Here is a 56,837-nt window from a genome sequence, read left to right on the forward strand (position 1 = left end):
ACAGAGTTTGAAGTGGAATCGAAAATAGCCTCCGCAATATCTTAGCGATAAACTAGTGAACAGCGTTGCCCCTTCAATGATATATAGCCTCTATGTCATGTTTAACATTATCAGTTGCACGATAAGAATAATAAACCACTTTTTTCTCCTTGTTATGTAAAAAAATGTGAACCGTGAAGGAAAAAAAATTTTTGAGGAAAAGTGCCTGAGAAAATCCATGAAATATGAGGCATTTATAAATTTTTCATCTCACTGTATTTATTTTACACTCACGAAGTGTATCTAGTCATTAAGAATCACGTACATAGATCACATTTTCTCTTAGTTCTCAGAGCACAGAAAAATATCATCTTTTAGTAGAAAAAAGATCATCAAACAGCAAAAGTAAATGGTTGTAGGGGAAACGGGGGTAGATATATGCGGGTAAGAGATACAGTTGTTAATTTATGGAAAATACGATGATCATAATTTTCATTTCTGTTATAGTCTAAATTATTGTCTTTGAATAAAGAAGAAATTATTTACTTTTAACAAAGTGAAGTTATATTCTATATTCCACTGTCTTGTCATTGTAAGCGTAATCTTAGAACGGATTGTAACGTATAGGTTGAGTGAAAAATCATTGGATCAACATTATTATTCAATTCTACAGCACTTTAATTATTAATTATTTTCCTATCGCGTTTAAAAAGAGAATTGTCTAAACTTTAAATTCGTTTGTCCGGATTTCCGTGTTGTCCAAAAATTCTTATTCTACCCTATTTTTCCTTAAGATTTTGTTCTTTATAGTTACAGAATCATCTGATCATTATTATGAGATTATTAAGAATTAATTTGATCAAGTTCATTGAAGTAAAGGAAAATTACTTAGTCATAAAATATTAATTTTAAAATAACGCATTGTTATTTTAAAATCCGATCCCATGAATCTGCAACCTGTATATAAAAATTCTAAAATTGTATAGGGTGCGAGAATCGTGTGTTCGACAGGGAACCCCTATATTGACACTTTTGTCAAAATGTTGAAAATTATTTAATGTATCTAGTAAAATATAAGTAATATAACGTTTTTTCTGTAATATACCTTTTACTATAAACAGAGATGTTCAAATTTCATATCCAAAATGGTACGGAGTAGGGTGTCAATTGGTGCTGACACGAGTTCTTAAAGTGTCAATAAACGTTTCTTCCACCCTACAACCGCTGTTTGGTATTTTTTCTAATCGATTTTAAAATCTAATGTTATTAAATTTTGAAATTTTTGTTTTGTTGTATTTTTGGCAAAATTTTATGTATTTTTCATAATGCAACGATATTGTTAAAAGATTTTTGTAAATGCTTTTGATTCTGCATTTGTTTTTAATCATTTATAATTGAGTTCAGAGGGATCTCATGGGGGAATTGATCAGAACATTCTACTAGGACGATGAGAACTGTGGCGCAATTGTGGAAGTTATGAGTTCAAGTTCTTTTCGATGCAAAAACCTGAAGCACCTGAAGGAATATTTATACGTATATGTTGTAAACTAAACATATAAAATTGAAAAGTGAAATATATACAAAATGAGCAAAATAGCTTGGTACATAAAAAATAGTAATAATAATAATAATAATATTTGTGATTAGGGGGTTACCAGTAACATTCTGAAAAAGTTTTAGCCCAATCAAGGGTATGAAATTGTGTATTATAAAGATAAGATTATTTATAATCTCTCCTACTGCATATACTTACAGGGTTAACAAAGCCGATTTAATATCATGATTTTAAGTGTCAAGTTTTCACTCTAATTAATAAAATCGGTTTTATTGCCAAAGAAACCTTTAAAATAAGATAGCTATTTTTGTATAAATAATTAAATCGTGTCCCGGTCAAAATCCTGTAAGCAAAAATTTCGAAAGTCAAAATCCGAACGCCAAAATCCCGAAAGCCAAAATCCCGAATGAGTGAAAATTGTGAATAGCGAAAATCTCGAATGGGCCAAAAACTCGAATGAGTCAAAATTCCGAAAAGATAAAGTCCTGAAAAGCCTGAAATCCCTTAATGGACCAATATTCTGAATGGCTCAAAATCTCGAAAAACTAAAATTTCGAAAGGGCCAAAATCTTGATAGCTAAAATCCTGAATGGGCTATGCTGAATGACTTGAAATCCCAAATGGGACAATATCCTGAATGAGTCAAAATTCCGAAACGGCTAAAGTCCTGAAAAGCCAAAATCCTGAAAAGACAAAATCCAAGAAGCTCACATTCCGGAAAGGCCAGAATTCTGAAAGACAAAATCCCGAATTCTTGAAAGTATTATAGGGGAAACTGGGGCGGTTTGGCCACGTATAGTATTAGATAGTCGTATCTAACACTAGTTTGCCTTCGAAGGGATATTGAGGAAATCACTCATTATGCTAAATACATATATACTTCCCTTACTATTCATTGAAATATTTATCAGCTTCATACAATTTTTTTTGTACAAATTATATGCAATGGAAAATTTCATTTGGTGGCTAATTCTACCCAGGTCTCCCCTAGCTACTTCCACAATTACACCCGCGCTTTCCGCAGCAAAGGAAAATTTTCTATGTTTTGGGAAATTATTCTACACATTATCCTCCGTATAATTTTCTCCATTTCAGTATTTTGGCTTTTCAGGATTTGGACGAGAACCGATTGAAATCGTAGCTTTTCTCGGATTTGAGGGCAAAAAATGTAAATCTACGTAACCAAATCCTTATCACCAAGAAGGGACTGTTTCTATCACAAATGGCACACCTAATTCCTTTTTATCCTTAAATGCTTAAATATAATAATACGAAATCACATTATAAACAGAAGGTGATACAGTAGGTATAGTAAACCCTGCCCCCATATCTTCTATATGGAAAAATTCAAAAGCCAATTATAATGGCCAGATGAATGTGTGTGCTTGTGAAAAAGTGTGAAAATTTCGTAAAAACAAATTTCCCCAAATCAAATATGTCTAAAAATTAAGTTGAGTTTCATCATGTTTTGAACTCACATTCACATTTTCAAATACGAATTGGAGAGATTATTTGCTTTTTAGCGTCTGAGTTGAAAACTGCAAAAATCTTTGTATATAGAGGGAAAAAAAATTGCGCGAGTTGATTTGCGTCACAACAACAAAATTATGATAATTGTACGAAGGAAGCAAAGGCAAAAAGTAATCACAAAGTGTCTCGTTTTTTTTTCTACTTGCCTCCATGAACTCAAATTGAAATTCTAGACCTCATTTTGTGTGTTTTATTTATTTTTTTGCCTTTTATTCCTACGCATTTCTTCCTAAATTTGTCTTCAATCGTGGTTTTTTCTATTACCTCATTTTCTTCTTCTTTTTCTCGCGGGGAAAAATCCAACAACTCTGGCGTTTCCCGAAGAAACAAGTCAGTCCAAGATGCTTAAAGAATATTCGTCTGTGTCAGAAGAGAAACCCCCAACTAATCAACGTCATTAGAGTTTGTGTAGACATTTTTTTACAGAATAACTAAAAAGCTTAGAACATGCTGTATTACTTGTAATACTGCAGATAATTCATTTTTGTTTAGTGAAGAGTGAAGTATATATGTTTGTTAGAGTCTGAAGAGTCATTTAAAGTGCAAAACGTGTCAGTACGATATTTTGTTTATGCGTGACTTAAAGTATAATACACAAGTGTCGAGATATTCTCCACTATCTCAGGAAAGAACTACTAATTATCCACGGACACTCAACAGATGTCTCCAACGAAACGTTTCAATTATAATAGTTACACAGTAAAAAATCGTGTAAAAAAAATAACATGTAATTTCCAAATTACCACTAAAAAAATTGTAAATTTTCATTTTTACCACTGTTAAAATGGTAAACTTTGTGTAAAAAATAATTTATGTAAAAATTTTCAGCGTGTAATTCAAACATGTAATTTTTACCACTATTCAAGTGGAACAGTGTCACTTAAAAAGTGGTAAATATTCAACAACGTGTAAAATTTGGTGCATGTACTCAAAAACGTGTAAAATCGCCATTACAGTTTGACAGCTGCTGGAAGCATCCACCTCGGTGAGTATTTTCTTTAGTTTTTTGAGTTTTATAGCTTCTAATTTTGCAAAAAAGACCAAATCCCTCAAGAAAAAAGTGGAGTACTCCTGCTAGTGTGAATTTTCAAAGTTTTATGTGAGTGATTGTGGAAAAAATCCAGTGTTGAAATTTACGTGGCGTCACTTTCAGTTGCATTCTATCTGTGCATATTTTGCCTCGGATTTCTGGTCCAAAGGGCAGTTTTCTGCCAGTGGTGGCCCCCACAATAACCACCCCTTGTGATCAGCAGTCCTTCAGTCCAATCTTTAAGAAATACAGTGTGAAAATCTGCATATATTTCAACGGGTATTGAACATGTTACAACTTGTCACAATTCCACATTCTATTCCCGGAATAGACGATTTCCCTCAGTGTTTCTACCCCGTGGGGCCCTCCTGTACTCTTAGTAAATCTCAAATCCATCACTCATTGATATTCCCAAGTTCCAGTGAAAGTTTGAAGCGTATTTTTTCCGCTATTCAACTTCTACGATTACAATTGTGTAGTTCCGGGAACGATATGCCTTAGTACCCTGTTTATAGGGCATTTACTTCTGTGGGTGACTTTCATTTAATTAGGATTATTTTATATGTACAGAGGGAACTGGATCACGGAGATGGACAACCAGGTGAAATGAAAGTATGCTGATAGAACGACTAGAAGCTGGAATGCAGCAATTAGGAAGATGTGCATGGAGGAATATCTTACGAAGGAAGCAAGCAGCCCCCTAAGGTTAGTTTTTTTCTTATCATCTTCTTAATATTTTCACAATTGCGTCTATGTCGCTCCAGGACCTGCGAATCTTAAATTTCTATTTTCCGTCTAAAAACTGAATGTTTTTTTTTCTAATTTACAGATAACTAAAATTGCATCCTCAAAAAAGAAATCCTTCCACATAAACGAGGCTTTTGATGCTGGACATGGATAACCAATAAACGAAGAGGGAAAAATTGTGAAAATATTTTTTTTAGGAAAAATAAAATTATACGCTAGAAATTAGGGGGAGGTGGGGCTACTTTGAGCTGTGGGGCTACATTGTTATACGATTTTTTCGCATATTTCTAAATTAAACTGAGTTTTAACATGATGTAATTTGGAAAGACAATATAATTGTGCATCTAAATAAAATAATTGTAAGAACCAGTTTCATTTAGAAATATGCGAAAAAGTCGTATAACAATCTAGCCCCACAGCTCAAAGTAGCCCCACCTCCCCCTACACGTTTTTTAATTTTACATGCTCCTTTTTACACATTTTTGAAAATTACATTCTGCAAATTACACGGAAAAACATTACACGCTGAAGATTACACGTTTTAAAAATTACACTTTTCCCAAAATTACCACTATAATAGAGATGTCAAAAATTACCTACTATTATAGTGGTACTTATTTTTTACTGTGTACCAATCAATATCAATCCGCACTAAAATATATGCGGAATTTTTAAAGAACTCACAGGAAAATATCTAGTCAAGATACTTCAAATATTTAAATAAAGGTAGGAAAATCTATTGTTTGATCTATCTAATAAAAAAATATATACATAGACAAATCCACGTAAATTCTTTAGATTTTTAACAAATGAGTATGAAACGTCTGGAGATATTGTTTTTTATTGGGGGTCATCGAAGATCGGAAGTCGATATCTCATACCGTTTAAGCTCCAGAACGGTGACAAGTTGAAAAAAGACGATTATATAACCGCTCTCTCTCTCTTTGAGTTCTAGCAGTAAAACAATTAAAAGAAAACATATCCGTTGCCATCTTAGTTTTATCTAAGTCCTAACATAGGTAATTAACTAATCTCCAGAGCAAAAGTTATATCATAAGTTGTATGACATAATCCTGTCGTTCAGTAATAACCTTCCCGATTTGAGAGCTCTCTCCGGTTAAAGTTTTTTCTCTACCGATTCGAAGATATGTCAGAGGGAACTTATCTAAAAACCCGTTGGAAGTTCGAACGTTTAAATCCACAAGTTACACGAAAGGACATTTATTTTTATGAAACTACAATTCAAACGTTCTGCCATCCTGAAATTTCACAAAACTACACAAAAATTCACTTTTTGCAGCAAACGTTTGCACATTATTGTTGACATTGTTAACGATTCAAGCATTGAATTGTCAAGAATACCGAAATTCGAAATGGCAGAACAATCAACGCTAATGCGGTGAGTACGTGAACTTGCGCTTTAGGCTTCCGGTAGATTTTCGAATAGGTTTGGCTTGACTTTGGAGAGACTTTTTTTGTCTCTTCGAAAGGTTTTACTGAACGGAGCCAATAACAATCATTGTGTATAGATTTTTCAATACATAGGGTAAGTGTGCCAAATTCCGGCCTGCTTGCAATTCCGACCACCTTTTGTGTTCCTCAAATTTTCACAAATTTTTAGTTTTTACATACTCTAGAAATTATACAACGCAAAAGAATAAGAAAAAATATCACTTCGACGAGCAAGATGATTTAAAAAAGGCATTGGAAGAGTTTCGGAAGAGCAAGGAACTATGAGAATGAAGGTGGCCGAAGTAGGCCACCAAAGCTATGTCTATATTTTTATTCATTTTAAAATGTATTAAGAATGATTTTAGAGCAAATAAAGACGGTAAACTGTCTACAAGATTCCAAGCAACACTCCTTTAGAAGAAGAAATAAAAAATCAATTTGTATTAAAAATATTACATTTCAAACTTGAGACTTTGGCGCTTGCATGCAACTTTGCCGAAATTTGGTACACTTACCCTATTCCTAAAATTTAAAAACAAAAATGAATTATTAAAATCTTAAAAACTGTTGAACTAGGTACAGCAAGACTACAAAATTCAATATGAAGTACCATGGTATAAAGACTTTCAATTGAAATATACTTATGTTTGTTGCGATGGCATAAATTAATACTAGCAATATTAACTGAAAACACTTGTGATTTGAAGTGAAATACTTTATTGTAATCTATAATATCAAAATAGAGAACGCAAATTTTCTCAATGAGACCCATTTGATATAATTTAGGTGTTTTGGGGTGAGAGAGTTTTTCCACATTGTATTTTTCAGGTTCATCTTATCGTGCTAGAGCTAGACACAATAAATCTCGTTATCTGTTGATTTGGTGAGAGATCGCGAAAAATGAGAAATGTTGAAATGAAATAAAAGTTGATGAAATTGCGAAATAGTAAGCACAAAATCCTATATGGCGATATCAGATGAGTATGATTCCGGAATGAGGTGTTGAGTGACGCTTTTGTATTCGGCCCTCCCCCTACATGTTACCCATCCCTGGCATTGGAAGCTCTTTTATCTCTATCTCACTCTCTCGACTATTTTTCAATTTTAAATTACTTCATTATAATATTATTTAAAGCAATTCTCTCACAGCAATTGTCCTTCAACCTTCCATCTCTCTCCTTTGTACAATCTACTAGAGAGAAGGTATTTCACAGTGGTAATCCAGAGGAGAGACACCGTATGAAAAATTATCTGTTTGCTTTTTCCGCTTCTTGGGATGGCGTTGAGGCTTATCGAAGACATTTCTGTGGAGATTTTCAAATATTGATAAGACTTTTTTTTTAGGCTTCTTTCTTGAAAATGGGCTTTTCCTTCATCAGCCATATTTTTTCGGACGCATGTTTTTCTTTTCTTCAACCAAAATTCACATGAAATGCATACAAAATTCTCTTCTTGCACCTCCTGCAGGGTTTTACAATTTTCAGACACATTTATGGTATTTTCTTTAGTATCTCACATTTTACACTAGGTACTATATTTATATGACCCTTGGTCATATTTCGAGGACTTTTCGGGCGCTTTCCATTAAAGCCATTAATTAGCATCCACTTTTTAGGCATATTAAGGGCCTTACTGTTAAGATTTGAACGATAGGTTCTAATTAAGGACGGGGATTTTGCATAGATATCAGTGGGAGACGAATAAAATTGCCAAATGTACCTCCTATTTTGAATTCCTAATATTGTACATATGATTGCAATTACAAGGAAAATCGGAAAATATTGTCTAAGCAAAGTTCTCAAAAAATACCAACGAAAAATATATTCGATCGCTCAGAATAAGAAACGAATACCTCGCAGTAGGCAAATTTTACAGGAGAGCGATTGTAAGCTGAGATTTTACATGCATAGTATAGAATTTTTGAGATTTAAAATCTCCATAGGAGAAACTTGGGCACCACCAAACACGGGGCAGCACCAAACACTGTGATTTTTTAATCAGATATTCGACTTCAGACGATAAGATTTATAGAAATTTATAGACATTATATGGATGCTTGTCTATTGAAGAAGTGGTTGAGATAGTCAAAGTAGTTTAGAAATAAAAATCAGTGTTTGATGCTACCCCGTGTTTGGTGGTGCCCCAGTTTCCCCTAACTTTGAAAATAATTATCTTTCAAGTATAATATTCAGAGGGAAGGTAGAGAGTATAAAGGAGTATCCAAAAAGCGAATAAAATGTATTTTGTAAAAAATCGAGTTGTTCGACTTATATTCGGAATCGTCGCGTCGGTATGAAAAACTCATATTAATTCTCGAACTCCACAGAGAGAACACAATTTTTTCACCGCCCCCCTCCCCAATTTCCACGCCACAGAGACCACTTTTCAAAACATATCTTCGCGTTTCAAATGATTTCTGAGAAATCATGCCGCAGTGTTTGTCCGTTTATTCGTATGTCCGGCCGGTTATAAGTGAATCGGTTATGAACCGGTTCATAATCGATACAGTAGCTTATCCATGGAACGGGATCGAAATGTCACACGGATTTTGAGAGTGATACACATCAAATTGTTTGAAATCTAACGATTTTTTTGTTTACATTGCAAATTTATGGAGTGAATTCTGATCTGACTGAATCGACATTCTCTCTAAACATGCGTACTGTCCAAAAAAGTTATAATGAGAAAGAATTAACAGTAGATAGAGCACATTTGCTTTAACAAAAAAACCCAAAACGGGGAAAATATGTCAACAAAATTTTTAAAATTCAACTGTCTCACGGATTTTTTTATGTCACCCGGAAAAAGAGTCCACGGATAAGCGAGAGTATACTGTAACTATTAGGTGAGATTCTTAACAATCTCACCTACTATAATCCTAACAAAATTTCATGTCGTCCGATCGACCTCAAATTTGGCCAAAATGTGTTTCAGCACTTCCTGATCACGAATATATATGTGGCTAATTTACGTTCCCGGCCGGCCGGCCGGCCGGCCGCTCTTTGGAGCTTAATAGCTCCTAAACTAAAAAAGATATCGACTTGCGGTTTTCGGCAAAGGTTATATATCGGGTGAAAATTGCAACTTGGTGCATTGACCCCCCACCCCCCACCCCTCCTTCCGCCATTTTGAAGACCCCCCTTTTTTTGTTTTCTCAATAGCTCCGCCCCTATGGCATCGAGCGGGCTCAAATTTTAGTATGTTATAGCTGGGCCTTAGAGCTTTCCATCAATACCAAACTTTAGGTCCCCTGACCCCCCAGACCCGAGCTATAAGGGTCCAAAAAAAATTTCTTAAAATGGCCATAACTCCGGTTCTAATTATCAGAATTTAAAAAGTGAGGGCTTTTTGGAAAGCTCTCGTGAAATGCCACTTCCCCTTCTAACATCGCAAGTTCATAAAACCACCGCTAGGGGCGCTATTATTAAAAAGAAAATTTTTAAATCTTATAAGTTAAATAACTCAAAAATTCCATTGTGCATCGGGCTGAAATTTTAGTATGTTGTAGCCGTTGATTATACCTATCAAACAAAAAAAACCTTAAGTCGATCCATAACCCCTGACCCGAGCTATAAGGGGTCAAAGTTCGAACATTGACCGGCCTCTATCTCCGGTTCTAATTAACATAGCGACATAAATTTTACCTTTTTGGTTTCGTCTCGATGAGCACTTTCAGATGGAAGTTCAAAAAGTCACCACAGGTGGCGCTGTGATAGCGTCAAAATTCATCGAAATTCAAAGTCACTTTTCTCAAAAACGGCATTGTGCAAGTTAATGAAATTTTAGTATGTTGTAGTCCAGTCTAGGACGTTTCCAAAATGGTGCGTATGCGCGCTGTGGTTTCAATAGAACCGGAGATATGAGGGGTCAAAGTTCACGAAATTCAAAAAATCATATCTCCGGTTCTATGTGACCGATTTTGATGAATGAGGGCTTAAACGAAAGATCTCACCAAATGCTACAACTTTCTAGAACATTTGAACTTCGTGGGACCAACACCAGGGGCGCCACAGTCGAAAAACCAATTTCAATATCACATAACCTCAATTATCTCGACTGTCGCTGAACCGATTTTGATGATTACTTCGACATAATTGTAGAGCACATTTGTCTCTACATTTCGTCTATACATCATTTTCCGCTCAGACTACGCTATCACTTCGATTTTGCCGTTTAAGTGTGAAAAAATTGATTTTTCCCATAATAACGCTTTGAAATCACTCAGATGCCAATTTGACTGCCTCTACTCCACCAAGACACTTAAAATAGGGTTTTAAATGAAAAGTCCCACAAAATACAACAATTCTTTGATATAGTTGAAGTTCAACAAATGACTACTTGGGGAACTCTGGATGAAAAAACAAGTTAAGAAACAAAAAACCTCGCTTATCTTGGCTTCTGAGTAATCGATGAGATCATGTTCTATAGGAAAATTATAGAGTACATTCTGGTCTACATTTCACCCATATATCACTTTTCTGTCACTCCATCCAAATCTTTGATATTTTGGTTTAAATACAAAATTTGTATAATTTCACGAATTTGATTCAAGATAACTGAATGGCGTCTCCCAACTTCAGCTCTAAATCGAATTTGCATGCACTCCGAGTTAGCTCACGTTAAGAATCTCACCTACATAAGCCGGTTAGGATTATCTGTCCCTTTTTTATCCGAAATTCAGTTGTATTACTCCTAAGGTAATTGGACAATGTTTTGAGTAATTTCTAAATCGGTTCATATCGGTTGTAAACCGGTAATGATGCGATTATGAACCTTTCAATAATTTTTGTCCGAAAATCAATTTTATTACTCTTTAAGCTATTTTGTTGGATCATTTAAGTGATTTATGAATCGATATAAATCGGTTCAATACGGGTAAACGGTAAATGATGCGAAAGCACATTTGAGGTTTGGTAATCTAAGTCACAAGTTCGAGCACTTCGCAAAGCATGGGCGCTTTGCCACCCCTTTTTGGTTTGAAATGTGTTTAGTATCACTGCACAATTCACTATACATCACACTGCATCGTATAATTTGCATTATCAATAAAATCACTTAAATTCCACTGAAATCACTAAAAATCTTTGCATACATTTAAAAGCAATAAAATATCTTGGGAAATATTTCATGTTGTCAGTGACAGCTGAGTAAAACGACCACCAACACAATTTTATTTTAAAATTGGAGATTCTTTAAAGTAAGGTACGAAACATAGGGGTAAATTCAAGCTTTGATTGCTTTGATTTGTGCTTATCAGTAGGGGAATTCTGTAACAGTATGACAATGTCATATGACAATTTTTATGGTAAATTCTAGAGTAGGACAACATTGAGCATCTAATGGCCATTGTAAACATCTCTGTGAACTTCTCAGTAACTGATATGAGTCCGATTTTTAAATAGTTCGTCCGAATTTACCACGTAAAAAATTTTAAATTTGTCATATATGACATTGTCAGACTGTTATAGAATTCCGTTACAGAACAGATACAGATACAGTACTCTCGCTAATTCGGGTCTTTTAAGATCGGGCTACTTTTTAACTCTTTAAGGACGATTGGAACACCGGTGTCCCATAAAGAAAATAATTTTTGTCGACTACCTAAAGTTATTTTTTTTCTTATGTTTGTACATAATTGCAAAGTAGAAGGTTGAAGGAATCCAGGATATTTTTTGCAAGTCTACAGCTATTTGCTATATTAGTACATTTTTAAGCTTAAAAATGGCAAATTCTTAAATTTTTCTGTTGAAAATTGATTTTAATTGTTTTTTACATTTCCGTTTTTTTAAGCAAAACCGTTTTGGGAAAGGAGACTACAATACTTAAATTTATTTTATTAAACTGAAAATTATCTGTCATTGGTATCGTCAGAAAAATTACTTAAATTTTTGGGCTATTTTTGTCCCTATCGTTCATAGAGACAAAAATATACTGAATCAGGCTGTGTTGGCCTGCCAAAGGTTAGATATAAGGGATATCACAAGTTTTGTTTATCGCTTTAATTTTTATTGCTGATTTTCGGTCAGCGAAAACTGTCTCGTCGGTAAAGGGTTAATTCGGTGCGGCAGTTAAATTCGAAAAAGTTTGTTGACATTATTCAAGTTCGATTATGATTATCAAATGAAGCAAATATGCTCAAATTTTTCATGATTTGTCTTAGTTTTGATGTGATTTTGCATTATTAAGAGGTTTTCTTGAAAGTAGCAATGATCATGTAAACTCAATATGAGTATGCAGATGAACAAAAAATCGTTGCATTTCAAACAATTTGACGCCCGAAATTCTCTCTAATTCGGTTGACATTTAGGTCCCAAATGCTCGAATTTGAGAGAGTCTACTGTAAATTTCAAAATTTTGTAATTCTGAAACTTTCGTAATAACGACATCACGGTATTTCTCAGTCAGTATCTTTGTCACCGGTTTAGAGGCCAAACGGTACGAAATATCGACTTACAGTCTTCGGGGACTACTCGAACAGGGCGGATATTCCTAAAAGTCGTGTTTTCTTATGGAAGTCGTCATTTTTTCTCTTCCATACCGGTCATTTTAAAACAAGTTTAAATAGTTTTGCATTAACAAAATACAAAAATAATATTTAGACTTAAAATTTGTTGTGCCTGAAGCATATTTCTCGCAAGTGTTTAGCTTTTTTTTATTTATTTATGACTGTAGATAGAGTTGTACATAATGTAAATATGAAATGTGTGTTTTTATGTAAAGTGTTATGTATGGGGAAGAGAGAAAGAGAAGGGAGACAAAAACTGGTGGATCAAGCAGCAAAAATCCAACGCTTTTAATTTACTTTTGCATTATTGAAATGGGCCAGAATGAGATGGAGATAGGGCGCTGTATGGATTGCAGATGGCGGTATTGGTGTGACTTGTTGCATGTTTATCGCTTTCGTTATGTATAGTTTTTCGTATATATATTCCTGAAATTGCTCGAGTGACGATCGAGTTTGTATGCGAATGCGATCGTGCTTGAGAGCGAGAGTAAGTGAGAAAGAGTGAATATGATATGATAATGGGTGGGAATGGGATGGCAGATATGTAAGATATGAAGCCGACTATAGTGTATTGTGTATGCGTGACCAACAGGCGGCGTGTGAGAAGAACAAAGTTTCATTTTCAAAATCAGTATAGAAACGAACGGCGCGCTGCTAACACGTTCAACGGGGTCGAGCTAGCTCATAAAGTTGGTGCCTCCTCAAAAAAAAAATAAATTTTTGTAAACTCGTTCTTGTTTCAACTTTTTTTCGTCGTATATTACTTTGCGAGCAATTTACACGACGAGTGAGAAGTAATAACAAGAAGAAGACGGAGAAAAGACACAAAACTCCAGCAAAAATCGAGTTTTCTTTTGACAAGTTTTCACGCAAGTTTTTCGGGTTTTTTTTTTTAAAGGAGAGGCAGTGTGGAGATTACAGAAAGAGAGCAAATTTTCTGCTCAAAGACTGAAAAGATTGAAACTTGGAAAATTTCAGTGTTTCGACATTTTGCCACAAGATCTCGATTGCAGAAAAACATAAGTCACGCTATTTTTTTTTAAATTGTAAAAAAATATATAAATAAAAAGAAAGAGAAGAAGAAGAAAAAAAGCAAAAATCTTTTTCTCAATGCAAAAAGAGTTTTTAATCAAAAATCAGCTTCAATGTAAATGCAGAAAAATCACAAGCTTTTTCCACGAATCTGGCGGAAAAGACAGAGAGAGAAAAAGCAAAGAAATCGAGCTGAAATAAATGATCAAAAGTGATAATCTAATACAAAAATTTGGAGAATTTTCTTTTGAGAGAACGACCACTGCGAAGGAGAAAAAAATTGTGCTTTCTATCTCTTGTAGTCTGAAGAGTGGTACAAAAATAACGAAAAAAAAACTAAATGCTAAAATCTTAAATTATTATTTAAAAATCGTGAAGAAAGTGAAAGATTTATGTAATATTTAATTAAATTAAAGTTTAAATTATTGCATCTGTAAAAAAAGGAAAATAACAAGATAACCTAACAGTGATTTTGCCGATCTCGTAACTGAAGCAACAAGAAAGCTTTTTTTTTAACAATCTACACCTAATTAAGCGAAGGAGAAGAAAAAATTAAGTGTTTTTTTTGCAATTCAAGAGAAGAAAAGTTCGTGAATGTGTTTGTGTATCTGAAGTCATTTGGAGTTTTTTTTTGTGTTGAGGACGAAGAACGAGAAAAATTCCAAGAAAAAAGATCTTTTCTGGTCGAAAAGAGGAGGTAGTCCCAGGTAGATCAGCATTTGACAGAAGGAATTGAAAATTGATAAAGATGTCTACAGCCATAATGCATCAAACGGCATACTATGACTTTGGTGATTTGCTTCTCAAGGTAAATATATTTTGTTACTGTAGGGAAAAAGTCTCCAAAATCTGTTATAACAGTTTTCCTATATATTTTTTATGAAATTAAAACTTTAAAATTGTTACAATCGAAAATAAATGTTATTATGAAAAACTCACACCTAAAACTTGAAGATACTCATGTAATTTACTTAGTAAATGAGTAATTTATTAGTACCGGAAAGTCTCCAAAAATCTTTTATAATCTTATTTGGACGAAACTACCAAGAAGTACTCTTTTAAAAATATTGTAGTGAATTCGTATATGAATATTAAGTCTAAGTGTTAAGAACGCATGTCCCAAAATATAAGTCTGGGACTTTTACATTAGGAAATTTTAGGACAAATTATTTTAAATAGGATCTGTCTTAAGTTCCGGCTGAATATAATATTCGGTGCAGATTACCCAAAGTGTTAAGTATATATTTCTAAAGGGAAGTAAACATTTAGGTAAAAACGTATGAAGAGAAAGAGAGATACAAGCAACTAATAATTAAAATGTAAGCAAACAACATTTGTGTGTGATTCACCAATTGCAATATCAAAGCTCAACTCACTGTAATTTCCGTTTAGTGTGACTTTTTAAATTCTCGTTTCATTTTTTAAATAGCCTCTTTTTCTCTCTTATTAACTATTCTCGTTCTGTTGTATCATACTATTTTCTATGTTGTGTTCAATTGAGAAAAAATTGTGAGAAGAAAAAAACAACAACATGCGAGGGGAAAAAAACCTTCAATTGTCGACGTGTTTGCCGATAAATAAGATAATTGTCCTCTAATTCTTGGTGTAATTGAAAGAAAATAACAATAAAAGATTTTTTTGTCTTTTATTTCCTTGCCGCTGTCACACAAATGTCAGACAACCATGTCAAAAATACCGACCCTATATGGGAGAGATTGGAAAAGAAAATATCTTTTGGGTTTTAAGTGATTGCGCGTTGCGGTATTTGCAAAAATACAAGAAAAAATATGGCAAAAAGACCATATTTCAATTTGTACCTCAAGTGAGAAATGCTGAAAAACTGCATTGTTGAAATAAAACACCAATAAATCTCTGTGGAATTTTACATGTTTAAATATAATAAAATGTAGTCAATCACGTTTATAAAGAGTGTAGAGGAATAATCGATAACAAACATTGGGTGTTAAACAGAATTCATTGTTCTTCTGAAACGTCTGTAACACTAGAAGAACGTTTGATTGTTTATTATTTGTATTTGCGACTTTTGTTAGTGCATTAACAAAGAAACCTTCAGAAGATTTTGCGTTATTCCAGCGTAACATGGGACACGCAATGGGTTTAAGTGGTAGAGCACTAGCTCAACAATGCTGTTGTCCCGAGTTCGAATCCCCTTCCACACAACTTTTGATTGAAAAGCCCGTCCTTGTAATGCGAAAATTATACCGTAACAAGAATGACCGGTAAATTACTGTTAAATTACTATGGTCAACCTAACGAATATGTTTATTAATATTTGCATAAAGTTATGTCCAAAGCACAATATTTTTTGTTTGTAAACATGTTTTCAAAATTTTCTATGAGAGTAAGAGAGATGACTAGATCTAGATCTCACTCGCTCTCATTAAAATGTCAAAAATATGTTTACAAACAAAAGTTATTGTGTGTTATGACCAGCACACAATAACTTTTGTTTGTAAACATGTTTTCAAAATTTCCTATTAGAATGAGCGAGATAACTAATCTAGATCTCACTCACTCTCATTGAAATGCCAAAAACATGTTTACAAAACAAAAGTTATTGTGCGCTGGGTATTAAGCATTATGCCCAACGCACAATTACTTTTGTTTGTAAACATGTTTTTAAAATTTTCTATGAGAATGAGCGAGATGACTAGATCTCTGTTTCATTCACTCTCATTGAAATTTCAAAAATATGTTTACAAACAAAAGTTATTGTGCGTTGAGCATTATGCTCAACTCACAATTAGTTTTGTTTTGTGAATATGTTTTTGACATTTCAATGAGAGTGAATGAAATGTAGATTTAGTCATCTCGCTCTCTCTCATAGAAAGTCTTGAAAACATGTTTATAAACAAAAGTTATTGTGCGTTGGTCATTATGCCCAACGCACAATAACTTGTTTAGTAAAGATGTTTTTGGCATTTCAATGAAAATGAGTGAGAGTCATCTCGCTCATTCTCATGGGAAATTTTGAAAACATGTTTATAAACAAAAGTTATTGTGCACTGGTCATTATAGGCAACATACAATAATATTGTTTTACAAATATATTTTTGACACATTAAAAGGAGTGAATGAGACTTATTTTTAATTGTATAATAAGCTTTTACATTTTCGAAAACACGTTTACAAAATGAAAGTAATTAGGAACAAATCATTATTCGTTCGCTCACTTATTCAAAGTTCCCAATGTTTTGTAATAAATAACCCAAAAACAAATCCATCCGGTCTACTCAAAAATTTGATAATTTGAAACTGCGATAAAAATTTATCACTTCGATCAGCAATTGTTGTACCTTACTAATCGCCTAAATTAGCAACTCGCATAAACTGCACGTTTCTGTATGTTTCTCCATTAAGTTATGAGAATTGTTTTAATGACCGAGTGGGTTACAACAATTACTGATCCAAGCGACGAATTATGGACAAAGATTTGTTTTTCAAAATTTACGATTTGAAAGTGTCGTGGATTAAAGAGAAAAGTGGTGTGTTGTACAAAGTAATCCGTATAATCCTTGGCTAAATTTTTGTTTACAACTAGACACTCACCGAGTTTAACCTTTTAAAACAATGTAGGGGAGAGTGGGGAAGATCACGCAGTTGAACTTTTTACAGGACTCATTTGCTAAATGAATATGCAAACTAACTTTTGAATATGTGAAAATATATGACAATTCTTAAGAAAAACATTTTTCATTTAAAAAATCTTTATTTTCGAAAGTAATGCATGCATAAAATTAACCTACACTCCCCTACTAAAAATTCTAGCGATAGAATGTTTTTACTTTTGAATCACCTTCTTTCAGATTAATAGATGATGATTGCGAAAAGAAAAAAAACCATATTAAAAGGGATGCAAAACGATACCAACAAGGTGTTGTAACGGTCATTTAAATTCTTTACATGAAATTCTTTCATATATCATTTATTTATATAGTGTTACTATCTAGGAATACGATTTTTCATCCAGAATTCAAATCAAGAAAGAGAATCAAGGAAAATATTACCAAAATCAGCGCCATGTAGAACTTTCTGTGCGTAACTTCGTGCATACACTTTTGGCTGTTTTACGATATTAAAAGGCTAAAAGTATTAAAATTCTTTCCCGATCTTATTTACACTTAACATATAAGACTAAAATTGACCGGTTCAAAATTAACACATTTTTAAACAGTACAATATCACTATCAAACTTTATGAATTTCTTAAAATATGCATGTAATATATTTTTAAGTGTTTAAATTTTAATTTTCTGCTCTTTTCTAAGTCAAATTTGTTGAGTATCCTACCCTATCGCGGTTTGTCATTTGACCGGAAAACGACCAAAAACGGTCGGTAGGTTTAGTGTTAAGACAGTCACTAGGTTTACTAGTTACACTCGTGAAATTGACTTTAGGGTAGTCAGACTTTTGTGATTGCAGTGTAACCCTGTTTCTTAACATTTTACAATGGTTATGACAAAACAGGCGTGACCCTAACCGGTTATTTTTGCCGCAAAACCGTGTTGAGTCCTGCAAGAATATCAACTTTTTGCACAGAAAGTGATTTTAATGGGATTTCTCTTGGAATGTTCTTGAGTTTCAGTTTACAAATAAACAGACCCACGCTTCAATCTCATCCAATTTAACACCGTGTTTGTGGGTCGTAAAAATTTTTTTAAGAGAATTCCTTGAAAGGCAATTGTCTTGAATATATCGCATAAGGGGTGAAATTGGTATAAAGAGCGCGTCAAAAAGAAATATCAGCAAAGATGGAAAAATGTTGATTTTCTCTATTTGTTCATCGTTTCACAGTTCGAAATCATGCGAAAAATTGCCAAAGTTCACTCATATATAGCAATGTATTAAAAGAAATTTTTCAAAAATCACTTCTCGGAAGACAATGGCAAAACAAATTCAAAAAAAACATTGAAATTGTTTGGTGAATTTTCTCTTTAAGAAAGCAATTAAAGAGTTTGACAAAAGAGTATTTCATTTTTTTTTTTCTTTTTAAAATTATTTTGTGTGTGTCTCCAACGAGGTGAAATGCAAAAAAAGAGAAGTGTAGTATGATCTTTCTTTGGGAGACATTTCATTGTTTCTTCAATTTGTACAATGATTTCAATTGCAGTGTCTCTTAAGTTGTCCCTCTTTATAACATTTTTTTTTTTATTTTGTTTCGTCTCCCACCCTCAGCAATTACAATAATTTACGCACTCAGTTTCACTTTCCATTTTACAGAAAATGAAATACATATAGCAAAAGGAGGAAAGAAAAACGTGTGTAGAGAGAGAGAAAGAGAGAAGAAAAGATCGACACACTGACAAAATTACAGAAAAATACAGTAAAAATTGCTGTTTTTTTTTGTTGTTATTAAAACAGCAGCAACAATTGCTGGTATTCATTTCTGTGTTCGCCCAAGAGAAATAATGCGATATTTTTCGGTTGCAACAGTGGGCACGAAAGAAAACACAATGGGTGGCAAGAGTAGGATGGAAACTCTATTTTAAATGCTAGAAAGAGATAGATGAGAAAAATGAAAATTTTTCAACTATATTTAAGTTCTGTGCAAAAATTGAATGAAACAGAGGAATTCTTTCCACACTCTTGTGACTCCCGGAATTGGAAACGAAGCGAAACGTGCGCGCACACTGAAAACATTCACTTGCTGCCTTTTCCATTAGGTATCAGAGCTTTCCACACTGTGCTGATCACTGATGTTTTTATGCCCAGGCGAAGGGGGGGAGAAGAGGTAGAGGGACCTCGTTGCGGCCCTCTATTTCGGCTTCCATTGGAGCCCTTGAAAATCATCAGAATGACACGCACTCGCGACTGCTCTATTGAGATTTGATTGGGAATCGGAAATTACGATTGGTTGATCTTAGGTTGGTTCAAGAATTCTAAGTTGCTATAAAGAATGCGTGAGGCAAAATAGAAAAAAAAGAGAGAATGATGAATATTATGTAGGTACACCACCAAAAATCGTTGTTGACCGTGACGATACGACGAGGGGAAGTTGTAGACAAAGAGGATGGGTAAATTAAAATATGTTAATCATATTTATTTATTTTATATTTGAATTTTCATCATGCTTTAAAGAAGTTTGACTCAAAGTACGTAATTCCTCTAAGACTTTTGCAATTCAAATGATATACCTCGAATTTAGTTGACTATTCTGGTAAGAACGAAACAAATACGAATACTTGGAAAAATTTGTTCGGTTAAATAATTTTGGTCATGGTGGAATTGATAAAAGCGTTCGGCTCTTGGACGCTGAGACCCCTAAAACGATTGTCACAGTTGTGAGTTCGGGCCCCACCCGATGTAAAAGATTACAGTGTGTGAAGGGAAAGAACGATAGGGTAAAATGGGACAGCATTAAACATAGGTAGATATAAACACTGCAATTCTTTTTTTAAATCAGGTATTAAACTTCAGAGAACGAGACCTATATGAATTCACAGATACTGTAGAGATCCCTGTCCACTAAAGAAATAATGGACTTAACTCCAAGAGGTGTTTAAAACTGCCCCAGTTTCTCTTTGTAACTGAATAAACATTTGTAAACCGAATAATGCACAAAAAGGACTAAATTGTCCCAGTACATCAAAATAAACACAAGGAAGTGATATTTTTGAACGGAAAGAATGATAGGGTAAAATGGGGCAGCATTAAACATGGATAGATTTAAACACTGCGATTTTTTTTAAAATTAGGTATTAAACTTCAGACAACGAGACCTATATGAATTCACAGATACTATAGAGATCCCTGTCCACTGAAGAAATGATCGGTTTAAATCCAAGAGGTGTTTAAAACTGCCCTAGTTTCTCTTTGTAACTGAATAAATATTTGCAAACCGAACAATGCACAAAAATGAGTAAAATGTCCCAGTGCATCGAAATAAACAAATAAAAATATTAAATTTTGAGTTTACAGGTCATATTTTAAAGTTATCAATAGTTTAGCACAGGGATTGTGGTGTAAGAACCCTCAGCCCTCAATCTCAAGATCCTGGATCACCAATGAGTCCAGTGAATTTACATTAGAAACAATTTTTACTGTTATACAAATTAAAGCAAAATTAACTTGAGGTAACAAAATGCATAGGGGCAGACTTTCAGTCTTCGTACCCTTCGAACATATTCTGGCTTCGAACACTTCATATTGTTCCTTCAGATTCATTGAAAGAAAATGGTAAAAATATTAAATGTTCGAAGCCAGTGTATGAGCGAAACCTGAAAGCTTTCCCCTACAATATCCTGAAAATTACCAATTTGGCGATTAAATAAAATTCCTATGGCACCGGTACACCTTTTAGATCAGAAAAATGTCACAAAATCGAAAATTACATCCCGCTTTTCTTAAAAATTTAACATATGTCTACCCTACTCTTTTGCACTCTTTCTTCTTTTGAACATCACATCAAATTAAATTTAGTTCAGTCCAATTTGGAGCCGAAGAAGTAGGATAGACTTATGCAAATCTTTTGAGAAATAAATGGACGGGAATTTTGATTTCATGAAATTTAACCGATCTAAAAGGTGTGCCCAATCAAAACTTCTATTTCTTTCTCAGATGTATTGCATATTGCCTATCTTGCTCTGTCGTACTCATATCTTAATTGAATTTAACTTGATTATTTGCCCATTTGAAACAAAATGGAGTGAGATAGATTATATCCAACACAACACGTTTAAAAATCAGATGAAATTTTGATTTCATGATTTTTTCTCAATCTAAAAGATGTTGTAGTGTTGATCAGTAAGATGTTCTGTCTTTATTAGTTCGAGAAGATTATTCACTACTTCTTAATTTTCTCTTACTAGATTTCTTTTTAATTTCCAATACTTATTATTCAAAAAAAATTTCTACTTTTTATGTACTAATCAAATTTAATTTTTAATGATTATTTTTATCAAAATTACCCGATATGTTACATTCGCAAAAGTACGGAAAATAAAAAAAATATATAAGATAAGAATTTTGATAGTAAATGAAAAAATAACAACAATAATGTAGCACACGTTTCTAACTTTGTGAGTAATTTCTAACACACAATGGTTATAAATTATGATTTTTTGTTCGACCGAAGTATATCATGAATGCGAAATTTATTTTCTGAAAAATCTCGCTCATTCAATTTACTCAACTTTGCTATATGGTTTGATTTCTTTCATTGATACAAAACCAAATAGATGCTAAAGAAAAAAATGATTAGTTATCAGTCTCGAATCGTAATCTCTTAATCCTAGGGTGACTAGTCTTACTACGCCACTTGTTGCTTGGATCAGTAATTGTCGTAACTTACTCGTCACCTAAATAAGCAGTTCGCCTAAATTGTACTTTTCTTTAAGTTGCGAGAATTGCAGAATTACGGGTTGATTAACTAATGGCAAATGCTGATTGAAGTGACGAACTTATGAAAAGATTTTTATATGATCAGAAAAAAACATAAAATTAATAAACTTTAAAAGAAAATTCTGTGTTCATAATTTACCATTTAATAATTCCATTAACATATTTTTAAATTTTGTTGTTATGGCTCCGGCACACCTTTTAGATCAGGAGAATTTCATGAAATCGAAATTCGAAACCTTTTATTTTTCACATGTTTTGCATATGACTATCTCATTCTTTCGCATACCAAATTCGATTGAGCTAAATTGAATTTGCAGTGATGTTTAAGAGAAGAAGAAGAGTGCGAGAGAATGAAATAGACATATTCAAAACATGTGAGAAAGAAAGGGATCCGAATTTCGACTTCATGAAATTTTCCTGATCTAAAAGGTGTGCCGTAAGCATTATAGTTATTTACTTCAAAATAAAATCCTTAACTCTTTCGCGTCTTTAGGGTCATATATGACCCGGGGAAAAAAGTTTCTTTTTGGCTATTTACATTAATTGAAATCTAACTGGAGTCTTGAGAAAATGAGCCAAGAATCTTACATCCTTCTATTATGATGTCGTGCACGAACAGATAGATTTCAATTAATGTAAATACCCAAAAAAAACTTTTCCCCGAGTCATGACATTACCCTAATGACGCGAAAGAGTTAAGCCAATATCTGAGTTGAAGTAGAGTTTTCATTCTGGTGGTTGGTCACCAACGAACGCTAAGACGACGGTGGCCGCTATTACTCTAATACGAAATTCTTTAAACTCTATACTTCTGAAATATGCTTTCAAGAGCACTAGTTCAAAAGCAGTTATTATATAATAATAAGAATTATTATAATAAAAAATGGAGACGTTAAACTCGCTTGATTTGCCGGTAATTTTAAAGCTGGTCACGAGGACCGATCAAACCTATACCTACTAAAAATTTTAAGATGAGAAAAAGTGTCATCCGTTTTTATTTCAGAATAAATTCTATTTTTTATTTTGACACTAAATATAGTTATGCATCCTTTATCTCGAAATTGATAGGATTATTAAAGGCTCCTTTATAATGTAGGAGAAAGCGCCCTACGTTCGGACAACAACCTTAGGACAACTCAATTTTTTTTCTACGTTCTTTATGGCTTTGGCTCATGGCTCTTTTCAAGAAGTTTAAAGCATTGGAATAGCTATTAAAACACAATATTATAAATAAATCAAATTCATTAAAAAATATATTGAAAAAAATAAGATGTTCTAAGCTTGAATCGACCGAAGGTAGAACGCTTTTCATTAAGCATTTGCATAGGTTAAAGAGAACCACTATTTCATCAGGTACTTTGAAACAATTTTATATACTTTGTACAGTAGACTCTCACTCAATCGGCTCTTTTTCAATCGGGCGAAAAATTTTCTTGACAATTTTCACGTTTAGAAGCCAATTCGCTCAAATTATCTGTAGTTCTTCCTATTTTATCGTGATTCTTTATAATTGAGCGCTTTTTGTGGAATTTACAAAGGCTTTGACGTCCAAATCTATCGATAAACCGGATGACATTTTGCCCCAAATGCCCAATTGAGAAAGAGTCTACTGTACACTTTTCACTAAATTTTTATGTACGTTTTTTGTTGTACGTTAAGGGTTCTAAAATTTGTTTTCTCCATTTTATTGCCCAGCGTACAATAAGTTTTGTTTGTAAACATGTTTTCGTAGCTTCCTGCGAGAGAGAGTGAGATCTAGATGTAGTCATCTCGCTCATTCTCATAGGAAATTTTGAAAACATGTTTACAAACAAAATTTATTGTGCGCTGGTCATATAGCGTACTGCATACGTAGTGCCTTTATTTAAAAAATGAGATCTTTCTTTAGTTTTTTTTTTTTAGGTACAATTAATAGAAGTAGGATAGATAAAACGTATAAAAAGACGTATGAGCGTAATGGAGCAAGTTAGGAAATTCAGAGTAAATCTTTCACATCCTAAGAAATGACCAAAAACATGGGCAAAATTTGCTGTAAGACTCTGGCAGATGTTGAAATGTCATGAAAACTCAAAAAAAGACCTCTTAGTGAGAAATATATACGGGCTTTAGTTTCTTGTGAGTTAAAGCAAACATTTTTATGGGTCTTTTTTCATCAGAAAACCATACGATGCTCTTTTGTAAGCTTTTGAAAAGAAAAAGTATGGAAAAATACGAAACATGTTGCTTTCCTTACAAAAAAAAAAATAGCGATAAAGTGTTTTTGTTACTAATCAACTCGCGCATCTTGAAGTGTCTTATTCTCTCTCTCTTTCGCTCTTTATAGTATATCGATCATGATTTTCTGCAAAATGCGATTGAGAGTGAAAGTCTTTTTTCATATCAAAGGGTGTGTGTATGGTATTAAGTAAAAAGTCTATGACATTTCATTGGATAAAAACAAGAAAAACCCAGGTTAAAAAAAAACCTTCTAGAAATGCAAATTGTCTATTCGCGCCTTTTGATCTCTCTATTCCATTTCCCTCTAATCATATCATAATTATTGGCCTCTCGAATGAGTAATTTTGTGTGGTAATCATGCAGACAGGAAGGGAAAATTTCGCAGCTACGACGTTGCATGTTGATTTAAAATTTATCGATAGATTGATTTTCTTTCCTCTTCTAAAAGTATTAGTTTGGAAAAAAAAGAAGAAAAAATAGAAGTTTAAAACAATAAATAAAAATGTACAGATATGTGGGCGAAAATGCGGAATTTTTCACAGTGTGTTTTGTCACAGGGGAGAGCAAGTCGTAAACAAGCTAAAGTTGCAGTTAAATCCAACTATTATTACCATTTTAAATGAGAGTTGAAGTAAATGGAGTGCAATATGTTTTCACACAGAAATGTTAGAGGTTTCGGATAATTAATAAAGTAGACTTTTCCTTATTTCATTTTTCTGTTTCCTGTTAGCAATTTTTGGTAAATTGATGTAAATTATTTTAAATGTATTTATCTTAATCATCTAACTTCGATGTGTTTAATTTTAAATTATCAGGAAGGTTGTTGTATTTTTTTATGCTACCGTGAAGTGTAAGAGGAAAGAATAACATTTAAGTGAGGAATTAACTGAAAAACAAGATTCCAAAATTTTTAGTCACGAAATTCCTAAGGAGTATCAACAGAAAAATGGTTTGTTTACCAATTTATTTTTTCTTAAAGAATTTACTCCCTCGCGCAGATCTTGAGGAAATGATTTTGTTTAATAAATAAGGAGAATTTTATGATATTCTTTGTGATGGAATTAACTTTAGCTGTGGCTTAGTGTCTAGCTGGTTGGAATAAGAGAGAGAGATACATGTGAGTTGGTGTGTTTGTGGGTCAGAAAAATAGCAAAAGAGCCCTCGAGGCGATTTTCCACTGCGATGGCGCCAAATGATTTAGCATCGAAAATTCTCCAGTGTCACACTCTTTATCCCCCTCTGTGTCAATTGTCAAATAAATTGACACTCTCAATTAATGCGAGATTTATTTAAATTAACTCTTATTTTTCACTAGATCCCCCTTCATACACAATTCCATGTCAATGGGACAAATAATAAAAAAAAACAATAACAAGAGATAGAGAAGAAAAAAAAACAAGTTGCACAATAATTAAAAATAAATTCTAATCGCCTATTTGATTGATTGCTAAATGGGTAGATATTAATGTTCTTGTTCTCTTCCTCAAATCTAATTTCAGAGTCAGAATCAGACACGGTCGAATGGGAATGTTGTGAGTGGGGGTGGTATTCAAACCATTGCAAGTGCCACCAACAATAATGTGATCGGTGCCACAAATGGCAACAGCAAAAGTTACAGTGTGTCCCTATCTGGGCACAATGGAGCACCACCGCAACACTCCCTTCTGCAACAGCAACTGATTGTTGCGGCAGCGCAACAGCATCAGCAGCAGCACAACCACAAGATGATCCTCCATAGTGCCCTGCAGAGGGCAGTTAGTCATCCCCATGGAGCCGGTGGAGCCACCAATGGTGCCAATGTTGCCACCTTTGTCAACACCATCATTGAAAATCTGGGCGGTCACCGGAAACTCGAGAGGACGCAATCGGAGCCACTACCTCAAGTCAATACTTCTAGGTGAGTAAATTCACACGCAAAAAATAATAACTATCAATATTACTTTGAAATATATGGAAAATTTCTGCTCTAAGCGTTACAACATAAAACCTCTTTATTCTTTAGTCTCTGTAATTAGAAACTCAGCAGTGTTAATGTCTTCTGAGGATTAAAGATTTAACGATAATGTATAGTCTTAGGGTTGGGTCTTTAATCCTTATTATGGTAATTTTAGAGGCTATTTTGAATCATCAAAAGTCAAATATTGTATTTGAAAAAAAAATTGAGAAAATAACGTACGACATTTTCATGTTTTTATGCAAAAGAAACTCTTACTTCATTTAGAAATATCCCTGGGAATGATGATACTGAAAATAACCTTACTTAAAGGAAGAATCAAAATCTATGGAATGATAAGTCGATAAGTGTTGGTTTGATCTTATTAATCGTATCGAGACATTTTTGTATTACAATTTTATCATATTCCAATCTTGCGATGAAAGAATGTGCTAAATCCATAACCGCACAAGAACGCGTCCCTGTAAAGACTCTCGAATTTTTTTCGGGCAAAGTCGATGAATTTTAAGTAGGATACGGAATTAAACCTTTAAGGACGATTGGAACACCGGTGTCCCATAAAGAAAATCATTTTTCCTGACTACCTAAAGTTATTTTTTTTTCCTATGTCTGTACATAATTGTAAAGTAGAAGGTTGAAAGAATCTAGAATATTTTTTGCAAGTCTATAGCTATTTGCTATGTAGTAAATATTTGAGCTCAAAAATGGCAAAATTTTAAATTCTCAAATTCATAATTGATTTTATTTATTTTTTATACTTCCATTTTTAAGCAAAACCATTTTGAAAATAAAAACTACAATACTCATACGTAATATTTTTCATTAAAGCGAAAAATATTATTCATTGGTATTGTCAGAAAAATTACTTAATTTTTTGTGCTATTTTTGTCCCTATCGTTCATAGAGGCATAAAATACACCGAATCAGACTCTGTTGGACTTTCCAAGGTTAGATGTAAGACTTATCATTGATTTTGTTTCTCAGTTTAATTTTTATTGTTGATTTTCAGTCCGTAAAAAGTGTTTCGTCGTTAAAGGGTTAAAGATTCTGTAGTTTTTGCTAGAAAAAATATTGAGCAAATTCCCATATGTTTCCCATATGTTTCTAGCGAGCCGAAAATTTTTTTTGAGTTTATTTGCTGTTTTCTGTCATTGTAGAATGAATTAGTAAAAAATACTAGTACAAAATGAAAGTTAATTTAATAACGAAGAGGCAACCGAAAACCATAAATTGGCAATCTACGTAGTTTTGGAGATATCTCGTGAAATGTGTACGAAAGCAGGGGAAAAATTACACTAAAACTGGTCGCATTTTTCAGAACTAATGTCGATTTATTCAGAGTGATATATGGTGTTATTCCAATATAAAATGAACATGCTTTTTTTAGCACTTTACTGTTGTCAAGTGTTTCTGCATTATCGACTTTTCTATGCGTTGGTTTCTGTCACGACTCTTTGGTGGTTCTAGAATACAGCGAGAACTGGGGAAAAGAGTCAAAACAGGAATTAACACAAGGGAAAAAACGATAATATGGATGCACTTGAGGACAGTTAAGTGCTAAAAAAACATGTTCATTTTTCATTAGAATAGCACTATAACTCCCTTTCTATCCATTGAAATATATTTTAGTTTAAATTAAATAAGTTTTCTTAAGTTATAAGCAAAGAAAAACTTCATTTGCTGGCTAATTCTTAGGAGAAATCTTTCTCCTGAACCTTTTTTTTTGGTAAATGACTGTTCTAAAGTGCTTCTGCTTTATCAACTTTTATGTATGTTAGTTCCTGTCTCGACTATTTTCCCAGTCCTCCTAGTAATGGTCCAAAAAAACCAAACAGTCGTGACAGGAACCAACATGAAGAAAAGTCGATTACGTAGAAATACTTGAGAACAGCCATGTAAAAAAATGTTTAGAGGAGAAAGATTTCATTGGAATAGCAAATGTCGAATTTCAGACATTCAGTTTTTTACACCCCTCTGGCGAAATTCGAACGCACAACTGCAAAAGTCGAGCCAGGGATCTCACCGCCAGAGATCTAACTGGACATATTAACGTTTAATGATATGTTTCATTCCCTTGCTAAAGCTGAAAGTTCGGTAAATTGGCACTGAAAAAGATAATGTGTCGTTCAGAGCGAGAGTGGATTATTTGATTAAAGAAATTCATATCCGATAGGCCTCTTTTGCTCTGAACATTTTCTCTACCATTAAATTTTGTTAGCAAGAAAGCTTAAAAAGTTTTCTTCACTGAATACCTTATTAGAACACGAACTATTCTTTTAAGGACCCTCCTGTTTTGTGACAAATATATTTAAATAATTTATTCTAGAGTTGATAGAACTTTATCAAACCTATGCTCAAATTTACGAGCGTCATCAGACAAACTGGCTACTGATTGTTATCTATTTACAATAGACTCTCGCTCAATCGGCTCTTTTTCAATCGGGCGAAAAATTTTGTTGACAATTTTCACGTTTAATTATGAAGCTAATTTGCTCAAATTCGCTGTAGTTCTTCCTATTTTATTGTGATTCTTTATAATTGAGCGCTTTTTGTGGAATTTACAATGACTTTGACGCCCAAATCTAACGATAATTTGGATGACATTTTGCCCCAAATGCCCAATTGAGAGAGAGTCTACTTTAATTAAATGATTGACCGATTAAAGCCAAAAATTTAACTATGAACAATACCAATTATCTTGTACACCACACCATTTTCTCTTCATCCGAGACACACTGCCCTCTTCTAAACTGAAAAATGAAATTATCTTCATTATTTGCCATCAGGACCATCAGAAAATTTATTGTTCGTTCAATTTACTAAAAAAAGGCAAATAATGTTTTGCAGATAGTGAAATAAAAAAGGATTGAAGGTTAAAACAAATGGATCACATAACCAAGATAGCAGTAAGTCAAGACACTTACCGCGATAATTTTGGGGATACAGCGTTCCTTCAAATAACTCCTACATTTCTTAAGTAAAGCAAAGTTTTTCATGTAAGCTTATCTACCTTTAATTAAGAAAACTCATTTATATTCTGAGAATGAATTGAATCATTAAAAAAATGAATTTTGTTAGCTTTTATGATGAGTGTCTCGGCTAATAATGAAAATTGATTTTAGCACTTTTCAACTTTTTAATTTATACAAGAAACATTCATTATAGGCCAGATTTTTTCAAAAACTTGTTAAAATGCATTATTTGATCATAGAATTTTTACGCCATAAAACAATTATTTAGAAACTTATTTATTGCTTTCATTTTAAGATCTCGTTCTCGATCATTTTCTTAAGTAACATCGATTATAAATGATAGGCAAGCCTTTAAGATTGCCTCAAAAACCTTTTTGTTTTGAAAGTTGAACATCGTCAATTTCACTTTAAAATAATTTATCGCAATATTAATGAAATAGATTTGAAAATTTATTATATATTCTTCAAATTTAAAGTTAAAATATCTAAATTGTATGAACGCACAAAAAATGTTCGTGAAATTTTGTCATTTGTTCGTTAATTTTTGTTTATCTGGAAACAAAAAAACGAACAATTTTACGAAATATTTTTTTCCTGTAAAGTTAAAAAATTTATTGCTTAATTTTACGCCAAGCGCACAATAACTTTTGTTTGTGAATATGTTTTTGACTTTTCTGTGAGAGTGAAAGAGATCTGAATCTAGTCATCTCAGTCACTCTAATGCCCAACGCACAATAACTTTTGTTTTGTAAACATGTTTTTAACATAATTTATTGAGAGTGAGTGAGATCTAGATCTAGTCATCTCGCTCTCTCTCATAGGAAATTTTGAAAACATATTTACAAACAAAAGTTATTGTGCGCTGAGCATAATGCCCAACGCACAATAACTTTTGTTTTGTAAACATGTTTTTGACAATTCAATGAGAGTGAATGAAACAGAAATCTAGTTATCTCGTTTTCTCTCATAGGAAATTTTGAAAACATATTTACAAACAAAAGTTATTGTGCGCTGAGCATAATGGCTAGAGCATAATAATTTTTGTTTTGTAAACATGTTTTTGACATTTCAGTGAGAGTGAGTGAGATCTAGATCTAGTCTTCTCGCTCACTCTCATAGGAAATTTTGAAAACATGTTTATAAACAAAAGTTATTGTGCGCTGGGCATAATACGCAATTTCGAAAACATATTTACAAAACAAAAGTTATTGTGCGTTGGACATTAATCAGTTCAAAACAATATTTTATAAAAAAAAATAAACTGCCTTTGAAATATACGGCTCTCTATTTGGAGTTCGGGCAGTAAGAACGTTTGTTATTGCCCGAAGCTTTCACCTCTAAAATGATCTTTATTTAAATAAAAATTGGTAAAGCAATTTTAAGAAATATTTATTTCATTGTGTGACATCTTAAATTGATTAATTGCTTTTTTGATGCAGTCCGAGCTTTAATTCTTAATAGGAAAATCCCCTTTGAACTCCTTGAAGTTTTGACATTTAAATCAAGCGCACAACTCATTTTTGGTTCTTTACATAAGGCTGCTTTTCATAGTCAAATCGTGGCTTATTTACAGATTTGGGAAAATAAAAAAATATGGTATTTTAAGTATATCCAAAAGTATTTACAGAAAAAAATAAATCTTACTTTGTAAGCAGCAAATATGGCGAAATTCATTTTTTTTGAGACAGAAAGAACTCTATATTACTTTCTATTTTCGAAATGCCATAATATTATAATCTTGTTTATAAATGAGAAATATTTAATAAATCAGCAATCATTTGACCCTTAAAATTGACCTCATGATTTTAGATAATAAAAGAGTCTCTATACGCATGAAGGACTAAATTTTCTATCGCTTTCTGTAGGAATTATCTTATCAAATGAGTGTTTAAAAAAAATAGAGTATTGCATTACGCAATACACTATTTGTAAGCATTTTTATTTAAGATCGTAGCTTAAGCTGTAGTTTTACTTATAATACCTCAAGAGAGTCAGCACGTTGCTAGTTGTGTTTATTGAGCCACGTTTTCTCATAAAAAAAATCGACTTAGCTGAGTTTAAAAGTTAAAACTTGTTGTTCAGAGTCAATTCAAGTATGTCACATGAGAGAGAGATAAACATTTACAGAATGCATAAATTTCATGAAATGTTGGATGCCTTAAGCAATAGTTGAATTGCAGCATGATCGACTAATCGATAAATTAGTCAGAGTCACTAATTAAGAGGATATATCGAAAGACATCAGAGTCATGAATCATGCTTTGGCGGAAAACATTCATTTTTTGCCAGCTTTTTTTTTCTTCTCCCCTCAAAATTAGACACAATGATCAAAGTAATAAATTCACCTTCTTTTTGAGGGGGGGAATTGCCCAAGATTGAGCTCTGAAAAAAGAAATAATTTTTTTTGGGCTTATTTCACGCGCGGTTCTCCCATGGAGCAAGAAATGCCTGAACAAAATGTTGGATATAATTTGCAATATGGATAAAATGAGTGATGAATTAATTGACATTTTATCTCTAATTTCTGTCAAATCTTATGAAATGTGATTAATCGCGATGGAGATTCATGAAATCCAATCTCTCAATCTTGTTAATGCAATAATTCAATGTTTTTTTTTCGGCACTGGACGGTGCTTTATGCTCTATGCCTATAATTTTTTTTGCGCTGAACCTGTTAGCGCGTACATGAAATGAAAATTGATGAAACAGACAAAATGTTGGTGCAATTGCGAATCAACATTGGAGAATATTAAACTTTTTTTCTGGTCATGCTGCTGCCTAAACAAAATTTTTGATATCTGTCTCTTTTTTTTTGTGTTTATCTTTCCGTCAAATCATTAGTGATTGCACGCAGGGAAAATAATGTGATTTGAAAGGAAGGTAATTTATTTTTGTATATCTATGAAATGAAAAGAAAAGTTAATTTTTGGTGGTACAAACAAATTTTGAAATATGCCTTGTTTTTCTCCTTCCTCATTTTCATGCTATTATTCTTCCATATCTGGGAAACTTGTTGCTCAGTCACTTACTTTTCATTTTACCTGCTCGAATTTAGAAAGAGAAAGAGATTGAAAAAGAGAGAAGAATATATAATTTATAGCTTTTGAGTTATATAAATTAATTTCTTCCGACCCCCCCCCCCCACCATTTTTTCAAGGAATCCTACTTTGCCTAAATCTTTTAGTTGCTATATTTTAAGGAAAAAATAACTTTAAGCAGTCTGTTGATTTGAGAATTAAACCTTAAAATTCGCGAATTTATAAATAACAAACAAGTGATACAATTTTTTAAAGTCGGAATAATTGGTCTCGTCTAATTCAAAGTCAAAATCAAGCCTAATAAGAAAGTAGGGAAGTTAAGCCGAATGGATAAACCTTATACGGTCTTCAGACCTAATAGCATCTACAGTAGACTCTCACTCAATCGGTTCTTTTTCAATCGGGCGAAAAATTTTGTTGACAATTTTCACGTTTAATTATGAAGCTAATTCGCTGTAGTTCTTCCTATTTTAACGTGATTATTTATAATTGTGCGGTTTTTGTGGAATTTACAAAGGCTTTGACGCCCAAATTTATCTATAATTTGGATGACATTTTGCCCCAAATGCCCAATTGAGAAAGAGTCTACTGTATACACTAGAAGCAATTTTCGTCAAAAATTGCTTTTAAAAAAAAATTACGTTTCTGCCTACAATCATATGGGAAGTTTTCTTTAAAAAAGAAGTATTTAAAAAAATTGCTTCTAGTGTAAGGAATCAAGGGTTTAGAATGGCTTAATTTATCTAATTTTGCATCAGTCAAGATTTTCAGAAAAAAATTTACATAAAAAGCTTTTTGTGGAATAAACCGTCCAGTCAGAAGATTACTTTACAGCCTAAATAGACTCAGGCTGATCTTCGAGATTATTAAGCTTGTAAAATATGGTTTTAGGGTAAAATGGAGTAATCTGGAACACTTGATATTTCCTCATTATTTCCGATGGGTAAAGAGAATAAGACTACGAAATAGAATGAAAAGAAAAATAAGAAATGGAACGGATTTTGTTTGTGGTATTTTTTTTTGCTTTTGAACATCTTAAAAAATGTGGAGAACCAAGTGGTAACTTATTTCCATTTTTTCTGACAAGGGTTTCTGGTTTCTCGGGTTTCGCGATGCAGAAATTGGGTTTCTCGGATTTCGCGATGCAAAGAGTGAGTTTCTCGGGTTTCGCGATGCAATTCTTGGGTTTCTCGGGTTTCGCGATGCAATTTTTGGGTTTCTAGGGTTTCGCGATGCAATTCTTGGGTTTCTTGGGTTTCGCGACGCAATTTTTGGGTTTCGCGATGCATTTTTTGGGTTTCTTCGGGTTTTGCGATGCAAAAAGTGGATTTCTCGGGTTTCGCGAAGCGTTTCTCGGGCAATTGACGAGGATTTCTCAATATGAGTTACCCCTTGTGGACAACTCAAAATTTCAAATTTTAAATGATTCTAAATTGCCCCATTTTACCCTAAAAAAACTGTTTACTCCTATGTTACATATCTGTGATTATGAGTCTACCACCGGCTTAGCGTTGGTACCCAACCTCCAGAACAAATCGGTGGAAAAACTCTTTCGCAGGTTGTTCTCGAAAATTTTCCTCAAGGATCTGCGTGAGTCTATTTAAGCCCTTACTTTTTACAAAATGGCTGTGAAATGAATTATAATGGCTCCGGCACACCTTTTAGATCAGGAAAATTTCATGAAGTCAAAATTCGAATCCTTTTCTTTCTCACATGCTTTGCATATGTCTATCTCATTCTCTCGCACTCTTCTTCTTCTTTTAAACATCACACCAAATTCAATTTAGCTCAATCTAATTTGGTATTTGGTAGGAATGAGATGGTCATATGCAAAACACGTGAGAAAGGGATTCGAATTTCAACTTCATGGAATTTTCCTGATCTAAAAGCTGTGCCGAAGCCATAAATGTCTAAAAGTAGAATATTCTTATAAAAAGCAAAATTAAAAAGTCATTAGCCATCTTGGCATACTTGTTTCACTTTAGAAAAGTTTTCGATCACTTTTGCTAATTTACTGACTTAATACTTTTGTTCCCAGATAAAAGAATGTGTTAAAATCGTATCCAAAACGGTCTGAAAAATTGGAAAAATTATAGTAAAGTGAATTTCAAAGGTAAAAGGAATGCACTACCGTACTTAGAATTCATATTAACGCGTAATTGTTTGATTTTTTGCATACAAAAAATATTTCATAAAATTGTTTGGAAATGTTTGTGAATTCCTACTGGAGACTTACAAAATGCTCATAAATCGTATAGCCCACTAAAAATGTTCGTAAATGTTTGTACTTTTTCTCAAACATTGTTCGTAACATGATCACTTAGTGAGCATCTTTTGTTCTTTTATAAACATTTGTTCGTAAATGTTCGTGTCTAAACGGTAAGATATATAAACTCAATGTTTGTAGTGACCCGTGTCTTTGAAACGGAAATACGCTGGATTCATTATATTCTATTTCCCAGCTCTCTTCTAAATCCAAGTCCTTTTAAATTTATTTCAAATAGCAATTCCTACGATTTATTTCGTTTTTGAAAATATTTCGGAAATGATCCAAATGGGATATTTTTCCTTTTATCTTCATTATATTGATTATACTTATGATCGGAAAGATACTCGATTTTAAATTTTTCAATGATAAGGTCTTAATTATAGTATAGTTTTTTCAAATGATAAAGATATTTCTTCGAATATTATTCGTTCGCCGCCGGCTCAGCGTAAGTGATCAGCTTCTAAAGCAAATTAGCGGAAACACATTAACTGCGCATTTTTGTTGTGTTTGCAGTATTGCATGTCACATGTTTGATGTATAAACATTTGTGGTGGAAAACCTAATGCAAATACGCAGAGATGTAAAGTGCACTTTTTGTAGAGTTATGTTATTGCCCAAACGATTTGGTAAAAGGTTGGTTTCATGAAAAAGCATTGAAATTTTTAAATAGACTACATGTTTCCCAACTGACAATAAATCGAAAAAGTGTCAGTTTAGGGTAAGTGTGCCAAATTCCGGCCAGCTTGCTATTTCGGCCACCTTTTTTGTTCCTCTAATTTCCATGAACTTTTAGATTTAACGTATTCTAAAGATTATGCAATGCAAAAGAATAACAAAAAATGTAGCTTCGACAAACGAGATATCGTGAAAAAGACATAGGAAATTCCCGAAGGGCAAGAAACTATGAAAATGAAGGTGGCCGAAATAGGACACCAAAGCTATATCTATATTTTTATTCATTTTAAAATGTATTAAGAATGATTTTAGAGTAAGTAAAGACGGTAAACTCTTTACAAGGTTCCAAGCAACACTCTTTCAGAAGAAAGAATAAAAAAATCAATTTGTATTTAAAATATTACATTTCAAACTTGAGACTTTGACGTTTGCATGCAACTATGCCGAAATTTGGCACACTTACCCTACCTCTAGAAAATTTAAACTTGATATTTTGATGAAAACGATAAATAAACTGGTATACGGTGGAGTGAGCTCTTTTAAAATAATAATAATGCTGGCACAACACCCTATAAGAAAACTAGGCCTTCTCGTAAGCGGAATTTATGTAGAATAAAATGCAGCGATCAGTTCACTGGATGCAATTCGAACAACTTTGATCCAGGGAAAGTTCCTGGTAACCAGAAGGGGATTCGAACTCGAGATACTTCACTTGACTCATTGACTGTCTCATGAAATCTATTATTTTTTTTAAAAAAAATACACTAAAACAAGGAATTTCGAAAAAAAACATTGTGTTTATTAAAATATCAAAACAAAAATCAAGATTTTTTTCTAAGTAAACATTTTAATTTAACAAGAACGTTAACATTTACAAAGTTGTGGAAGCGTAAACTAGCCAAAAGTGTTTGGTCCACCCTAAACAGGAAAAATCAAGTACTCCTGAATTACGAGTACTCCACGGATATTCTTTCGTCTTTGTTTTTTTTTTTCTTTTTAAATTAAATCTTATTTTTAAAGTCGGATGATAGTTCAAGAGTAATACCGGGGTATTTGTATGAGGTTGGTGAGGCGACTCGTTGCGCGCGCTCGGGCACGCTTCAAAAGCAGCAGCATTTTGTGCAGCAACAACAACAGCAACATAATCACAATAATAATAATAATAATAAAAGACAGAAACACAAAAACCTTGGAAAAAGTGAAAACGGTAAATTATCGAGTCGCGAAAACGTTATGAAACTCTCAATGTGGCCGCTGCTGCACAATCAACTCATTTTTTTTTTACTCTCTTTCTCTTTCACTCATCATTTGTGTGTCATCTCTGTCTCAGTATTTCCTTCTCTGTCTTACACTATTATGTGGTGCGATTAAAGAAAGCAAAAGTCTATAAAAATTTCCCCCCTTTTTTCCCATCTTACACCACACTCTACGAATGCCCTCTAGGTGTTTTACGCAAAAAGAAGAAATATATAAAAAAAAAAGAAAGAAAAATAAAAGAAAAATGATGATACACTCAAGGTGTGTGAGTGAGAGAGGTCGAAGAAGTGAAAGTAAAATGTTGGAGACAAGTTGCAATTTTTACTTTCATTCTCCGCATCTCATTGAAAATGAATTTTGAGAAGAGATTATGTGTACGAGCGTGAGTGAGATGCACTGAACCCAGACGGATGATTGCAATTAATTTTTCTCACAGCAGAGGGTATAATCTCTCCATATACTTTTGTGCCGCAAGCCAACGTGTATTAAATCACGTAATTAATTATCTTCGATACATATACTCGTTTTTTTTAGCTGGTGATTTATTTCAATTCCACTTCTGTTGATGCTGTTTTCATTTTATAATGCACAGACTATGTTAAAGATATGGGTTTGGGCTGATAATTCCAAAATTGCTTAGAAAATGGCTATATTTTCATGATTGTTGCTAAAAATATATTTAAAGTCAAAAATACAGGTTCATAAAGTGCACGGAAATTTTGTATCATTTTTGCCAATTTTGGTGGAAACAGATTAACATAACAGTCTGACACAGAATAGGGAATTTAACGCATTGAAACAGGTACAACATTACTATGTTATCCTAAATCCTTATGGCCCAGCGCACAATAAATTTTGTTTTGTAAATGTGTTTTTGACATTTCAATAAGAGTGAATGAAACAGAGAACTAGTCATCTCGCTCTCTCTTATAGGAAATTTTGAAAACATGTTTACAAACAAAAGTTATTGTGCGTTGGTCATTATTGAAACGGGTTTATGCCCAACGGACAATAACTGTTGTTTGTAAATATGTTTTCAAAATTGCCTATGATAGTGAGCGAGACGACCTGATATAGATCTCACTTGCTCTCATTTAAATGTCAAAAACACATTTACAAAACCGGACTTATTGTGCATCAGACATTAGCCAAGTTCTTAAACGTAAATCTGGTAGATTATTTGTTCTTTATATCTAACCTTACAACATTTTTTTTCAAGAATCTTGCTTGGTAATTAGAAAAGTTATACTATAATGACTTAACCTTAACTTTGAAGCCGCCTACTAGACTTAGTTTAAGTACCAACGAATTGATTTACATTAAACTTACGATCTTAGAAAATATCAGTGAAATATGTGATAGAGCATTCGTTCCATGATGCAAGTTTCTTGGGTTCAAATCTCTTTGTTGTCACGAATATTCTGTTGACATTAAATGAAATAAAAATATGCCTTGTTGCAGATTCGAATTAGAAAAGAGTACTAAATGTGAGGGGTCAGCCATTGTTTAGTTTAGTGTTGCCATAGCAGAAATGAAATGTAATTTTGTGAAAGAGATTCCGAGGACGAACACGGCATTTAGAATCTGCGAAAATCTATTGAAAACCTGAAAGTAGGAAACAAGGAAAATAGGGTTTATGAAAACTTAAAGATTGTTATATTTACAGGGAAATTTATATTTAAAGGAAAGCAAGAATTTATGGAGATTTAAAGAGGGCAAGTTGACTGCTCATAGATAATCAGGGCTGACTCCCTCTTTTCAGATCTTTAATCACTCATACAGTAGAGACATTGAAATTATCGCATTAGAAGAATTTGAGTTTATTAAATAAAGAATATTCCAATGGAAGAATTTGACAACAACATGCCTTATGGCAGAGAACAGGCCATGTTTTTGGAAAACGGTCTTGCCGAGATTAAGTCCGCTATTTTAAATGGTGGCCAATAAACAAACATATGTAGGGTAAATTGGATTACCCTAGAGAAGGACATCCTAGTCCGAGAAAATTCAACATTGGCTTGTATTTCTCGAACGAGGGTATTCGTGATGTAATTGATAAGAGCGTTCGGCACTTGGACAGTCTGGCCCCCGACTCGACTGTCATAGTTGTACAAACATGACAGTTGAAGCTCGAATAGGCTACAATCCGCTTCTTGAATGATTGAGTGATTTCTATGTTCTTTAGTTTTGCATACTTCCAGGTAAAAGGCTTCCCATTAATTCGATTTGCGTACCTCTCATTTGTCGTTGCAAATTTTGAATGAGCTTCAATAAACGTTGTACAAAAAATGGAAAATCGTCCCTCTATCTTTTTGAGGTTATGACCATCATAACCTCATATTTTTATTAAGAAACGGTGACTATTGTATGATATGTATGAGGAAATGAGCATAAATCATCCTCTATATAAAAAAAACTATTAGAATAAGACATTGACAAGTTATAGTGAAAAAATGCAAGAGGGGACTATATGAAAATTTTCTTTATCGCGCAATAAATAACTACAAGTTTAGAAAAGTTAAGTTATCTACGGTTTATGTCATTAAAAAATTAATATTAATATCACTCTATGTTTATGTTTAGTTAATGTGTGAGGTTCTATGCTACAGCGATCTTCAGTGATAAAATTACTATGACGTTCTAACATAACCTAATTTTACTATGACATGTCACTGTTGTTAAAATAAAGGATACTTATGAATAACATAGCTCTTCCAAGTTTTACAAATAAAAAGATTACAATCGAAGTATTTTATAAAAATAAGTTAGGTTACTTAAAACATGACTTAAAAGCTGAGCGAGCGTTATATTTCTAATATCTATAAGAAAAAAACATATATCGAAAATTTATGTCACGTGACTGTTTGAGGTTGGAATCGTCGTATTTAAATTTCAGTAGAGTATAATGTCAGATTTATGCTTATGATACAATCTCTGTTCTATCACAGAAATTCTATGTTAATCTGTTTTCATGCTAAGATTGAAAATTTCATTTTTAAAATAAGATTTGAGAAATTTCCATTGATTTATCTTTACGGGTTGCTAACTAGTCAAAAGATAAGGATAATTACACTTAATCGCACCAATCCCCAAACAAAACGTATATTATTATTTTTGTATATTTTCTTGGATAGAAAAAGAGATATTCGTCCGAAATGCTTACGTCAATATATTTTTAGCGCTGATTATGCCTTAGAATTTTCAATTGTCTTAATTGTGCAAATTTCCATTTTAGTGTCTGATTTAATTACACGTGGTGTGCTTTTTGAGATTTTTCCATTGATGAATTGGCGACTTTTTTTTCAATGCCCCTATTGAATTTGAAATACTTGAGAAACTCCTCAAGAGTTCCCATTTTTTTATACTTATCCAATGGGAGATTGAGAGAAGATATCTTAACTGAGTGTATAATTAATTCCCATGCGATAAGATTACAAGTGTTTTGTAGTGTAAAGATCCTTATCAATGATTCACCTGTTGTTAAATCCAAAAAAATCCAACGTAATTGAATTTCTTTTCATCAATTTTCAAGCAGTATTAATTTCGTGCAAAATTGACTCGTTTGACCTCTTGAAATTTCATTCATAATTTTATTAGTACTCTTTATTGATACTAAATATTTAGTAGTGAATTATATTTACAAGTTTTATAACACGGATGATTCATATTTTGAGTCACACAGATTTCAGATTTTCTTCTGAAATGGAGTAAAATCTTTGAGAAATGTTGACTGCACAAAATTATAAGTATTTGTTGTACATTTTGAGGGCTGTTTCTATACCACCCAAGAATGGGCACTTTGTGATAAGGAACATTCGCCTAGAGTGGAATTTTTCGATAAGACATACACCGATCCTGTTACAAAATTTGATGCAAATCTTATTTGAAAGTTCAAATATTTGAGAAAGACGGGAGAAAGAATACATGATGAATACGAATGGAAAGTTTACAGCACTTTATTGTTTGAAGAATTGGAGGTAAAAGTGTTTCTAAATTCTCAAATGTTCCAAAAGAAATACCACAAAGCATTCAGAATAGTTTTTTTTTTCACCATGAGTTGTTTTTTACGTCGTTTTAACAGAAACGCCAAAAAGCCTATATGTAAAAATTCCATTTCTAATTCTGAATCATCTCTCGAGCAGAAATCTACCTAAACGTGTTAATCATGGTTTTTTTTCTGAGCCTAATGGAAAAGAATGTTTATACGGAAATTATCTAAATTCGTTTATTTAAAGTACTGATTTAGGCAATGTGATGACTTCTCAAAGTTAACTTACAACAATTTGCAAAGTTTGCAAATTAGTTTAAATTTCTATAGTTCTATTCATACTTATGAATTATTTATAATTCCAAAGTTTATTAAAAATATGAATATTTTTACCATAGATTCGTAAAAACAATAAACATAAATATTTACATTGTTATTTTACAAATAAACCAAGACCGGCAAAGTCTTCTTAATTTCATCGAGTCTGTCGATTAAGCATAATGAGGGTTACAGACTGGAGTTTGTAACCCGTATCTGAATTTATCGAAGTCTTAAATTACAAGAAATGTTATTGGTTTTTCAAAATTTAATGCAAAGTGTTCCCTCTGCGTTTAAATTTTGACATCTTGTTTGATAAGAAATTAGAGAATTCAAGGCATAGGGTAAGACAGTCTTCAGACTAGAGGTTTAGCCTAGTTCCAGAACGTCTCAAAATCTTAAAGAACAACCAATTAATTTGGTTCGTTTGGGTTTCAGTGCAATTCCAAGTCAAAATTTTATGAAAAATCTTGATTGATAAGAAGTTAGAGAGAGTTAGGTCATTCGGGGACAACCCTCTACATCACTAGAGTTGTCCCCGAATGACCAAAGAGTGTCAGGTGCATCCGTTGAGATCTTTTGTGAACATCCTAGAACCTTCCCACAAATGCAAAACGTCCCCTACCCAACGAAACCCACAGATCTCTGACAACACTCGATCACTGAGGAAGACACGGAGCGTGTCGAAAGCTATGAAGAAGAGGTAGTTTTTGATCCTGGGTTGAAAACTCCACAAACCGTGTTGCCGCATCCGGACGGAATTTCCCTCTCCGAAAACACATCTAAATCAAGAAAGTGATCAAACTACTTACAATTCCATATAATGTGAAATGTAGAACTTCTACTTTTTGAAATAAGGACGTATCGAGGAAAGTGCAGGAAGGGGCCGTTGTCCCGTACACGAAAAAAATTTTAAAAAAAAGCCAATGATAAAATTAATTGAAGAATACTAAATTTTAGCTTACCAGGTGCATTTTCACCGAGGAAATGTTTGAAATGTTTTTGTTTAATCTTATAAGCTTTCCAAAAACCCAAATACATTGGGTACATAGGGCAGAAAATATTCACACCTCCGCCGAAAATCTGCCGAGAAATCTGTAGATATTCCTACGAATTTTATTTGGGCTTGGGACAAAATTCATCAGAAATTTTTGCAGATTTTCTGACGAATCCTGGTGTATACTCTGACGAATTTCTGTAGATATTTTGCAGATTTTCTGTAGATTTTTTTCTACATTCCAGACTTTCCAGACAGCTGTGTCTGAAAAGATGGAATATTTTTCATTGAATTTTGTTTTCAAAATTCAATAGAGTTATTCTTGGTGATATCACAGTGTTTATATAAAATAAAGAATTCTGCGAAGCCGTGTTATAAGTAGAGAATAGTTAAGTGAAAACTTTTAGCAGAGTGTCGACCTAAAATTTCGTGTTTCTGTATCATTCCATGGGCGATTTTTAAGAAATTTGTATTTTTGCTTGAATCTTTTTACTTATCTAATATGTTTGATCGGTAATGCTTGTTAAACAGAGCATACCAATTTCTTTGTAACTTCTACAGTTTCTTGATAAATCAACAATATTTTTGTTGAGACAATGAAGACTATGCTGATTTCCTATGCAGAAATTCTGCCGAAAATCTGCAGATTTTCGGAAGAATTTCTGCCGAACATCTACAGAATTTCTCTAAATGTACTAGAATATACCGTTACAATTCAAAAAACCTCCGAGTAAAATCGGCAGGTAGAGCAATGATTTGACGGAGACTCTTTCACGCTGAGTTTTTACAACGCAATTTAAATTCAAATTATACCTAAAATGTAGCGGTCTTTGTGTTAATACATCCTAAAATGAATAAATATTTAAAAGCAAAATGAATTCATTGACTATTCGAAGATTACATACATAATTTTAATTAATTTATTTGCATGGCCAAAATTACACTCAAAGTGGCCGAAATTAGAAGCCAGCCGAAATTTGGCACACTTCCCCTAATTCCTGATCCATGTAAAAGGGAATAGAGAAAAAAGAGAAAAATAATAGGGAAAGTGTGCCAAATTCCGGCATAGTTGCATGCAAGCGTCAAAGTCTTAAGTTTGTAATGGAATATTTTAAATGCAAATTGATTTTTTTATTCTTTCTTTTGTAAGAGTGTTGCTTGGAACCTTGTAAAGAGTTTACCGTCTTTATTTACTCTAAAATCATTCTTAATACATTTTAAAATGAATAAAAATGTAGACATAGCTTTAGTGCCCTATTTCGGCCACCTTTCATTCTCAGAGTTCCTTGCCCTTAATTCTTCCAATATCTTTTTCACGTCATCTCGTTTGTCCAAGCTACATTTTTTGTTATTCTTTTGCATTGTATAATCTCTAGAGTACGTAAAATCTAAAAGTTCATGGAAATTCGACGAACAAAAAAGGTGGCCGAAATTGCAAGCTGGCCGGAATTTGGCACACTTACCCTAAGAGTTTTAATATTTATTTCGTTTAAATGAGTTGCTAGAAGTATTAACTCGTGTTTAATGAATCATACTAAATCACGTGTGCTTTCTTTCATAATTTTCCAGATACAAGACTGAACTCTGTCGACCATTCGAGGAGGCGGGCGAGTGTAAATACGGTGATAAGTGCCAATTTGCTCATGGGATGTATGAATTGAGAAATCTGCAGCGCCATCCCAAGTACAAGACGGAACTCTGTCGAACGTTCCACAGTGTGGGCTATTGTCCATATGGACCGCGATGTCACTTTGTGCACAATGCCGAGGAGGCGCGTCTTGGTATGCAGAATCAGCAGAATGCAGCCGCAGCGGCTCAGCAACAGCAACAACAGCAGCAGCAGCAGCAGCAGCAGCAGCAACAGCGTCTCGTTTTGCTGAACAGAGGTGCAGCGATGGCAGCAGCGGCGGCTGCTGGACAGTTGGGTGGTGCTCTGCCCCTAAGTCCGGCCCTCAGCATGTCCACGGGTAGTGATCGTGCCAGTCCCACTGGATCTCTGTCACCCACAAACAGTGTCCCGAGTTTCTTTGGGGCTGGTGAGGTGACAACCTCGCCGGCAGTCGATGGTGCTCTGATGGCTCATGCTATCTTCCCACCAGGCGGCTTTATGGCTCCACCACCACCCCAACCGCCATCCCTAAGTCCGCCCCAGAGTCCGCGTGAATTGAGCCCAGTGGCTACTCCACCGCCTACTGAGATGGAAACGCGTCTTCCTGTGTTCAATCGTCTCAGTTCTACCATTGATTCCCTCAACAATCTCGCCATCTAAAGAAGGGTGGATTTGGAACAGGAGGAGATACCATGAGCAGCAGCGCCAACAAAGCCAGGCAAGTTATCTCAGTCAAAAGTGATTTTATTTTCGCAAAAAAAAAAAAAAAACAAAAAACAAACATTCAATCCTCCGATAACACGTGAAAAAAAATATTGAGAAAATTACTAGAAATTGTCCGATTTTTCTTGCATTCGAAATCATTTGATTTTCTTTGCAGAATTTTCCCCATTTCTTCTCAAATTATTTTCTTTTTCAAAATGTGCTCGATGAAATGATTTACTATTTTTTTTGTGTTTGAATCAAATATTTTGGAGAAAGTTTTTTTGAGCGAGATATGAAACGCAAAAGCAACAGTGAATTCTGATGAAAAAAAATTATAAGGAAGAAAATTAGGATAGAAATGAATGAGAAAGAGCGTAAATTATTTTAATTATTACATATATAAGTCAATTAATTTATTTTGTGCTATTTTCAAAATATTTACTTTTTTTTACTATTACTTTCTAATCACAATTTGTCTTTTTTCATTTACAAAAAAAAAATGCGAGAGAAAGGAAATGAATGGGAAAAAAATCGAAAGAGAATGAATCAATGTGAATATGATTCTATTATTATTATTTTTTTCTATATAAATATTTAAATGAAGAAAAAAAGAAACTAAAATTTGGTATCACCCAATTGTGCCTTATTTGAATGATTAGAATTTTTGAAAGGGAGAAAAAACAATAAAAAATGGGAGAATAACCTCTGTTTTATGAGAAAGAATTATTTATCCCAATTTTTGTTGTTGATTTTGCAACCAATGTTCTCGTTTCTCTAATGAATGTAATAAAGCTTTTTTGTCGTAAGTTTATAGGACGCAGAGATGAAAAAAGAACAAAAATTTTAAGAAGATAAATGAAGAAAAAAAACAATAAATCAGATAATAAACCATGAAGATTTTTTTATACTATCAAATTATTTATGTAAATAGAAAAGGGATTCCAGGTATATTAAAGATTTATAATATAGTAATTTAAAAGAAAACAAAAATCAGAGAATAGTACGATGAGACGGAAAAAATTAAAAAAGATACAAATAATTTTATATCTAATAATTATGGTGATGTTTTTTTTTTTAAATAATTTACACGAAAAAGATGAATATGAAAATAATTATTTTATCTGTATAATGTAATTTATATTAGTTTGTAGAATTTTCCATATAAACACTTATACTTTTTTCTTAATTTTGACGTGTTTTATTTTCCTCCTTCAACTCTTTTATCTTTCTACTCTGAATAAACGTTCGAATGTAGAATCTCATTTTAGTGGAAATTGCATGAGTCGAATGGGAAATATTGCATTTGATTGGAATGTACAAAACAATATAGTTATTGGGAAGTTAGGTGAAGATTCTAGCAAACTGCTCGAATTTTCAGGATAAAAGCTTCGTATTTGAAACATAGTGCTTTATATGTCCATCTCACTCAGACAAGCTTGAGTAAGAAGAGTTCAGATATAGCAACTGCCAATATGGCTATCAATATGCACAGTTGGCATAAAACAGAAGAAGAAGAAGGAGCTTTTTCTAGAACTCTTCCGGTTTATCTAATCTAACCTTTTTCTAGCAGTTTGCATAAATATCCAAGATAGAACTTTCAAATACTACGATAAAAAAACACATAAGAAAATGAATAATTTCTGTACCATGGAGACAATGCACATTCTCCTATTTTCCACAAGGAAATTACCAGCAAATTGTGGAAAATTTCACCTTGAATTCCGTGAAATTCGAGTGGAAATTTCCACAACTGCGAATTCTCTTTTAAATCAGAGTCATCTGCTAATGTTCGAAAAACTGCTACAATACGTTCGAATATTATAAAAATTGGTATTTCTATCAAGATCTCTACACGGGGAAAAATTTACGAAGTCGTTTAGCATTTTGAAGGCATACATAGCGTTTTACAGCCTGTGCAGAAGCCTTTTGAAGGAATTCATTAACCTTCCAAATATAGTTTTTTTTTTAAATCCATGTTTGCGTATTTCTTAAAACTTTTAAAACACTATATTTGTCTCTTTCCTTTTCAATATGCGTCATCTTAATGTTCGACAAACTGCTAGAAAGCGTTTTAATATTTCTAAAAATTGGTATTGTCTATCAAGGGCTCTAACAAAGTGAGAAATTTACAACATATTTAGCACTTTGCAGACATATTTTACAACCTTTTTGAAGGAATTCAATAGTCGTCTATGCTAAAAGTTTAGTATTTTTTCTAATATTCATTTTAAACAGAAACGACAGATGAAAATAGAGTTTATTAAACTATTTCCGATATTGAGAAAAACAATTGTATGTTAAAACTGTTAAAACGTATACATACCTGTTTCTTTTTCAAGTAGTTCTACTAATATTCAAAAACTGCTAGAATGCGTTCTAATATCTTAAATTGTAATTTCAATTAAGGTTTCTTCACAGTGATATAAATAACGACAAAATTAGCACTTTGAAGGATATCGTCTACACGGGTGTATGTTAGATCCATCAAAATGGTACATTTTGACGTAAATTTCATACAGTAGTTTCCTTTAAAAAGTGAATGGTTTAATTTTGCCAAAATGTTTGGAGGAATGGAATAGTCTTCCCTGAAAGTTTTCATGTTAAAAATTTAGTATTCTTTTATGATTTATTTTCGACTAAAGGGATTTTGAGAAATTTCTCGCTCTTTTAGACGGAAACTAATAGTTTTTAACTCTTTCGCGTCCATAGGGTCATATATGACCCGGGGAAAAAAGTTTCTTTTTGGCTATTTACATTAATTGAAATCTAACTGGAGTCTTGAGAAAATGAGCCAAGAATCTTACATCCTTCTATTATGATGTCGTGCACAAACCGATAGATTTCAATTAATGTAAATACCCAAAAAAAAACTTTTTCCCCGAGTCATGACATTACCCTATGGACGCGAAAGAGTTAAACTATTTCTAATATATAAAAAACTTTCATCAATTGAACTTGTTTTTATAACAAATAATAAAGAAGAAAACTGCAGCCACATAAGCGCAAAGTGCGTTGACATTATTGGAATCGCACTGTAGGTATTTCTTTCTTTTCTAGTAACGTTAATTTGTGTTTAGGAAAGTGTTTTGCTTTCACATTGTCTTCTCTTAATAAAAAAAGAGTCCAACTGGTCACACTAATGTAATGCTCATAATTCTAGCAGTTTTGAACCAATGATGTCTTGTTTGCATTAAAATCTTCTAGCATACTTGCATTTTTTTGGAAATATTTTTGCTAATTTTAGTCTGTTTTTTCCGATTTGTTGATTCCGGTCTACTTTTGCAAATTCGTTGCGAAAATGTCAAAACTACTAGAATTTGAGTTATCCGATGCATATTTGTTTGTACGTATTTTTTAACTTTGCGGACGATTTAGTTATTGGGATGTTATGAGTAAAGTTATAGTGCTCATCATTCTAGCAGTTTTGAAACAAAGGCGTCTTATCTGCTGAACAATTCCAGCAATTTACTGGAAATTATCCAGAAATATTTTTACTATTCAATTTTTGATTTCTAATTTGCGAACGCTGAAGATGTTTCCAGTAAAAAATTGTGATGCTTATTATTCCAGCAGTTTTGAGCCAACGGCGTTATATCTGCACAACAATTCTAGCAAATTAGATTCATTGTTTCGGAAATATTTTTAATATTGATTTTTTAGTTTGCTTTCTATTCTATTGTCAATTATGTTTCAGTTTTACAAAATACTTGCGAAAAATGTCACAACACAATTACTTGAATTGAAGTTATCCGATGTATCTTTGTACGCAGCTTTCAATTTTGCGGATGTTTAGCTATAAAGATGAAGCTATCAGTAAAATTGTAACGATCGTCACTGTAGCAGTTTCGAACCAAAGGCATTTTATCTGAATAAAACTTCTAACAAATGTCAAAAATAATATAAATAGAGTTCTTTGATACATCTTTGTAGGTATCTTTGAACTTTGTGGTCGTTTATCTATGAGAATTATAAGAGTAAAATTGTGTACCGATCATTCTAGCAGTTTCAATCCAACGGGTTTTTATCTGCACAACCATTTTAGCAAATTAAATTCACTGTTTCGGAAATATTTTTACTATTGATTTTTTAGACTGCTTTCTATTCTATTTTCAATTCTATAAATTCAATAAAACTTTTAACAAATTAATTGATTTTTTCCGGAAATATTTTTACCATTCATTTTTTAGACTACTTTTCTATTATTAATTCTGTTCTTTTTTGCGAAATAGTTGTAAAAATGTCGAAAGTAATAGAAATAGAATTGTCTGATACATTTTTGTCCGTAAATTTGAACTTTGTGGTCGTTTATCTATGAGAATTTTAAGAGTAAAATTGTCGTGTACCTATCATTCTAGCAGTTTCAATCCAACGGTTTTTTATCTGCACAATAATTTTAGCAAATTATTTGAATTATTCCGGAAATTCTTTAAGTAATTAACTTTGCGAAGTAGCTCTGAAAATGTCAAAACTACTAGAATTGGGGTTGCCCGATGCATCAAACCCTCAATACCCTACATTTTGTTCATTCATATTTTGGGATATGTACTGTACATTCGATTTACGCATTTTGAAGCAATATGAGATACTACAGGCGATTGTAAAATTTTTCTAATCATAAAAATTGGGAAAAAACAGTGAATTTTTTGGCTGTGTTTTTCGTGTGTTTTTCGAAGCTCAAGAAGAAATTGAAATTAAACTGAGATAATTCCTCTTCTATCTTTTTTTTTGTATTTTATTGCCACAATATTTTTTCCCAATTCCTTCTTATTGCCTTTTTATGATGCTTTATGAGAGCTTGGAAGTGGCATTTTCTGCGAGAAAAAATTCTTGTTTCACATTGTTTTGGATGTTTATTTCTTTCAATAGTTCAAAGTTGAATCAAATTGATTTTTTTGAATGAATAAATCATCGAAAAACAATTGCGACTAAAGTGAAAAGAGGAATTTTGTTGCAAAAAACTGTTCCAAAGTTCGCAAGAGCCTGTCTTCAAATTCTTTATGCTTTTTTCCGAGTAAGAACTTTAATTAACTTCAAAGAAGAAGAAATATATGGTATTTCTGAAATTAATAGTGAAACAAATAAGAAAAAGAGTTATCGAAGGGGCCATTAATATGCAATTCGTATGTGTTACAACAAGAAAAAAAAAGAAAAAATATATATTTAAAAAAATAAGATGAAAATTGTAAATTTTAAGTTTTTTCTTGTATTTTTTTTCAAAATGTACATTCTTTTAAATATATTCTATAATGCAAAGATTTCAATTTACACATTATTTATGATTTTTTTTTTATTTAAGAAATATTCTAATGATATACAAAAAAGATAATTTCGCCAATTTTATTTACATTTTTTCTTTATTCTTTTATTTTCTATTTGCTTTAATTATCATGTTTTTTTTGTGTTTTAATTGAAGAAAAAATCTTTTGAAAGATTCACTTTTCGAATTGCAATATTCAAAGAAAAAAATTAATTTAGTGAAACAGTAAATCAGGTATATGAGAAATATTATAAATATTATTGAAAAATGAATCATTTTTAATTAGATGAAGTAATAAAAAAAAAGACAAATTTTATTTTACAAGAGATAAGTAAGAAAATGAGAGAAAAAATCAAATGTCTTCCGTAAAGTGAATTTGATGAGATGAAGAAAAAATATAATTTATATTTTTTACTTTAAAAACATTTTTGCTAGCTGCCTTTAAAAACAAAATAAGAAGAAATAGAAGAAAATACGACGATTTGGAAATAAAAAGAAACATTAAATATCTTTAAAAAAAACGGGAAATAAATTATCGTTAGAGAAGAAATTAAAGTGAAATAATTATTATTTATTTTTTTCAACTAATGACAAATATAATTTAATTATTTTATCAATTCACCCTTTATTTTACTATTAATTATATTTTTTATTTAAAAAAAAACTGGCATATTGCATAATTTTTCTATGGTGTTCAAAAAATTGTCGCACATGAACAATTTAACAAAAAAAGAAGATAGTAACATATTGATTTTCTGCATTACATTTTATCTCAAAGACTTTCCATTCAACATTCCAGGATTTTTTTGACCAACCCTCCGTACGTTGAAATAAATTAATAAAAAAAGAAAAGAAAATAATCCGAAAATATTTGGGATATTCCTTTTTTTCTTTTATTTTTGAATAAAATGTGAGAAAAACAATATTTGGAAATGCACTGAAAAATACAACTTTAAAAAACCTGAAATGTGTGACAATTTTTTTTTAATATAAAATCTTATTTATTTATATTTAAAAAAAGAAATATGATAAATTTATTTTTTGTATATTTGTATTTTGTAGTTTCTCCCTCTTCACACCTATTTCCTGCATAAAACTTTCTATTTATTTTTCTCTCACTCGTTTTTCACGTAGAGGGAAAAGAAATTATCATTAAAGAAAATTTGATTTAAAAAAATCCATATGCATCGTTTTTTTTAAATATTCTATTCAAAACAAAGTAAAAAAAAACAGCAAATACGCATAACTATATATTATCTGTAATTTTTTTTAGATGATAATAATTATTTTATTATTTATATGTCTGAAAGGATGAGAAACAATTTATTTCTTATTTTGTAATATCTTTTTTTATACTATTCTGCAAAAAAATAAAATTATTTAGAAAGCAAAAATACAGCAAGAATAAGAGGAGTAAATTTTTGTCCTAAAAAAATATTATTAAAAATAAAACACAAAAAACAATTATTTAATAATTTATTTCGCAACACTTATATTACAACTTTTATAATGATTGATATGAAATATATGAATGAAAGTGAGGAAAAAAAACAAATAATGAAATATTGATGATATCTCAAAGAAAAAAAACCAACTGATTTTTTATTGAAATATTATATTCGCAAGAAAACTACACGAGAAAATCGTAAATAAAAATTTAATAAAAAGAAAGAATTACCACCAGTTTTACTTCAGCGATGCTTTTTTTGTGATAAGAGACGCTACTTGTCTCAGGGACGTTTTGGCAGAAAGTTTCCGAGGTCTGGAGCGATTTATGGTTCTCTGTGTGTTTTTTCTGCATTTCTTTGTTGTGACATTGTTTGCTTTCTGTGGTGACTTCCGAGTCACTGATACCGGAAGAATCTTGAAAAATGCCGAGGAAGTGAATTGGTTTCTCTTTCGTGCACGCTATCCGGATGAGGTAATGCAAAAGCTCTTGTTTGTACAATTGCTCTTTTTTTTACGTAAGTATTCTGAAAGCAATGAGTCTTTTTTCGACTATAACACAAAGGAGTGATAAGGTGTCTCACCTTAGCAGAATGCTCGAACCTATGAATTAGATGCTATAGGGCCTATAGGGTGTACAATTGGATTTCTCTTAAACCCTTTAACGACGAGACACTTTTTACGGACTGAAAATCAACAATAAAAATTAAACTGAGAAACATAATCAATGATAAGTCTTTGGCCGATAATTTTGACATTTGGCAGCGAGGGAGATTGCTTTCAAGGAAGATTTTCCTATTCTTCCTGCTTTGGTGAATTCTGATTGTCCAGGAAGTGTTTTTTTGGCTCTTGAGAAAGCTTAATGTGTCTGCAATAACATCGTGTTGAGAGAAATGTGTGTTAAAGTGTTATTGTGTGAAATATTTTGAGGAACCTGTTGGCAAGCAGGAGCTGGGTGTCCTTTTTAGCACTTCCTGGACATCCCACAAGATACTGGTCAATAATTCTTCTTGTTTTAGTGATTAATATTGTAAAGGAGTCATTTGACATGCAAAAATAATTCACAAAATTGATATTATTGGCTTTTGGAAAATTGAAGTTTGTCTCCTTTTCGTTCTTTTGGGGACGAGAGTTCCCATGAGTTTTCCAATTTCCCAGAGGCGGAGAAAATTCTTTTTCTACAAGAGTATCATATTTGACCACTAAGACTTACAATAAAGTGAGTTTTACTGAAATTCGTTCGCTGGATATGTTGTGGTCCGGAAAGAGTTAAAGCGTGGTTACGATAAAATTGTTCACAAGAAAGATGTTTCAAAAAGAAAAACTACATAATAATAAAAAAAGAAAAAATATTTTTCGAAACCTTATGCCCAACGCACAATAACTTTTGTTTAGTAAACATGTTTTTGACATTTCAATGAGAGTGAGTGAGATCTAGATCTAGTCATCTCGCTTATTCTCATGGGAAATTTTGAAAACATGTTTACAAACAAAAGTTATCGTACGCTGGTCATTATGCCCAACGCACAATGACTTTTGTAAACATGTTTTCGAAGCTTCCTGTGAGAGGGAGTAAGATCTAGATCTAGTTATCTCACTCTCTCTCATAGAAAATTTTGAAAACATGTTTACAAAACAAAAGTTATTGTGCTTTGAGCATTACTTCATTGAAGATTACTTAGATACTCTGGTTTTTTATTCAATTTTTTGATCGACAAAATTTAGCAGCTACTTCTTTCTCTCCTCTCATCATGGTCTTCACAAGATCATCACACAATTTTATTCCAAATTTTCTTTGAGTCTTTCAAACAATTACCAATAGGAAAATTCTCTAACAGTATGACAATGTCATATGACAAATTTTAAAATTCTTATATTAAAATATTCATTGAAGATCAGATTCATATCAGTTAGTATAAGCTTCATATATAGCTATAGCTTCATAGAGCTTCATATGTAATGACCATTCGGTACTCACTGGCCTTGACTCTTTCGTCTCTTTTGGGACTGTAGTACCCAAAGAAGCATATGCATCTTCTATGAAAAACGATATTTTTTAATTATTCAGAACTGATAAAAATCCGATTCTTGTGGATGATTACAAACTATAAGGATGTCCAAATGTAAGATATTTTTTGTAGGACCTCAATTAATTCCTGAGCTTTGATATTTTTGATTAAAAATTGTGAAATTGGCTTGCAGCATATGCTGCGATCCGGAAAGAGTTAAATGTTGTCCTACCCTAGATCTTCTAGCCAAATTTGGCATCTCATTACTCAAAGGAAACCAAGGAATGATACAAGGAGAATGATGTGATGGAAGGGGGTGGTGGGAAAAATTTAAAAAACAAAAGTCTCTTACCGTTTAAGCTCAAGGACGGTGACAAATTAAAAAAAGTCGATTATAAACTGCTCTCTCTTTGAGTTCCAGTAGTAAAAGAAAGAAAATGTCACCTCGACAAACACAATTTTGTGAAAAATATTTTGGAAAATGTTCGTAAGGATAATGAGCTATGAGCAAAGTGGTCGAAATATTACCCAAAGCAATGTCTATATTTTTATTCATTTTAAAATGTATTTATTAAGAATGATTTTAGAGAAAACTAAGACGATAAATTATCTGCATTTCCAAGCAACGTTCCTTTAAAAAAAAGTAACAAAAAAAATCAATTGCATTTAAAATATTACGTTTACTTTGGCGCCTGTATGCAACTAGGGTAAAAGGAACACTTATTGACACTTTAAGAAGTCGTGTCAGGACATATTGACACCCTACTCTGTACCATTTGGAATACGAAATTTAAACATCATAATTACATTTTATTAGATAATTTAAATAAATTTTAAGATTTTGACAAGTGTCAATAGGGGTTCCCTGTCGAAGAGGTGTTCCTTAGACCCTATGCCGAAATTTAGTACACTTACCAGGGGCTTCTCGACATTCATTTTTCCATACATTTTTGAATAGAAGCACTGAAGACTGATGGCAAGTTTTTTCCTAAAGAGAATTGATTTATCAAGCCGATATATTTTGAAATTGTGCGTTCAAAGCTATTTAAAAATATATTTTTCATAATGTTCGCCAAAATTATACAAGAACTACGAGCAAATGTGTTTAAGTCGTGGTGCAATATCTGTAAAATTTTCACAAGGAAAAGTGAAAAGTAGCTTTACTTTTTATTAGGCTTGATGGGCCCTTGACACTTACCCTATTTTAGGTCTTGTGATATCTTCTCTTTTGAAAGTAAAGAATTAACTTTTTTATGTCAGCCATCATAATATGGGACTACAGCACTAATGGAGTTGGTTTTGCAAATGCTAATAGTTCTAGATAATTGTAATTTAAAAATCTCTAATTTATTCCTTATAGAGAATTAAAAGGGTTCAATAGAATTAAAACTCTGGTCCACGTAAGTATCTCAAATAAGGTTTTGCCTGTATTGCAGGCGTCAAAGTGAATAAATGTCGACTTGATAAACATTTTCATTAAAGCGGGCTTTAGGATTAAGGTTTAGCTATGTGGCTTAACTGCTCTAATTTGTTATCACGGTAGGGATTCTTCAACTATTGCGAATGATTCACTACGTTGGCAAAAAGAGGATGATGTATTTATAAACAATAAAACGTTAGAATATCTCTGAAAATGTACTAAATTTATCTAGAATTCCTAACACAGGAAAGATTTTAATAGATTTTAATTTTTAGATTTTAATATGCCATTAAATTTTGAAAAAACACTCAAATTGCTTTGTGCTTTCGAGATTTTCAAGAACTGAGCTAAACCTCAAGTCTGAAGCCTGAACATAATACAGTAGACTCTTTCTCAATTGGACATTTGGGGCAAAATGTCATCCGAATTATCGAGTGATTTAGGCGTCAAAGTCATTGTAAATTCCACAAAAAGTGCTCAATTATAAAGAATCACGAAAAAATAAGAGGAACTACAGCGAATTTGAGCAAATTTGCTTCAAAATCAAACGTAATAATTGTCTACAAAATTTTTCGATTGAAAAAGAGCCGATTGAGCGAGAGTCTACTGTAGCATCGCTGCATATTTAATATTTTAAATTGTGTTTTACTGATGAGCCACTAGAGAAAAAATAATTTTCAATAAAAAAATAAAAAAGCTAAGTTTACCGAATGAATTTTAAAAGAACAATCTGTAGAAATTTATTAGAAATCGCATAAAAAAGGAACAGTCGTTGGTCAGAACAGGAAAATTTCGTAAATACATCCACATTCTTGAATCAAATGAAAATGTAAGAACTCTCAACCGGATAAGATTGAAACAAAAAAGAAAATCAACTAAATATTAATTGCATTAATTGTCATTCATTTACTTTAAAATGGGTTAACTCTCGATATGAATTTATTTAATTTTCAAGATATTTAATTATTTTGCATTTAAAATTAATTTCATTGATCCTTCCGAAATCCGATTAGTAACTTCGTAAGATTTAGAATAGAAATCCCTCAAACAGGATTTGTTATATTCGTGCCCCGAAACATGTAGAACCGCTTTTTGACTTTCTTGTGACTTTCCCTCAGTTACTATTTATCTTTGTGGGATTTTTTTTTATTTCACTGTTATCGCTATCACCGGTTGAGTGAATGCGCGCAACACCCAAAAGAGTTGATGACTGATAAGATACATTGCCGAGCTGGAGGAAAAATAGGAGAATCTCGAGTTATATTTTTTTGAGGCCTTTTTTCTGCATTTTCCACAATTCCATTTAGAAAGACTCCCTCTCTCGCTCCTTGCCTACCTCAAGCCAAATGAGCGGTGACGGAGTAATTCACCCAAATAAGAACTTGTTGGGGCTGTAAAACAATTCTGGCAGTGCTAAATCCATTGGAATATTACTTGTGTGCAAAAAAAAATACTGTGCCCCGAGATGTGAGAGATTGAGGAAGTGATGATACGTTTTCAACGTTGCGGGACGTGGAGACAAAACTGATAATTGCATCAAAATATTTGCACACTTTATCAGTTTAGTCGAACAAGAAAGAGATTGTGGCGAGAGTAAAACCGTAAATAGTTATTTGTAAATAAATTATCTCTCTTCAATTTACACAAGACAACTCACATTATTTGTATTGCTCCATTTAGACCAAGTCAGTAAATGTCTCTAAATTTATTTAATGATTTAATAATTCGAGATAAATCACGGAAAAAGTAAAAGTAATCTCTTCAAAAAGCAGCAATTTTAGTTGTTTCTATTCAAAAATTCATAATTGCGTTGTAAGTTGCATGCAACTCAGCTAAATAAAACACTCAAAACCCCCCAAAAGTATGCAATCTCCCATTGTGGTACAATTAAAAAATCATTTGGTAAACCAAAGACCAATAAAATGCATAGAAAATACCACAGAGTTTTAATTCATATGATATATTTCATATTTTATGTTGTATTTTTACAGTCTAAATATATTATTTTTCTTTTATAAATAATACCGCAATTTCGCTTTTATCTTCTTCATAAAGTGAATTTATCATTCTCCTTTGTGTCTTCTTCCAATAAATCTTTCACGTTGAAAAGAACTCAGCACAAGAAGAAGCCCCACAAGATAAAAGATGAAAATAATTTCGCAATTATTCTTCTTCAATTTTAAATTTATCATTGTAGTATGAGATCAAAAATTAAACAAAAAAAACACCATTTTATCTTCATTTTTCTCCTCTTCTCTCTAACCCAATCAAAAATTATTAAAGATATAGAAACTGCTTAGTATAAATATTGAAACCAGTTAAACAATTTTTGCAATCTGTAAGATAATGCATTAAAAATTAAAAAAAGGCAAATAAAACAGGAAGATTTATCAAGTTCTTCTTCATTTTATGAATAAAATTCACAAGAAATCACATTCATACGTGAAACGCGTCCATTTAGCTATCTTCTGAAAGGTACTTTTAGTCAGTTGCAAGAATATTGGAACATCAATTAC

General features: G+C 32.4%; 1 protein-coding gene across 2 annotated transcripts; it reads left to right on the forward strand.

Annotated features, from left to right (window-relative positions):
• The first annotated feature begins 13,413 nt into the window (after positions 1 to 13,413).
• Positions 13,414 to 51,117, forward strand: LOC129810369 (protein TIS11-like). 2 transcript variants are annotated; one of them, XM_055860792.1, is made up of 4 exons: positions 13,414 to 13,592; positions 13,697 to 14,638; positions 25,907 to 26,304; positions 43,445 to 51,117. In XM_055860792.1, the coding sequence occupies exons 2-4, from the start codon at positions 14,579 to 14,581 to the stop codon at positions 44,142 to 44,144; spliced, it is 1,158 nt and encodes a 385-aa protein (XP_055716767.1). In that variant the 5' UTR covers positions 13,414 to 13,592; positions 13,697 to 14,578; the 3' UTR covers positions 44,145 to 51,117. The 2 variants fall into 2 exon arrangements, with proteins under 2 accessions (XP_055716767.1, XP_055716769.1); XM_055860794.1 differs by having other exon boundaries at positions 13,434 to 13,487.
• The last annotated feature ends 5,720 nt before the right edge of the window (positions 51,118 to 56,837 follow it).

The sequence above is a fragment of the Phlebotomus papatasi genome, chromosome 1 (genome assembly GCF_024763615.1).
Source record: "Phlebotomus papatasi isolate M1 chromosome 1, Ppap_2.1, whole genome shotgun sequence".
In the NCBI taxonomy this organism is placed as follows: Eukaryota; Metazoa; Arthropoda; class Insecta; order Diptera; family Psychodidae; genus Phlebotomus; species Phlebotomus papatasi.

Bases quoted from the DNA above. Each gene is read 5' to 3' on its own strand.
- LOC129810369 (XM_055860792.1), top strand. From the start codon at position 14,579: ATGTCTACAGCCATAATGCATCAAACGGCATACTATGACTTTGGTGAT. The intron at 14,639-25,906 runs GTAAATATATTT...ATCTAATTTCAG, and splicing joins TTGGTGATTTGCTTCTCAAG to AGTCAGAATCAGACACGGTC. The intron at 26,305-43,444 runs GTGAGTAAATTC...ATAATTTTCCAG, and splicing joins CCTCAAGTCAATACTTCTAG to ATACAAGACTGAACTCTGTC.